This window comes from Rattus rattus, chromosome 2 (assembly GCF_011064425.1).
Source record: "Rattus rattus isolate New Zealand chromosome 2, Rrattus_CSIRO_v1, whole genome shotgun sequence".
Classification (NCBI taxonomy): domain Eukaryota; kingdom Metazoa; phylum Chordata; class Mammalia; order Rodentia; family Muridae; genus Rattus; species Rattus rattus.
This window is the reverse complement of record NC_046155.1, coordinates 179902657-179972411: the sequence shown is the minus strand read 5'-3', so window position 1 is coordinate 179972411 and position 69755 is coordinate 179902657. Positions and strand designations below refer to the sequence as shown.

At 47.1% G+C, this 69755-nt stretch overlaps 3 protein-coding genes across 6 annotated transcripts in view; all 3 read left to right on the top strand.

The window, feature by feature from the left end:
• Window positions 1-14653: 14653 nt before the first annotated feature.
• Window positions 14654-33344, top strand: Znf444 (zinc finger protein 444). Of its 4 annotated transcripts, none has more exons than XM_032894596.1 (5): window positions 14654-14784; window positions 14909-15125; window positions 25430-25769; window positions 30443-30551; window positions 31559-33344. In XM_032894596.1, the coding sequence occupies exons 3-5, from the start codon at window positions 25458-25460 to the stop codon at window positions 32137-32139; spliced, it is 1002 nt and encodes a 333-aa protein (XP_032750487.1). In that variant the 5' UTR covers window positions 14654-14784; window positions 14909-15125; window positions 25430-25457; the 3' UTR covers window positions 32140-33344. The 4 variants fall into 4 exon arrangements, with proteins under 4 accessions (XP_032750487.1, XP_032750488.1, XP_032750486.1 ...); XM_032894597.1 differs by having other exon boundaries at window positions 14909-15145; XM_032894595.1 differs by lacking the exons at window positions 14654-14784; window positions 14909-15125 and adding an exon at window positions 15466-15577.
• Window positions 33345-41119: 7775 nt separating this feature from the next.
• Galp (galanin like peptide) lies at window positions 41120-59136 on the top strand. The gene is made up of 5 exons (XM_032894608.1): window positions 41120-41235; window positions 49957-50005; window positions 54505-54585; window positions 56623-56700; window positions 58919-59136. The coding sequence occupies exons 1-5, from the start codon at window positions 41128-41130 to the stop codon at window positions 58972-58974; spliced, it is 372 nt and encodes a 123-aa protein (XP_032750499.1). The 5' UTR covers window positions 41120-41127; the 3' UTR covers window positions 58975-59136.
• A 10596-nt stretch (window positions 59137-69732) lies between these two features.
• LOC116893466 (zinc finger and SCAN domain-containing protein 5B-like) overlaps window positions 69733-69755 on the top strand; it is a 7736-nt gene continuing 7713 nt past the window's right edge. The window contains exon 1 of the mRNA XM_032895225.1: window positions 69733-69755. This exon is cut by the window's right edge and continues 340 nt beyond it. Coding sequence (XP_032751116.1) covers window positions 69733-69755 — 23 coding nt within the window.

The following is a 69755-nucleotide window of genomic DNA, read 5'->3' as shown; positions in this document are numbered from 1 at the left end:
GAGTGTGTGCACACTGTGTGTGTGTGTGTGTGTGTGTGTGTGTGTGTGTGTGTGTGTGTGTGTGTCAGAGAACATCTATCAGGAGTTGTTTGGTTCTCTTCTATCATGTGGGTTACCCAGGTTGTCAAGCCTGGCAGCAATTCCTGGCCATAGCAACTGAATTTTGTAACTCTTGAGTTCCATGACCCATATGAATTTTATAAGCTTGCTGACTCTTCCCAGTCTCAATTTAAAGCAAAGTTAAACAATATTACCCACCCAGCCAATCCTAAGCTATTTCTGTAATAAGTCACTTCTCTCCTTGCTGCAGCAGAATACCTGACCAGACCACTTAAGGGAGAAAGGGTTTCCTTGAACTCACAGTTTGAGGATCCCATCCATCATGGCATTGCAACCACAGTTGGGAAACAGGCGTGAATGCTGTGCTCGGCTCTCCAGAAACCCCAACCCATGGAAGGGTGCCACCCCTAGGTAATGTGGGTCTTCCCATCTCAATTAATCTAGATAATCTCCCACAGTATGTTTGGAGACTTGTCTAGATCCTTCTAGATCCTCTCAAATTGGTCATCAATCTTTTTTTACCCTGTTAAATTTTTATTTTAAATTATGGGTATGCATGTATGCCAATGTATGCACATGAATGCAGGTGCCCGAAGAGGCTGGAGGTATTAGATTCCCTTGGAGCTAGAGTTACAGGTGCTTTCAAGGTGCCCAACATAGCTGCTAAGGTCCCAACTCAGGCCCCCTGCAAGAGGACCAAGCACTCTTAACTGCTGAGCCATCTTTCCAGTTTGACAATCAACCTTAACCATAACAGTTTTCCACTCATAGCTCATTGACCGCTAAGACTGGCTCTTCTTTTCCATGCAACTATGTCGAATCACTCCCCGGTGTCTCTTCACAATCAAGGATTACACTTCTCTAGGCATCCAAGTGTGCCCTTGTGTTTGGTTCTGACCAATAAGATGCAGCAGAAATGTCATAGGCCGCTTCTAAACCCAATGATCTTAGGAAATAAATATGCCTGCCTGGTATTCTTTTGCCTTTTGCTGGATATAACATGGGCCAGAGAAAGTGGTAAAGCCAGAGAAAGCCTGGGTTTGTGAATGAGTGTTTGTAGAGACAAGCCTTCAGCCCCAACCTGAGATTGTTAAATGATCAAGAAATAAACATCGTGGTGTTGGAGGGATGGCTCAGTGGTTAAGAGTGCTTGCTACTCTTCCAGAGTTCCCAAATGTGGCTCCCTAATACCCACACAGTGGAGTTCTCAACCACCTGTAACTCCAGCTCCAGGAGATCAAACTGCCTCTTATGCAGGCACCTACACTCACATGCATGAATACACACACACACACAACACACACACACACACACACACACACACACACAGAGAGAGAGAGAGAGAGAGAGAGAATATTGAAAATCAAATCTTTAATGCAAAGATGAGACTGAGTGAGATCTCAGATAAGTGGAAAGAGTTAGAAAAAGAACAGCAAACTGGTGGTCATGGAACTGTCATCTGACACAAACTGACCAATCAGTGGCCTTCCCTGACATTCTCTGGAACTGTGGTGAGAGTCTTGAGTCCTGAGGTGACAGAGGTTGACAAGCTCTGTAGCTGGGAACAGCCTTGTCTCTCAGTGTGTGGGATGAGCCTGTCTGTAGAAGAAACAAATGAGATTGTGCAGAGCATTAGCAGACAGATGGTTTCTTCCCAGCCCTTCCAGAAACAAAAGCCTCTGGTGCCCCTAAGTCTCCCCAGCCTTCCTGTTGGCTTATTTTAACTCTTCTTCCCTAAGCCATGTCTCCAAATTCCCATGAAAATTCATACTGGCCTTTAACTACTTTTGCCTGCCTGAGTTTCTATCGCCAAACATCTCAAACCTGGTTCAGTGTTAGGCGACAGACAGTTTACCTCAGCCTCCAGAGTCACTGTGCTCACAGGAATTCCCAGGTATAGATTTCTGAGGGGCAGCCCTCACCATAGAGCGCTTCACAAACCTTCATCCTCCAGGGGATGCCCTCTCCCATAGAGTGATGGAAACAGCTGCCGGTAGCTGAGGGACTGCAGCTGTTGACGTACAATCCCCTTAAGGGTCCCCTGGTTACACAAGCACACACATGCACATGTACACACACATGCATTCATCCGTTGCTAACTATTATTACTAAAATTTGCAAACATTTTTGAGTTTTCATCAGGAGATGCAAATATTTTGTTTTTGTCTTTTTAATCTTTCCTTCTCTTCCTATGAGGGAGTATGGACCCTTATCTCAAGGGGCAGGGGTGGGGGTTGGGGGAAATTCTCAAGAATGCAATATTGATATCTTTCAAAAGTCTATGAGAAATGTGGAATCCCAGATTTTGTTTTAGACTAACCCAAGGGTCAGGTCTGTAATTTTTAAGATTTATTTTATTGGTTTTCATGTATGTGTATGTGGGAGTACCCACTGGCACTTTGAGTGAATGCCATGTACATGCCCAGAGATACATGAAGAGAACATTAAACCCCTTAGAGAGAGAGCTAACAGGTGGTTGTGAGCCTAACATGGGTGCTGGAAACTGAATGTGGGTCCTCTGGGAAAGCAGCAAATGCTCTTAACTTCTGAGACTTCTCTACACCCCCCAGAGTCTGCATTTTAACCCTGACCCTGAGGGATCCTCCCAACCCAAATAGTGGAAAACAGTACAAGACGTTGTTCAGGGGCTGGAGAGATGGCTCAGGGGTTAAGAGCACCCGACTACTCTTCCAGAGGTCCTGAGTTCAATTCCCAGCAACCACATGGTGGCTCACAACCATCTGTAAAGAGATCTGATGCCCTCTTCTGGTGTGTCTGAAGACAGCTACAGTGTACTTATATATAATAAATGAATAAATCTTAAAAAAAAAAAAAGATGTTGTTCAGGCTCAACATGATCAATAAGGAAGACTGGGTGAAATTACATCATCTATACCCTCCACTTTCTCTTCTCTGAAAATCACATTGGTGACTCAAAAGACGGCTCACTGAGTAAAGGTGCCCGCCACCAAGCCAGGTGACCCATGTCCAATCCCCAGGACCCACATGGTAAAAGGAGAGAGTCCACTCCCACAAGCTGTCCTCTGATGTACTCACTGGGGGGCTTGCATGCCCTTCGACTAAAAACAAAAATTTAAATGTAAATAAATAGATAAACGGTTGTATTGGGGACTGGCAAGATGACTCGGTGGATATAGGCATTTGCCACCAGTCCTGACTACTTGAGTTTCACCTGCAGACTGCCCAAATAAAATTAAACTCTCCAGGCTGCAGAGAGAGCCCAAGAAGCCTTAAAGACTCGTCTGCACTTCCTTGGATTCAAGCCCTGTTAACCAGAGAGCTTATTTTCCCCTGATAAGGAAATGTCGAGCCCTCAGATTTCCATTCAGTTGAGGTGAACCGTGCTTTGACAATGATAAAATGTCCAGACAAAGGTAAAGAGGTATAAAGAAACAAACTGGAAAACCGGGTAAACTTTCCCTTCCCGGGAACGGAATATTCTTAGAACCTAGGAAGAAGAATTCATCTGTAGATTCTAAACGGTTCTGGAAAATGCTTCTATCCCTTTCTCTTCTTTTGGTGACAGGTGTTATTTTCCAAAGGCGTGCGTTCCAGACAACACTCTGTCCTGCAGTATAAAATGTTTCCATCGTGGCTTCGATCTGACCTTGTACCTGCACGTCTGCAGCTGGTGAGGTGTTGCAGGTCTTTATAAAAGTAAGGCGGTCTGGACTTTACTCTCAGACCCTTCTAGATGAGAAGGTGGGTGGGGGGAGAGGGACTGAGATGGGGAGAGCCACCGTTGAGTCCTTCAGAGTAATGCAGGGCAGGAGGCCCAGGAGGCCCTTGCCGCTCCAGTATCTCTGACGTTGTTCAATTGATAGAACAGCTGCCCAGTGTGGAGAGAGCCCTGGGTTAGACGTCCGGGCAGTCCATACGCCAGGCACAGCGCTTGCGTGTAGGTGATCCCAGAGCTCCGGAGGCGGAGGGAGAAGGATTAGAAATTCAAGGACATCCTTGGCTATATATTGAGTCCGAGAACACACGTTTCATAGGCCTACAAGATAATTTCTTTAATGTCTGATTAGAGCTCTTTTCTAAGAAATAAAATTGACAGAGTATTTCTTTTTGCTTGTTAAGGCTTTTGTTTTGTTTTTAAACGCTTCCGTTGTCAGTTGTATGTATACAAGTATTCGCCTGACTGTACATACGGATGTATACCGTGTACATGCCAAGTGACTGAAGAGGCCAGAAGAGGATGTTAGAGGAACTGGAGTTCCACGGGGCTGTGAGCAACCATGTGGGTGCTAAGAACTGAACCTGGGTCCTCTGCAAGGGCAGCCAGGGCTCTTAACTGCTGAGCCATCTCTTCCGCCTCAGTGTTTTGGCTTTTGTTTTGTATTTTGAAACAGGGCGTCCTGAGCCCAGGTTGAAGCCGTACTTGCTATGTAGCTAAAGATGACCTTGAGCTGCTAATCCTCCTATCTCTGCCTCCTCAGTGCTAGGATTACACTCGTGTCACCTCATCCAGTTCATGTTATAATGGAGGTTCAGGGTACTGCGTGTCTAGTGCTATAGTCACAGCGCCACACTCGGAAGGGAGATAGAGACAGAAGGACCGGAAGGGCAAGGTTGGGGCCGGAAAGATTCAGGCTCAGCAGGCATGAATGTAAACTGCCCTTCCAGAGGGCTTGAATTCCCGAGCAGGCACACGGTAGCCTTTAAGTCCAGCTCCAGGAATTTGAAACGTTCCCCACATGCTCCTGTCTTGAGTGCTTCTTCCCCGGCAGCTTGTGCTCATCTTAGGTCTTGTTCTCCCTTGTAGAAGTAGGCCAGTTACAGTGGGGGCCTTTAAGGATTCCATCCATCTCTGGTTCCCACCCCTCTCTCTGCTTCCGGTCTACCATGATGTGAACTTCCTTCACCACACACTCTGCTACGATGGACTGAAAACCATGAACCAAAACGTCTTTACTCCCTTACGTGGTTCACATTAGATATTTTGGTCGCAGCATTGTGAAGTGACTAATCTACTGGCAAGGCTGATCAAACCACCTCTCCTGTCTCTACTCTGAGCCCACACACGAGCACCCTCTTCGTGTGTGTGTGTGTGTGTGTGTGTGTGTGTGTGTGTGTGTGTGTGTGTGTGTGAAAAGAGAGACAGCGTGTGCATGTGCATGTATAGGTGTACATTTGTGGAGGCCAGAGGTCCACTTCGATTGTTCCTCAGGCATCCATATTTGTTTGGGTATGTGCACATAAAGAGAGTTGCCCAAGGAGACCAGAACAAGGTGTCAAAGTCCCTGGATCTGGAGTTCCAGGTGGCCGTGAGTCCTCTGATGTGGATGCTGGTAACTGAAATCAGGTGCTGCAAGATCAACAGGCAATTTTTTTAAAAAAAAAAGATGTATTCATTTATTATATATAAGTACACTGTAGCTGTCTTCAGACACACCAGAAGGGGGCATCGGATCTCTTTACAGATGGTTGTGAGCCACTATATGGTTGCTGGGAATTGAACTCAGGACCTCTGGAAGATTAGTCGGGTGCTCTTAACCGCTGAGCCATCTCTCCAGCCCCAACAGGCACTTTTAACCCCTGAGCTGCACCCTGCCCCAGTTTTTAAAGATGTTTTGTATTGTATTTGCATGTGCATATGTCTGCTTGTGTCTATGTGTCTGTATTTGTGCAGGTGCCCACAGAGGACAGAGGTTGTGTCAGATTTCCTGGGGCTGAAGTTACAGCATTTGCAAGCTGTCAGATGTGGACGCTAAGATCCAAATTCTGGTCCCTGGCAAAGCTGTAAGAATCACTGAGCCACCTCTGCCAGCACAATCTTGTTTGTTTGTCTAACTGTCTGTCTGTCTTTTACATTAGCCCCAGCTGGCCTGGAACTCACCATATAGGTCAAGCTGCCCTTGAACTCACAGAGATCCACCTGCTGCTGGCTCACACACACACAAGGGGATTACACCTTCACCACCACACCCATTTCATATGGAGCTGCAGACTGAACCCAGGGTTTTGTACATGCTAGGCAAGCATTCTACTGACTGAGCTACACCCCAGCCCCTCATCTAACCTAAAATGTCTATAGATCAAAAGATAACACACACTCAAATCTCACTTTTTAAGAGCCCAGGCTGTGAGGTACAGTCTGACAGACCCACCCCTTGTTCACGTTGCTCTTTCCCTGCCCCTTTTCCTCCCAAGCTCACCTGCTCAGCTCATCCATCATCCATTTGTCCAATAAACATAATCTAAGCCTCCTGGTGCCAGGGGCAAGAGACCCAGAAATGAACCAAACCACATCCCTGCCCTGAAGGATCCTGCCTCTTCAAAGCACCATGCTAAGAGAAAATGGTAATTATTATTTTGAGTAGTAATTATAGTGGTGCTACAAAGAAGCTGGGAGCTTTAAGAAGGTATGACCCGTATTTTCTGCCAAAGGAATTCTCACCCTGGGGCCCAGAGATGTCAGAAAGGAACCTCTTTCCTTGAGTCTTTACTTCTTCGAAGGGAACCCCTCCCCACAAAAGCTAGGATCAGCCGTTGTGTCCCTGATGGAGCCACTTGCCTGGGACTGTGCAGGGCAGTGACACGTACATTACATTGGTAAGTTGTCATGTGCTGTTTGAGTTCACTGAGAAGTTGTCCCAGGAAAATGGGGCTCCCCCACCCCATTCCAGGCCCATGTATACTTGTCTCCAAGTGTCCTCCAAAGTCTGAGGACAGGCAGTTGTCTGCCAGGTCTGTGATAAGGAGGGAACACCATGTCCTTGAGAACAGCTAGAAGACTGTTCTATTGTTTATCTCATGGTATAAACCTGTCTGGTGCAGTGGGACAGTGGGAAAGAGAAGCCTGAAGGGGAGGTTTAACCATGGGAAGTAAGCCATGGATGGGAAGCTCAGCCTTGGAGAAAAAACTCCTCCATGAGCTAAAGAGATGGCATCAGGGGTTAAATAAACATAACTCTTGAAAAGAGAAGAATTTGGCTAAAAGTGGCTGGGGTGGGCAGATGTGGTGGCACATAGGTATAACTCTAACACTCTGGAGGAAAAGGCAAGAGGACTAAGTTTAAGGCTAACCTGAGCTACACAGCAAGATCAAGGACAGCCTAGGTTTCAAAGAAAGAACTTGCTCAGAAACAGGTGGCGGGAGGTGGAGAAAGAGAGAGAACTTGAATATGAATATACTGTATCTAAGGTACTTAGTTCACCATTCCACAAGGGTCTCAGGGTCCTCCCTCCTCTCTAATTAGCCTCTGTGTAAGTCCTGGCTACTACTGATGCTTCATGGTTTCCAGATGGCCCCCACAGATTTTTTCTTTAACTTTATGTGTACTTGTGTGCATTCACCACCTGTGTGTGGGTGTCCTTGGATACCAGAAGAGGATGATAGGTCCTCTGCAGCAAAATTATAGGTAGTTATAAGCAGCCTGATATGGGTGCTAGGAACCAAACTTGGGTTCTCTCCAATAGCACACAGCGTTTTTACTCTTCATTTGTTGTTGAGGGACGGCCTGTCCTTCCTCAGAACTTGGAGCTCTCTCCTCTCCTCTCCTCTCCTCTCCTCTCCTCTCCTCTCCTCTCCTCTCCTCTCCTCTCTCCTCTCCTCTCCTCTCCTCTCCTCCCCTGCCCTCCTCTCTCCTTTTCTCATCTTCTCTTTCTTTCTTTCTTTCTTTCTTCCTGGGCTGGATAACTTTATGTCAACTTGACGCAAGCTAAAGTCATCTGAGAGGAGGAAACCTCATTTAAGAAAATGACTACATAAGATCAGGCAAGCCTGTCGAGCATTTTCTTAATTAGTAATTTTCTTAATTAGTAATTAATGAGGAGGGCTCAGCCCATTGTGGGTCGGGCCATCCCTGGGCTGGTGGTCCTGCACTCTATAAGAAAGCAGGCTGAGCAAGCCATAGGGAGCAAGCCAGTAAGCAGCATCCCTCGGCACCAGCTCACGCCTCCATGTTCCTGCCTTGTTTGAGTTCTTGACTTCCTTCTTCAAAGATGGACTACACTATGGAAGTATATATATGAGTACACTGTGGTTGTCTTCATTCACGCCAGCAGAGGGCATCAAGTTGCATTACAGGTGGTTGTGAGCCACCATGTGGTTGTTGGGAATTGAACTCAGGACCTCTGGAAGAACAGTCAGTGCTCTTAACCTCTGAGCCATCTCTCCAGCCCATATCATAGTGTTTTGTCCCAGCAATAGACACTTTTAGGTCAAGCACTATATGTTCTTAAATATTGAGCCACTGCTCCAGCTCCATAGCTGCCATGCTCTAGTGTTACCTGCAGACCGGATTAGTGGGCAATGTTTTCTTATGAGAAACGAGATCTGGTGATCTCATTTTTATAGTGGAAGAAACACTCCCAGAAAGCCCCACTAGCAAATCCATCTTCATATTGCTTTGGCCAAGGCACCCAAACTCTTGAGCCTCAGCCAATCTCTAGCAAGGACTCTGGGGTATCTGAATTGTCTCTAGGTCACAAGTGTCCGCCTCTTACTGGGTCTTTGTCTTTTTGTCCGCTGTTTTCAGTTTATTGCATGAAAGCTGTACATGAGACCAAGTTAAAAAGTGGACCCCTGGCAGCTGAAGAGATGGCTCAGAGGTTAAGAGTCCTGCAGGGGACTGGGGTTGAGTTCCTTGTATCCACATCATGGTGGCTCAGTCGTCTGTTACTCCAGTTCCGGGGGATCTGACACACTCTCTGACTTCCTCCGGGATAAACTCTCGTATACTAAAATAAAGTAAAATCTGAAAAAAAGCAGGACCACTCCTCCCACAGCGCACACCAGTTAGCTGTGTTATCTAGGCTGAGAAGTTTTTAAATTCATGACAAAGGACTGATGCCAAGGACCAGCCTCAGTTTGGAGAGGGATTCCTGAGGAGGAGGGTCTGGGAACGGTGAAACAAACAACCGGAAGACAAATCACGGGTTCAAGCTGCCAGCCTAGTTCTGCTCGAGATGCCACTCCTCCCTCCCCCAACCCTCTCCCTTTCCCCCCCTCTGGGGAGTGTGTGTGTGTGTGTGGGGGGGATATCGTGAGGTGTCTCTGCTCAAGATAGCTGTTTTGCAATTCTAAAAAACTCAGTCTGATTTTACATATCAATTCAGTCATTACCCCAGGTTTGGCATTTTGTCTAAGCTCCGCCCTACAGTTACCTGGCAATTTCTTGCGGCTTGGCCCCTCCTCACTCTTCTGCTTCTTCACTGTCCCCTTTCTCCTGCTCTCCCTCTCTCCCCATTCCCCTCCCCCTCTGTCCACGTGCTCATGGCCAGCCTCTACTCCTCTGCTCTTTCTGCCTTTCTCTGTCTCTACTCCCCTCCCCATGCCCTAAATAAGCTCTATTCTATACTATACCCTTTTGTGGCTGATCCCTCCAGGGGAGGGGGGGAAGTTGAAGGGGAAGGGATGCCTCAGCATGGGCCCACAGAGGCAACCCTTTGTCCCACACCTGACTACACATCCACCAAACATATTCCCTCTCTCCTCTCCTTATTTTTATAAAACACAACAGGTTCCCTTTTGATTATACCATGAATCAGCATCCCATGATCCCAGCACCTTGATTCTTAAAAAGAGACAGCAAGCACAGACAATACAATAACTGGGTGGGACCCCACTTTAAATTACCATTCCTACCAGGCCTGGGCCTGGACCTAAACATCCTCTCTCCCAGCTGACCTTGAACTCAGGAATCTACCTGCCTTTGTAATAAACAACAACAACAACAACAAAAAAACAAACAAACAAACAAAAAACCTTAGCTGGGTAGGATCTTACCTTTCTATCATATCTCCCTAAATCTCTTTATCTCCTTCCTTAGTATCTTTCTGACAATCTGGCTCGTGGTGCAGCTGCCTCTGTTCCTTTAGATCTGTGAAGCTCCTTATACAGTTCATATTGCATCTTTACATTTTGTATAGTTGAGAAGTTATATATTTTCGAACTTATGTTTTCAGTATTCTTTCCCACAGCCTTAAGGGCTGTCCTGAAGGTTCTACTATTTTGGTGAGACATGACACACTCTTGCCTCCCAAACTCATGCTGCCTCTGATTATCATGGAGTCATTAAAGCTTGGCAGAGAGGACATACTCAAAGGAAGAATGTGAAAACTATTCTATAAACAAGCCTTGTTCCCACAGCAACCATCAACAGTTGTGGAGGCCCATGTCCCGCTGGCTCTGTTCCAGGAGTGGGAACCATGTCATCCGGTCCCTTACCTGGCCATGCTGAACTTGGCAGACTGGTGAACTTTTACCCATTGCAAGGAAAGCCTCACATAAGCTTCAGAACCCAGGAACCATTAGCTAGTTGGTGGTTGGTGGCCACTACAGACTCTGTCAGGAACTGGTATATGTTCTTGTGCTGGTCACCCTGTAGCTGAATAACTTCCTCATCCCTGGATGTTCAGTCACAGTACCACTGCAGACAAATTTCTTTAATACACCTTCATGATTTTCTTTTCATCCCAATCATCAACGATCCCTTGGACAGTGTATCTTCCTGCTATTCTTCGGATGAATTATTGCATGGATAGACAGTCTCCTCAGTAGCAGTTGAAAGCAGGTCGCCATCCTAAGTTGCATCAGCAAAGGGGTGGAAAAGGTAGAGATTCCAGGTAACAGACATATGCCACAATGCCTTAACTTCACTGGAAAGAGCCTGTGGAAAGCAGGCAGGTTGCTGGAGAAGTCTTGGGTAGGGGCAACAGAGTGTCAGGAAGCAGGGGAACTAGAGGAGGAGGGAGCTGAGTCTTCAGCCATGGCTCAGTGCCATGAGTGGAGGTCTCTCTTCCTCCTCTTCCTCTTCTTTTCTTCCTCTTAAATATTGGGAACTGAACACAGGATGTGATGTCTGTTATACAGAGGTTCTACCACTGAGCCCTGTCCCTAGCCCTCACTGGAAGATTCTAGGTAGGTGCTCTACCCCTAAGCCAGCCCCTCTACACACCAGGCAAATGTCCTGCTGATGTGCTATACCTCCTGCCCTCTTCTACTTTGTGTTGTGTGGTGTACATATGTGTGTGGGTATGTGCATGTTTGTGAGTGCATGTATGTCACATTCAAGGATAGGTGTCAGGTATCTTACACAATTTCTGTCCACCTTAGGTTTAAAGCTTTGGTTTTACCTTTAATTGCGTGTCTGGGATATTCATATATGCATGTGAGTTTCAGGTACCTGAGATCAGAGGTCAAAGGGGTCAGATCCGTTGGAGTTGTAGTTTCATATGGTTGTGAGCTACCTAAAATGGATGCTGGAACCTGGACTCAGTCTTCTGCAAGAACTATGTGTGTGTGTGTGTGTGTTCTTAACTGCTGAGCCATGTCTCCAGCCTTTGTTTTCTGAGACATGCTCTCTCACTAAACCTGGAGCTCTTTGATTCCACTGGGCTGGCAGGGCAGTAAGGCCCGGGATAGAACTGTTTTTGTCTCTCTAGCTCTGGAATTACAGCTTGTGCTTCACTGGGGTCAGCTTACAGAATACTGGGGACTCCCAACTCACGTCTTCATGCTTATGAGGCAGGTACTTCACTGGCAGTCATTGCGATCTAGTTCCAAAGGTCTCTTATGTCTTACCTTTGATCTCAGCCAAAAGGCAGAGTAGCCGTTTTTTACTTTCTATTCTGGGACAAGGTCCCAGTAACTTGCCCAGGCTGGCCTTGAATTCACTGTGTAGCTCAGGTTGACTATGAAGTTTTCATCCTCCTGCCTCAGCCTCCCAAGTAGCCAGGATGTCAGGCCTGCGCCATCTGGCTTCTCAGATGAAGATGATGGTTTAGAGCCCATCTGGGAGGCTCACTGGGTAAAGGTGCTGTGGTGATTTGAATATGCCTGGTCCAGGGAGCCCACTATTGGGAGGTGTGGCCTTGTGGGAGTAGGGGTGGCCTTGTTGGAGGAAGTGTGCTACTGTGGGGGTGGGATTTAAGACCCTCCTCCTAGCTGCCTGTAAGACAGTCTGCTCCTGGCTTCCTTCCATTGAAGATGTAGAACTCTCAGCTCCTCCTCCAGCACCGTGCTTGCTCACTGCCATGCTTCCCATGGACTCAACCTCTGAACCTGTAAGCCATCCCCAGTTAAATGTTGTTCTTTAGAGCTGCCTTGGTCACGGTGTCTCTTCACAGCTATGGGAACCCCAACTAAAACAGATGCTCTCTGCTAGGTTTGACTGTCTAGGTTCCAGCCCCGAGACTCACGTGGCAGAAGGGAAGAATGTTCACGATCAACTGGGGTACCTGATGAGTTTCAGGCCAACCTGGGCTACACATGTGACCCCATTTTAAAAAAAGATCCCCTTGAAGAAATTGCTGCATAAGCTAGCAGAGTTTCTGAGTCGCTAGACTGGAGAATGGGGCCGAGTTTTACGTCTAATAAACTCCCAGGTGATGCTCCGCTGCAGTACTGCAGGCAACTCTCTTAGAGAAGCCCATGTTCACGCTTTTGCATCTTCTGAGCCACGCTTTTTGAGTATTTGTTTTTCTCTTTACTGATATGCTTAAGCCTATGTACTTTTTAAAAAATAGTTTAATTTTAATTTTATGTACACTAGTGCGAGAGTGTCAGATCCCGTGGAACTGGAGTTTCAGACAGTCGTGAGCTGCCATGCGAGCGCTGGGAATTGAACCTGTGACCTCTGGAGCCCTTAACCTCTGAGCCATCTCTCCAGCCCCTATATGAAAATATCTTTATTAAAACCCTGCTCTGGAGAGGGGTGGGGAGAATGTGACTATATGCAGGTGGTCACTCCATTATAGCAATGAGGGAGTGAGAGGAGAGGTGCGGGGCTGCAGGCCTCTGTGAACCTTGTACTCGGCCCACGGGCACCGGGCCAAGTGGGGAGTGGAGGCTGGAAGCTTCCTCCTAGTCTATTTGCTCTGTCCCCGTGCCCTGCCTGGCCCAGGCCTGCAGCTTCTGAGCAGCCTGTTTCTGCTGATGTAAACAAAGACCCTGTATTTTAACAGGAACTTGGTCTGAGAGAGTCACACATGTGGGTGACCATACAGGAGAAACTCAAAGGGTATACTGGAAGGTTTTAAACAAGAGATAAGATCCTTCCTGTGTCTGCCTAAAGCAGCCCTCTCACACATGGAGAAGCAAAATGGTCCATATTCATACAACAAAATCGTATTTAATTCTGTTCTTTGCAGTGCTGGGAACAAATTCAGGGCCTTAAACATGTTAGGCAAGTTTTTTTAATACTAAGCCATGTCCCCAAACTTTGTTGCTGTTTTTTTGTTTTGTTTTGTTTTGTTTTAAGCTTGGTGACTGGAGATATGGTTCAGCAGTTAAGAATGCTTGCTTGCTGCTGTTATGGACAACCCCCCCCATACATGTAAATTAATTTTTAAACAAATGATTCACACACACACACACACACACACACACACACACACACACGGCTGTAGGCCAGAGGACAACTTGTGTAAGTTAGTTCTTTTCTTCCACCCTCTGGTGCCAAGATCAAAGCTCGTCATACTTGGCAGCAAGCACTTTTACTAGCTGAGCCATCTCACTGCTTTTTGAGGAAGAGTCTCATGTAGCCCAAGCTGGCTTCAAACTCACTATATAGTCAAGGGGGAGATCTCAACTTCCTGATCTTCCTGCGTCCATTTCCCAAGGACTGAGATTACAATTTTCAGTTTTACAAAGGAAGGAAATTGGGTCATTGAGATGGCTCAGTGGGCAAAGGCACCTGCGGTCAAGCCTGCTGTCCTGCTTTCAACCCCCAGTCTCGGCTTGGTGGAAAGAGAACCAACTGAAAGCAGTCCTCTGTCCTCCACATACAAACTGTGGCACTCAAGACACCGCCTCCACACACTAAATCACAAGGAATAAATGTAGTAAAAAAAAAAAAAAAAGCCCAATATGGATAAACATGAAAATAAAACTGGGCATGGTAGTTCACACTTCAAATTCTGGCATTCTGGAGGTGGAGGCAAAGGATCATCCTTAAGTACACGGTGAGTTTGAGGCTAACCTGGGCTACAAGAAACTCTGTCTCAAAAGAGCTTAAAAGCATATATGAAGCAAATCCAACCAGAATGTAAAAAGCACCACGTTGGAAAGGAATGTCGTATTACAGGCTCTAGAAATAGAAAAGCAGCTTGTGTGCTTGGCACACTTACCAAGATGAGGCACAAAGGGGGCAGAGAGGTGGGACAGGGTTAAGTTTAACTGCTGTGGGGATAGAAGCTCAGTCTCTAAGTTGTAAAGTAGCTAGTAAATAGGAACTATTAGTAAATAGAAACTAAATGGTATTGTCCATCCATATATTTGGTAAGGACAATAGCAACTTCTGCTTCACATGTTTTCCTCTGTCTGCCAATGTCATCTTTTCTCGAAGTCCAGTGAGGAGGGGAGAGTCTGTTTGGTCCACTAGGTTGTAAGAGCCACCTATCATGTGAGCAGAAACTACATCTCATAACCTTCTTGGTGTGTGCGGGCATTGATTGGGGTGGGAGGTGGGGATAGGGCTGGAGACATGGCGAAGAGGTTAATAACGAAGCTATTTTAGACGACCTGGATTCAACTTCTAACATCCACATGGTGGCTCACAACCTTCTGTAATACAGTTCTAAGGGAATCCCACGCCGTCTTCTGGCCACCGTGGGTACTGCAAGCACGTGGTATAGCGATTCAGCAAAACAACCATACACATTACAATGAGCAAACCCAAAACCTTCTTGTCTTTTCTGAGGAAGGGAAACGGAGACTTTAATGTCCGAAAGGGATAGACAAGCACCGTTTGACAGGTAATATTTTCCTCCCTATTCACAAGAGGGGAAACTGAGGCTAGAGAGTGGGCGGTACGGGACGAGCAAACTAATACTCAGAGGTCTGTTTTCGCTGACCAGCCTTATCCTTCCTTTAACCTAGTACTGAAGAGGGAGGGCGAAACTGCAACTGTTGTCAAGGAGACGGATCTCCCACTGCTGATTTGAGGAGAACTCTGGCATAGCCTCTGCGACCTCCTCTACTGGCACTTAAAGGTCCCGGAGACCGGTCTCCCAAGTGTGCTGCCTTCACCGGTTTCCAGGACAACGAAACCAGCGATTCCTCCTGTCGGTCCCCGACACGTCTGCGTATTCCTGAGGTCCGCCTGAGGGACGTCTGGTGAGGGCCGGTAGAGGGAGGAAATACCATGTGAAATCTGGGAAATGTAGTCCAAAATCAGAAGCGCTCTGTTTGCGCCAGTATGAGCCAATAGGAAGCGGGTTTTCCTTCTTTACAATTTAAAAAATGTAGTTTTTCGGGATGGCAGAGATGACTAGCTCGGGACGCACGAACGTTACGAGAGTCATGTTAGTAGGGATAATGGAAAGCCGCTTTGTCGCGATACCTCTTGGGAGATGTAGTTTCCAGCTGGGAGAGGGGGGAGGTGTGGGTAGAATTAGCGATTCGGAGTGTAGGGGATGAGGGGACGTGGGGGCGGGGAGGTACGGGTGAATTTGGCGCAAAGCCTGCTGGGGCATGGAGTCCTGATGAGCTTTGTGCGCATGTGCGGGAAGGTGAGGGTGTTTGGGGGGCCTCGCCCAGGAGAGTGAGGTGAGCTAGAGGGAAAAGGAGGGACTGGGGAGTCCGGTGTACGGGGAACGGGCGGGACACGGGAAGGTGTACCCTGGTCTGGAGGAGGGAGAGGAAAGGAAGGATGGGCGGCTTGGGGGAGGGGGATGATCTGGAGGCTGAAGGGGGGGTTCTGGGGGCGGGCCGGGGAGCGGGCCGGGGAGCGGGAGGGACGCGAGCTGCAGACGCGGGAGAGTTGGAGGCCTGGAGAGGCTGGGCAGCGGGAGGGGGCTGGGATGTTCGAGATGGAGCCCTGGGATGGTTGGAAACTGAGAGTGGAGTGGAAGTTGGACCCCACTGAGAAATCCTGGGTCGCCGGGACCTCTAACCTCTTCGAAAAGGATTGCGGGAAGGGGTCCATTCAGGGGCACCATGCCATAGCAGCGTAGACGGGTGCAGGTGGCTTGTGCTGTGTGCTGTTCGCAAGTTCACATGCACTTGTGTCGAGTTGAGATTCTGAAGGATACGTATTTCTTTATTAAAAGCATACCCGCCTCATTAGCTTGTCGCGAGAGGCGAAATTCGTTAATGTGCAGAAGGGGCTTGGAGACAGATTTTAACAGGATAAGAGGGACTTAATCTCTTGGTTCTGATCTTCCTGGCTCAGCCTCTCACACGTGCTCAGATTACTAGCGTTGGCCTAGTTTTTTGTTTTGTTCAGGGTTTTTTTTTTCCTTTCTTTTTTTTCTTTCTTTTTTTTTTTTTTTTTTTTTTTTTCGGAGCTGGGGACTGAACCCAGGGCCTTGCGCTTGCTAGGCAAGCGCTCTATCACTGAGCTAAATCCCCAACCCCTGTTCAGATTTTTTTGTTGTTGATGTTTTGTAGCCCAGGCTGGCCTTAATCACACTCGCAGAGAGCCATGCCAAGCCTTAAACCCGAGAAAGTAATTGAATTTTAAAATAAAAAACCACAATACCCATCTTCATTCCATTCCTTCATTCCTATATGTTATTTTAACACCTGTTCCAATTTATAATTTAGTCTTGGGAGCTTGTTTCACAGTGGCTTTACGCAATGACTCACAAGGAGTTTGAGAGTAAACTTGTTAATAGTAAATGTAATAGTAATGTAATAGCGGTGCTGTTCTGGGCACTTTTTTTTTTAAGGATTTATTTTTATTTTACGTGCATCCGTATTTTGCCTGCATGTCTGTTGGTTGAATTCTCTGGTTCTGGAGTTTCAGTTGCAAGCTGCCATGTGGGTGCTGGGAATTGACCCCAGGTCCTCTGGAAAAGCATCCGCCAGTGCTTTTAACTGCTGAGTCATCTCTCCAACTGTGTTCTGGGGTACTTTTGTGGTCTTTATTTTACTCGACTCTCCATCCTTTATGGTTGCACCCATTTTTCAGCCAAGGAAGTGGAGATTAGTGTTTGAAAGGAGCAGTTGTTCGGACCAAGGACACATTGCTGGTAGGCAGCCGGAATTTGTTCCAATTCCGAAGCCCTTGTCCTCTGAGTAAATATTTGGTGAGTTGTATAGCTGAGGGCACAGAGTGCCCAGTGCAGATTCCTGGCCTTTTGAAGGATCATTGGTGGAGTTAGAATGAACATGAGGGTAGAGGTGCAGTGGAGAGAGGTAGAAGGGGACACAGATGCTGGGGAGATGGCTCTGTGGGCTAAAGTAGAAGCTGAGGAAGGTCAGTACGCAGGAAAAGGTTGAGCACAGGTGCACCTCAGTGTGTGTTCATTGGCTTCTCACCCCAGCTCAAACAGCAGGCTTCAGGTTCAGTAAGATACTTAAAAAAAGACGGTAAAGACACCCTAACCTCAGCATCCACAGGCAATAGGCCTGGAATGCGCTTGAGTACCCACTCCTCTCCAAAAGTCAACAGCTTGGAGAAGTGAAAAGGCAGAGAAACGGTCAGAGATAATTGAAGAGGGACACAGAACTCTCCTCCACCTATGGTAGTTTGGACCCTTGGGCAAGAAATCAACTGCCCACCCATTGGGGCCCAATAAGGAGGAAATAGTTCATTTTTGTAGCATTTAATTTAACTGGTTTGTCAGCCAAGAGTTACTCTGCATGGCCTGGAACTCAGGGTGTATAGCATAGAAAGACTAGTGACTAACTAGTATCAGGAACTAGTTACTAAGTAGTCGGTGTTAGCAACTAAGTCTTTAGCCAGTGCCCTAATTGACTTTGTAAGTTTTGCAGGCTCTGTGTAGGGAAGGAATAGCTGTTTATCTCACCAGCGGCTGCTTTTCCGGCAGCTGCTTTCAGGCGGCGCCCCCCACCCCCACCCCCAGCTACCACTTCAGCCTCAGCCCTGCAGTAAGTTAGAAGCAGCTAATAGTCCGTCCCGTCACCCATTTCCGGGCCAGTGCTGAGTTATTTTTGATCTGGCCCCTAAAGGCCAGTGCCTGAGCATGAGGTTTGGGAGGTTTCCCATCTAAACCTTCGACAGCAGGCATCTTTCTGAATTCTCTACATCCCTCACTTAATCTGCAAGGTCCAGTGGGAAGGGTGAGGCTTCTGAGGGATATGAAATGCATATCTCACTGTGACTTCCATTTTCTTACCTTATCCACAGGTGTGCCTTCTCTTAACATACGACTCTAGGCTGGCCACTTCAGGTCATAAAACTGAATTTTCTCTTTATTGCAGGAATTGGGTCTTGTCTCAAAGGAATGCCCCTTTCACTTGATCCAGACATGAGAGACATCTGCTGTGGACTTTGACAAGGGGTGGGGAGGAGTTACTGACTGCTCTGGCTATTTGTGATTAGAAACTAATGTATTGACAGGCTTGTGTCTCCCAGGGCTCCTGGGAGGAAAAGGGCTTTGGGGAGCCCCCCCCCCCCGTTCCCATTCCTCCTGCCTAGCATCTGCCCCACAGTTGGGATCAACCAGGGTTAGTTATTTGCTGCCCCTTTCTATCATCTAAGAAAGGATTTTGTTTTGGGAAATTGATATGTAGTTCATGGCAAGTTTTATCATCAGATATTAAAGCCACAGAACACAGAATAGTCTAATTCACATTAAAGATGATCATGCCAAGGGGCCGGCAACATGGCAGCTGTTAGGAGCACTTGTTGCCCTTGTAGATGACCAGAGTAGTACCTTTTCCTTTTCAAATATGTCATTTATTTTTTATTTCACCTGCATTGGTGATTTGCTAGAATGTGTATCTTCTTGAGGGTGTCAGAAACTCTGGAACTGGAGTTACACATAGGTCTGAGCCGCCATGTGGGTTCTGGGAATTGGACCAGGTTCTATGGCAGAACAACCAGTACTCTTAACAGCTGACCCATCTCTGCAGCCCTGATGACTACCGTTCTAATCCCACCACCATAAGCCCATATAGTGGCAAAAAACAGTCTATAACTGCAGTTTTAAAACAAGATAAGCGTGCTGAGAAAGGCTTGCTTTTCTTTTTTTAATTTTCATTGATTTTGTTGGGGGGGGGTGAAGCACGGCTGACATGAACATGCCATGGTGTGTGTGTGTGTGTGCGCGTGTGTGATATACACATTAATATGGGACAGAGGACAGCTTAAAGGAGTCAGTTTTTTTGCTGTTACAGTAGGGATCTTGGGACTCGAACTCAGGTCCTTAGGCATGAGGTAAGACCTTTACCCACTGCTATCCTGCTGGCTTCTGGCATGTTGTTGGTAGGAGTCCCTTCTTTACAGTGTCAGGTGTGTGGGCTCTGCCTTTTGGAGTGGTTTCAGCTCTACCATCAGCAGTAATCTGCAGCAGTGGTTTGTTTCCTTTAATTACTTCTTCACTGTGTCTCGTCCATGGATCCTCTCCAATTAACTTAGCTCTCAGCAACTTTATTAAGAATTAAGGGGTTGGGGATTTAGCCCAGGGGTAGAGCCCTTGCCAAGCAAGCGCAAGGCCCTGGGTTCGGTCCCCAGCCCCAAAAAAAAAAAAAAAAAAAAAAAAAAGAAAAAAAAAGAATTAAAAGCCAGGCAGCTGTGGCTCTGCCTTTAATCCCAGCCCTGGGGACGTGGAGGCAGGAAGACCTCTTAAGTTCAATGCCATCTGGTCTACAGATCAATGGGCTACAAACCCTGTCTCAACACCCTCCCCCCCAATTAAAATATAATTTAAATTATAATGTAAACATTTATTTATAATTATATATAAGTATACTTTAATTTTAGGGAAAGATGGCTCAGTGGTTAAGAGCACTGACTGCTCTTCCAGAGGTCCTGAGTTCAATTCCCAGCAACCACAGGGTGGCTCACAACCATCGTTAATGGGATCCGATGCCCTCTTTTACAGTGTCCTCACATAAAATAAATAAGTTAAAAAAATTTAATTTTAATATAAACATCTCCCCTGCTCCCCCAATCCCTTGTCTATTCATTCCTCCACACTGCCTCCCAAATTGGTGAGCTCTTTTTCTTTGGAAAAAAAGAAAATATACACACATGTAATGCATAAGGACAATATGCTCAGTCCACATGCTTGGGCGTGTGTGAACTCAGGGCTGGCTATTTGGTATTGAAAAGCCAATGAGGGGACTCATCCCTGAGAGAGGCTGATATCCTCATTCTCCCCTGACCCCAGTCATACCTGGCTGCATTTGTTTTGTCTAGGGCTGGGATTCCTTCTGAGTTAGATCTATTGATCATTGCTCGGGCCTGTTTAGGCAATGGTATTGCCGCGGTATCGTGGGCATAGGTTCCCTGTTATTTCTAGGAGATGTAGCCTCACACCAGACTTCCTGGTTTTTCAGGCTCTTGCAGTTTTTCTGCTTCTTCTTCAGTGTTCCCTGAACCTTGGGTGCAAGAGTTGTGTTACAAATGTCTTTGGGAGTTGAACTCCCCATAGCCCGTTGGTCTCTCTTATTAAGATAGTTGTGTTTTTGTCTTTGCTGCTCCAGCAAAGTGGAGGTGGTAAGTTTTCTGCTAAGATCCATGCCCTCGATAGCCCTGGGTAGTTCTGGTAGGTTTCTAGTACCAGAGGTAGGATGTAGCCTTTTAACAGACGGGAGCCCATGTAGCTGCAGCGTAAAGACTCCAGGAGAAATCAGAAGAGATAGAAGCTAAGCCAGAGCCATGCTGTAGAGAGTTCATGCACAATGTGGAGTAAACAAAACAGTAAACTAACTTTTAGCATCCCGATCCCAAGTAGCGGTGAAGATAAAGGTGACTGAGGTTATGTGGGGTGGAGTATCTTTCTGTGCGTTAGCAAGCTCAGAGTGCCACATCTGTAGGAGGTTCTTTGGTTTGACTTAACAAAAAACCAAGGGCTTCTAACCTTGGAGATAGTGTTACCATGGAAACCGTTCTCCTGTCTTAGTGTTCTTGACAGGACCTCGTGAGTCTTCAGGCTTTCTGAGGACTTGGTTCCAGGCCAGTATTTCTCATCCTTGGTGTAGCTGATGCACGATGCCTGGTGACTGGAGAATCCCAGAGTATTCAGTTGTGTCTCTTGCCTGCACCCTTCAGCCACAAGCAGATTGTTCACTCTACCTGACAATCACAATGTCTCCAGGACTGTCCAGATATCCCCTGAGAGTCAGGACACCTTCCAGGTTTAAAGCCATATCCTCATCCACCATCTGTCTTTAGGAGCTAGGAAGAGGGAGAAGGGCAGCGGGCTTGGGGGTTTTACGAGGGAAGCACACGCAGATAGGTACTGGAGCTCTTGGCAGTTGGCCACATTTGCCAGCTCTCAAACATAATTTGGTAGTCGCCACCGCAGAGCTTGTATCCCCTCCCAACCCCAAGTCCATCTTGTAACCCTAGCCCACAAAGTGTTGGCGGGAGGAAGTATAGGGTCATGGAGTAGAACCCTCACTCTTAGGATTAGTTTACTCTTAAAACAGAGAAGAGCTGACATGGTGATACATACCTGTGATCTTAGCATATGAGAGGTAGAAGCAGGTAGGTCAGAAGTTCAAGGTTAACCCAGGCCTCTTAGTGAGTGAAAGGCCAGACTGGGCCATTTGAGACTCAAAAAGAAAAGAAAAAGTCAGATACTGAGCGGAATCCTGCAGTAGTAATTCAAGTGTTCTTGCTGGGATGGAAGGGCATCCTGGGACCCGGAAGCCTGGGGACCACATGGAGAGGAAGCCTCCTGGGCAGAGACATTGCAGCTCCCCGAGGAGACATTCCCAGGTGAGCTGAGGGGCTCAGGAGCCTCAGTGCTTCTTCTCTTCTTAGTGATCAGGTAGTGAGTGAGTAGTACGGGCAGATAGTACCACATCTGAGTTCTTACCACAGGCCAGGCTCCACTGAGAGTTCTTCCTGTGTTCCCTTTAAAACCTTTCAAGAGGTCTTTAAAATTTGTGTGTGTCTGTTTCTGAGCATGTGTTACACGTTTGGGTCCCCAAAGAGGCCAGAAGACAGTCAGATTCCCCTAAATTGGAGTTACAGCCAGTTGTAAGTACCAGCCTGGGTCCTGGAACAGGTCCTGTGGAAGAGCAGCAAGTGCTCTTAACATCTCTTAAGCATCTCTCAAGAGGGCCCCCCCCATTTAAGAGTATTTTTGTTAGCATACATTAACTGTGTTAATAGTGGGGCCTGTGGCATCCTCTTGTCACTCTCCTGGTGCCCTTCCTCTACTCAGTTTGTCTCTCTTTAGTGTCTTCCTCCCCATCCCCCCAGCCCTCAGCCCTATGAGTTTAATTAGGTTCTTTACCTGAGTGTGGGTGAGGGGTTATTTACAGAAGTGTAGAGGAAGAAAATGTCAGGACCTTGTGAGGCCCTCCCCTGTAGCACCTGTAACTGTTAAGCCTCCTCCTGGTGGCTCAGGGTGTCTTGCCCCTCTGCCCTCTGAGAGAATGTTGATAGGCCCGGGTTTGAGGATGCTGCTGAAAATTCAGGAGTGCAAGTGGCAGGTGTTCTACAGCACTCCTCTCTCTGTCTCCTGCATTCTTTCTTCATCTCCAATTCATTCTACTCTGAGCCTAGGAGGGAGTGATACAGATGCCCCACTTAGGGCTGGCCATTCAGACGTCGCTTGTCCTTAGCACTTTATGGCTCATTGCAAAAAGGAAGCTTCTCTGACCAACGCTGACAGCAGCGCCAAGCAGTTTGACAGACACATCATGCCTGTACACAGCAGCACTAGCTTCCTCACGGGGGTGTAAGACATCTCCAGCCACAGGCCTCTGATTAGGTTTATAGTAATGGGTAGGGATTCCCTCCTGAGAGGTGGTCCTCAAAGCCAATCAGAAACAGTGGGTTACCCCTGAAACTGTCATGCCACTATTGCACCAATTATCTTATGGCCAATTGATAATGTGGTACCTTCTTGTGTTCTCTTAGTTTAATACCCACAGGGAAACTAGGAAGTAGGAGACTCCACCAGGCCAAGGTGGCACCAGGTGGAACAAGGCCAAGATTTAAGTCTGGCCTGCTATAAGAGAGGAAGGGTTTTTCGTTGTTTTTTTGCTTTTTCCCCTTACTTGAATTTTAATAAAATTTCTCTTTTCTATTTCTCTTATTGAAATAGATTTTTTCCATGCAGTATATTTTGATTATGGTTTCCCTCCTATAAATGTTGCAACTCAAGCTAAATATATCCTGGAAGTCAGGAGCCAAGGAATACCAGAATCAGACCGCATAGCAATCCCCACACAAGAGATTTATTGGGAGACACAGAAGATGGCTGAGGCTGCCTCTGCTCAGACGATCTAGAAACAACAAAGAGCTAAATAGGAAGCAGACATTATAGCGGGTTTTTTTGGGGGTGGGGTGGGGTGCAGAGCTTTCTAGGTTGGGGATTGATGGGATTTCAGGGTGGTCTGAGGGATTAGTCAGGTTTTAAAACCCCAAAGTGAGTTTGGACTTTTTACCCTACAACCTTCCCCAACTCCTCCCAGGTCCTCCCCAACTCCTCTCCCATCCAGTCCACACTCTGTCTCCTTAGAAAACAAACAAGGGGGCTGGAGAGATGACTCAGTGGTTAGAGCACTGACTGCTCTTCCAGAGGTCCTGAGTTCAATTCCCAGCAACCACATGGTGGCTCACAACCATCTGTAATGAGATCCGGTGACCTCTTCCGGTGTGTCTGAAGATGGTGTGTCTGAAGACAGCATCAATGTACTCACATACATAAAATAAATAAATAAATACATCTTGAAAAAGAAAACAAACAGGCACCTCAAGAACAGTAAAAAGATAAAACAAAAATAAATCAGGGCAAATACAAGACAAAGAACCAAAGAGAAAACACAAGAAACAGACACACAGGAATCTCATAAAAACATATGCAAAGGACCTGGAGGTTAAAATAAAAATGAATAAAATAAAAATAGATTTTAAAGACGTCCTGATTAAACATTATGAGACAGCCTCCAAAATCCCAGTGAGTCTGTTTTCTGTTGCTGGACGTGTGGCCTGCCCTTAAGATTGCCTTGTATACCCAGAGAGACTGTTGGAGAAAACTAATTTTTAATTTCCAAGTGGTTGTCATTTGGAGATAGCTTCCGGGTTAGAGATGGAGGCATGTGTCCACTCTCAGCTCTGGAACCCCATCTGGTGCAGACCCATGCAGGCCCCATGCATACCGCCACAGTCCTGTTCATGTCCTGTTGTGTATGGGAGGCAGTTTCCTTGGTGGCTTCCATCCCCCTCGTCTCCTACAGTCTTTTTGCCACCTCCTCTGCAAAATCCCTTGAGCCCTGAGGGGAGGGAGACTTTGATGGAGACTTTTCACCTTGCACATTGTCTGTTTGGGGTCTCTGTTTTTATTCTCGTCTGCAGGAGGAAGCTTCTATGATGGCTGAGCAAAGCACCGATCTGAAGGGGTGACAATGCCAGTAGTCATTGCTGAGTCCCGTCCCCCACGCCCCCCCGATTGTATATAAGTACACTGTAGCTGTCTTCAGACACACCAGAGGAGGGCATTAGATCCCATTACAGATGGTTGTGAGCTACCATGTGGTTGCTGGGAATTGAACTCAGGATCTCTGGAAGAGCAGTCAGTGCTCTTAACCACTCAGCTATCTCTCCAGCACAGCTGAGTTCTTTTAGCAGAACAGTGATATTTATTTGGTTTTCCCCTAGTTCTCTAGGATCTAGTCTCAGCTTCTTGGTCACCTAAGTGCATCAGGAATAGATTGCATCTCATGGAATAGACCTTAAATCTAGTCAGATTGTGGCAGGTTATTCCCACACTTTCGTGCCACTCTTGCAACCATGCATCTTGCAGCAAGTCACCAATGTAGATGGGTTTGTGGCTGGTGTTTACCTTTTCTCCTTTGGCACTGTGCAGATTATCTCCCAGTCCCATGAACACCTGTCCCAGGGGTGAAGGCTCTCGTTAGGCACCAGCTCAACTTCTCTGTCTTTGTTCAATGAATTGTGCAGGTGTGAATCTTAAGCAGTAGTGCTTAAGACTGTCAGTTTGTGGAGAGCAACCAAAAACCTTGGCAATAGCCTAGATTGTTTGGGGATTCCCATGGGGCCCCTTTGGCCAACAACTTGATTAGATGTAAGCCATTCCTGGTACTGGAAGCTTCATTTGGTGAGGAGAGATATCCAGTTGAGGCTCTGCTCCCGTTATTTGGTGATTTCATTTAGATCACACACATACATGTACATACATACATGCATAAAATATGTACATTAAAAAGCCTCTACTTTATTAGATTTCCATGTGACCCCTAGGAGAGTTAATTTTTTTCTTAAGCACTGATCACAGGAACCTTTGCCAATGGCCTGTCTTCTCTCTTTGGTCAGAGGCAAGAAGGTGTGCTTTCATTTTGCAGAATAGGAAGTCAAAGCCCAAAAGCTTTGGCTGAGGCATAGGCGAGCCAGTCAGTAATGGCTAATATCCATTTAGCTTCAGGCGAGTTCCCTCGCCCACATAGGAGGCCATTGTCTGAACTGCTGAGCTGGACTCTCCCATTGCTGACTGTTCCTCCCTACAGGTGCTGGTAACTCAACCTAGGTGGCCCCATGGAGGCCCCGGCGCCCCAGCCAGTGAAGCAGGAGAATCTGTCGGTTGAGGCCCTGACGCTCGACTCCCCGTGGCACCGCTTCCGCCACTTCCACCTGGGCGATGCAGCTGGGCCACGTGAGGCCCTGGGGCTGCTCCGGGCCCTGTGCCGGGACTGGCTCCAACCGGAAGTGCACACGAAGGAGCAGATGCTGGAGCTTCTGGTGCTGGAGCAGTTCCTGAGCGCCCTCCCTGCAGACACCCAGGCGTGGGTGTGCAGCCGCCGGCCCCAGAGTGGAGAGGAGGCCGTGGCGCTGCTGGAGGAGCTCTGGGTGAGCAGCAGGCCATGGTGGTTGTGGTGTGGGAGGGGCTTTGCTGGACTATGCTTCTCAGCTTGTGACTGCACATCACACATAGGCAAAAACACCCTGAAAATGAAGGTGTGTGGTCCATAGCTGGTACTGGGTTGACAGTTGCTCTTCCAAAGGTGCAAAGGTTCCTTTCCAGTGTCGTCTGTGCATCAGCAGTCTCCAGTTCCTCCCTCAAGTAATAAATAGTTGGCTGGAAGGTCTAGCTGAAGTCTGCTTTGCCTGAGGTTCTCATTAATGTAGAGAAAACCAGCTAAAGGAAGTCTCAGGAGATAGCACAAGTTGTCCTTTACTGATGATGGTGAGGACAGGGCCAACTGGTCTTAGCTACAAAGTGGGGAGCAACAAGCAGGGAGCCCTCAGCCCAGTGTGGCAGTGTATACTTGTAAAAGAGGCTGAGGCAGAAGGGTCATGGAGAGATCAAGACCATCCTGTAGCTAGGCAAGAACTTTCTCTTTAAAAAGAAACAAACCCTAAAATGGAACACAGAAGCAGGGACCTAAGACCTTGCTATGCAGAGTTTTTACTAGGCCTCAAGCTTGGCAACATGGCGGATTACCATGTGCCTAGCTGGTGGTAATCGTGCATGGTTCGAACTCCCACCTCAGACCAGTTATATGCTTTTTTTTGTCTGAGGCCTCCTCTGTCTTTGGCAGAGGCCTCCTCTTCCCAGATGTCACATTTGAAGGCTCATATATGACTTCCCAGAAGCCAGGACAATTAATTTTTTTCTTATGATATTGTGTGGTGTTAGTGGGTGAGGGTCATGCATACACCACTTTGGATGTGTGGAAGTCAGAAAGCAACTGCAGGAGTTGTTCTCTCCTTCCGCCATGTGGGATTCAGGGCCTCAGGCTTGGCAACAAGCCTGAACCTGCTAAGCCATCTCCATGGCCCACCTCTGTTTCTTTGTAGCCGAGGATGATAAAAGTAGTAGCTTTTAATGTATATATCTAGCAGATTTTTTTTAAAGTCCCTTTGAAAATATATATGGTGATATAAACCTATAATCTCATTATTGGAAATTAAGTTAGGAGGACTTTGAACTTGAGGCCAGCCTCGTCTACAGGGTAAGCCATGTCTGAAAATAAGAAAAATCTATTTTAATGGCTAGGTGCTAGGGTCCTCATGATTCAGAGAATCTCCAGGTATGGAGGTCATTGAGCTCTCTGGGTTTAATGACTGTTTACCTCCTTGGGCCTTTGGGGTTTGGAGGGTATAGGGAAATGCCTTCTAGAGATGGTCCTGATGCTTGTATTACCTGTCATTGCTATGCTAAAATACCCTGCCGAAAGCAACTTAAGGAAGAAAGTTTCTTTGGGCTTACAATTCCAGGGTACATTAAGAACTAGAGGCAGCTAAAGAACTCAGAGAACACTGCTCTCCAACTCCTCAGTTTTCAAGAAATGGTTTCTTTGTGTAACCCTGGATGTCCTGGAACTCACTCTGTAGACCAAGCTGGCCTCAAACTCAGAGATCTGCCTGCTTCTGCCTATCAAGTGCTGGGATTAAAGGTGTGCACTCCCACACCTGGTTCTCCGCTTGTAGGTAGATTCAGTCAAAGAAACTGCCATGCAATGTCCATAGTTAGGGTGAGTCTTCCCCCACAGAAGTACAGGCTCTTTCCTGATGCTGGTCCCGCTGAGGTGCCAGCATAAACTGTTACAGTCTCTGGTGATGTGCGTGCTCCAAGCTGCATTGTAGACTCAGCCCTACTCAGGAGCCTTGTCCTGTTTGTTTCATGTGTCCCTGGTTGGAATAGTCCCTGGCATTAGTGAGGGCTACATAAACACTTGTTTTGGCAAATGACGAACACTGCCCTGCCTTGAAGTTTCACGCAAGAAGGCCAAGGTGTCTTTTGTTGCTCACTTCTCTTGAGACAGAATGTGACCTTCATAAGATAGATGACTTGCTGTGGTAATCCAGCCTCTGGTCTTAGGATACAAGTAGCCACGGGACTGTTTGAGACCCTGGAAGCAGGATGTCTGCCACCCTAAGAAACCTAAAGAAATGTTGGTGGCTGGACCAGGGAAGTGGGGAGAGTTAGCTCTGGCCTGTGCCTGTGGTTACTACCACAGGAAATGTCAAACCAGTCTGTCTCAAAATGAGGGAAGTCCTAGAGCTCCAGAGGCAGCTGGGAACATGGAAGCTTAGCACAAAATACTGAGTGTATATGATGTGTGATAAGAGGAAAAGAGAAGTAATCCAAGGCATGCTCCTTAGAGCTCGCAGCCTTTGAAAGGCATCAGAGTAGTACCGTGAGCCTTCTGTAGCAAGGTGCCTGGGAACAGAAGGAGAAACAGCAGATACAGGTACGAGAGGCAACAACTGAAGCAGTCTGGGTAGTGAGCAGACGATAGAGCTGCTGAAGCAGGAGCAGCTTTTTGGGAGGTGAAATTCAAATTGCCAATGAAGTCTCATAAAGATGCAGCAAATCGGGGCTGGAGAGATGGCTCAGTGGTTAAGAGCACCGACTGCTCTTCCAGAGGTCCCGAGTTCAACTCCCAGCAACCACATGGTGGCTCACAACCATCTGTCAAAGGATCCGATGCCCTCTTCTGGTGTGTCTGAGGACAGCTACAGTGTAGTCACATACATTAAATCAATCAACCAAAAAAACAAAAATAAAAACAAATCTGAACCCTGAAAACCTGAGGGCAGAAGGATCAGAACAGCGACCGAAGACTTTACACAAAAAGGCACCCAGTCCTGGCAGTTTTATGGGTTGAAGTGCTGCCAAATCTCCCAGGAATGGGTCATTCGTAAACATTTTACAGTGCTGAGGTTGTGAAGGAGGGCAGCTCCCAGCCCATCTTGCTCGGTTGCCAGCCCTCTGCCACCTGTACCTACCGTCCAACCAAGCCAATTCAAGGACAGCCTGAAAAGGCAAGCCAAGCCTGTCTCCAGGAAAGTAGACCCAAGAATCTCAAGTAGACTATTGTCTGCCCAAGTCCAGCCAAGGATTTATAAACTGATGTGGTGTAGCCAGTGGGCATTACAAAGATGTGAAGAATGTTCTATCAGGAAGTTTACCAATGAAGTGCAACTCTGGACAGAACCTATCATTCAAGGCTGAGGCCAGCCGAGTGATGGGACAGGACTCAGTAAAGGTCAGCATCAGTACACAAGCAAGCAGGGTAGGGCTTGGTGGTACACGCGTGGAATAGCAGCACTTGGCGGGGTTCAGAAGATGGCTCTCAGCTGCCTGAGTAATGAGCTGATCTAGTCCACCAGCATCCAGTGACCACTCCGGCTGTTCATCCTTCTCCCACAGCACAGCAGCAGCCTACGGAATCCACCAGCTGGGACTGCTTATGGGTTTTGATGAGCAGGTAGAATTCTATGCGTGGCTAGTCGCCCGTGCCTTTGCTGTGTGATGTAGGTCGCCCTCCCGCCATGTAAGACTAGATGAGGAGAGGGGCCGTGTGTGGCTCTTGGATCTCTCATTTCCCAGCACCAGAGGAATTGCGAGCATCACTTCTTGGGAGTATGAGCTTAGGAATCTACCATGTGGCCTGGTTCTTAACTTCATCATTTTCAGAGTTAAAGTTTGCTTAAAGTTTACATTTTACACAGACACTAGCAGATCAAGTAAGATTCAAAACAAATGAATGTATTACCTGTTGCTTTATAACAAATGTCCCCAAAGCCATGAAGTTGTTGTGGTCCAAAGGGCGGGGGTGACTGGGAGAAGTGGATCTGTCTTGGGGCCTCTTAAGAGGCCAGAGGGCTGTCACCACTTGAAGGCTGACCTGAGGCTGGAACCCCGTTTCCAAAGGACTTGCTTGTATTGGTTGACAGGAGACTGAGTTTGAGCAGCCTCCAGCATGGCAGCCAGCTTCCCTTGGGACATGCAGCAAGGCAGGTCAGTGAGTAAAGGTTCTTGTCTCCAAGCCTGATGAAGAACTTCATGTGGTGGAAGGAGAGAGCCAACTATCAAAAGTCATTCTCTCAACATTTATATGTGCAGCTTGATGGGCCCATCCCTGTCACACACACACACACACACACACACACACACACACACACACACTCTCTCTCTCTCTCTCACACACACACACACACACACACTCTCACACACTCTCACATACACACACACTCACACACACACACTCTCTCTCTCACTCTCTCTCTCTCTCTCTCTCTCTCTCTCTCTCTCACACACACACACACACACACACACACACACTAAGGGTGGGGAGAAGGCTCTTCAGTTAAAAGCTCTTGCTGTTCCTACAGAGGACTGGAGTTTGGTTTCCAATACCCATGTCAGGTGACTCATAACTTCCTGTAACTTCAGCTCCAGAGGATTGCATGCCCTGTTGTGGCCTCCACATAAATGTATGCCTAGGCACCAACCCCCAAATCCACAGAAATGAATCTTTAAAAAAAGAAAACAGGCAGTAGTGTCACACCTTTAATCCCAACCCTTGGGAGGCAGAGGGTGGCTGATCCTCAAAGCCAGCCAGGACCACAGAATTCCAAGACAACCAGGGCTACACAGAGAAATCACGCCTTAGAAAACAAAACAAACAAAAACAACAACAGGTAATAGTGTTTCAGGACTGTGTGGAGGGTGGGAGGGGGGCAAATGCAGGCTGTGATTTCTCAATTTGGCACATGCTGTCTCATTTCAGGGCCCAGCAACCTCCCCAGATCGGTCGACAGCAATGAGGGCACCTCGGGATATGACAGAAGGCCCGGGGGGCAGTGTTGGAAAGGAAGAAAGTGGGGTAATTCCCTTAGGTGAGCGACCAGCCCCCTTTCCCACGTCATTCTTGATGAAGAAAGAAGTCCTCGTCTCCCAGGCTAAGTCAGGGACTGACCTGGCAATCTTAACTCAGTGAATGCTGTAGGGACAGCTCACACATGCCCTCACCCTTAGGGATCCAGCTCATGGAAGGTGGGCTCAGATCTCATGCTTACTGTCTGCCCGGTGCTGCTCTCCAGCCCGAGGAAACTCTAGCATACCTAAAGCGATATGATCTTTGGAGCTAAGGTCTCCTTGTGCAGCCCAGGCTGATACAGTCCCCAGCCTCCTGAGTGCTGAGATTTGAAGCATGCAGCCTACCTGGGGCCTCTGCACCCAACATGCTCTTCCTGTCTCAGGTGCTATGGTGGCCTTCTGTATTATGTACCCAGCACAAAGCTGGTCATGGATTCTGTTCCATCACGTTAGGCGACTCCTTAAATCTCTAGACGGTGGGGAAGATGCCAGGTATCTAGGAAGAAACCAAATAGCAGCTGAGAATAGGGCAGCAATGGGAGACAAGTGGGCATTTCAGACCGCAAAGAATGCCAAGTTCATGAAGTAGAACTACCAGAACCAAGGTTATGGTCATTCCTAGGGCTCCACAGAGCAGATGGGAAACCTAGACAGAGGGGCCATATGGTTCATCTGTCTCCCAGTTTCCCTGCCTCCGTCTATTAGTTTGTTCCGTTCAGACACCCTCAGCGTCTTTTAGTGCAGTCAGCCCACCCATCACGTTCCCCTGTAATGTTCTCTCTCCCCAACACCTAATTTCTCCATCACCTTTGTTCTTAGATCAATATGTACCCTCACCCATGTGTCCATCGGTTCACTCCCCCAGTACTCCTCCTGCCCTACACGTTGGTATTTATTAGGCTGTATGAAGCTCCTTGCTAGGAAGCACAGAGATGGGAAACCTGCCCTCTAGGCCGCCTCCCTGCCCCAAATTGCGCTGCCCACTAACTCAGCCTCAGCCCTGACTACGGTGTACCTTTTCCCGCAGGAACCGGGGCCTCCTCCGAGACAGAGGTGCCCTCAACGGGGAACAGCGCGGCCATGCGTCCGTACAAGCAGGAGCCAGGCAGCCCCCCACCAGCCCCGTTGGCACCTGTCCTCCCAGCATTCCTGGCGGCCCCAGGCACCGTGTCGTGCCCGGAGTGTGGCAAGTCTCCCCTGAAGCCAGCGCATCTGCTGCGCCACAGGCAAAGCCACTCCGGCGAGAAGCCGCACGCGTGCCCTGAGTGCGGCAAGGCATTCCGGCGCAAGGAGCACCTGCGGCGCCACCGCGGCACGCACCCTGGCAGCCCGGGGCCTGCATTGCGCCCCCTGCCCGCGCGCGAGAAGCCGCATGCGTGCTGCGAGTGTGGCAAGACCTTCTACTGGCGTGAGCACCTGGTGCGCCACCGCAAAACACACTCTGGCGCGCGGCCCTTCGCCTGCTGGGAGTGTGGCAAGGGCTTCGGGAGGCGTGAGCATGTGCTCCGTCACCAGCGCATCCATGGCCGGGCGGCCGCGGTAGCGCAAGGGACTTCAGCACCGGGTCCAGAGGGTGGCGGTGCCTTTCCACCTTGGGCTCTGGGGTAGCTGTGATTCCAAACACCTGCTACAGGGCCTCATCCCCTTAGGATCTTCCCAACCCCATTGCTTCTTCCCTTTCAGGTCTCACCCATATTCACTCCTTCCTCCCTTCTGGAGTTCTCAGCTTTCACCCACCCCTGCGAAATACCCTCTGTCCCTCCCTCATTCCATCCCCTTTTCATGGAGGAAAGACTTGCCCCAGGACACCCTTCACGTGGGAAAGGGGGCTCAGGGAAGGAGTAGAGCCCCCGCTCCTCCCACCTCCCAAGGAAGGTGATCTTGAACCCTAGGACAGAGTCAGGGCCAATGGAGAGAGGAGACCCAGACCGGATCTGGTTCTTTCCACAGCCCAAAGGAATGAAGTGGGGAGAGGTGCCCGAGAAAGCTTGTCACAGATGGCAGGTCACCAGCATCTGAGAGAGTAATAAAGTGACTGACTCAGTGTGTACAGGAGTGCGCGACTCTCCGGTGTTGTGGGAACTGAGCATCTGAGACACAGGGGACTTGGGGGCTCCACCTCATACATTGCAGGAAGAAAGACTAGACTTGGAAAGGCTGGCACCAGATACACTCCCATCCTGGTTGTCCTAGTTGTATAGCTTCAGGTAGATGGAACCCCTCCCCCTCTTTTTGGGGCAATAGTTCCTGTTTCATATGTTGTGGTGCTTGTAATGTTGCCTACCACCATTGCTGAGTTAATAAGTTAGTGATTTGAGGCCACTCCTAGATATCTAAGTGCCAGCCAGCAGGTCTGGAAAACATTTTACGGAGAAGACTCCATTCTGGACTTGAGAAGGCAAGGGTTGCCCCTTGACATGAGTTCTTCACAGTGACTTCTTCAGGAAGCATTTCTTTGGGTACGTAGTCTGCTCCAATCTGCTGTGGAGCAGGCTCTTTGGTTAGCACAGTCCTTGGACTGGCCCTGCTGGGGTCTCTGACCTCCTGCTCTGAGCCCCTGGGCTCTGCTTCCTCACCAGAACTCTATATTCTTGCCACACAAAGTGGAAGCGGGTAGAGGGGCCCCAGTGCTCTATTTTTTGTTTTAAGATAGAAACTTGCTGAATCAATCCAAGCTGACCTTGCGCTCATTGTGTAATCAAAGGTGACCACAAGTTTCTGATTCTTCTGCCTCCATCTCTCCAGTTTGAGGCTCATAAGTGTGCACTATGTCTGGGACCTTAAAAGGGATGTGCCACCATGCCCAAGTTTTATTCTGGTTTTGTTTTGTGGGGGTTTTATTTTCGAGACAGGGACGTTATGTAGCCCCAACTGTCTTGAAGCTTGCCATAGAACAGGCTGCCCACAAACTCATAGAGATCTACCTACCTCTGCCTCCTGAGTGCTGGGATTGAAAGTGTGAGCCACCATACCTGGTCCTTATTCTTAATGTACACATGAGACCTTCCTAGAGTACATACCCCAAGAAATGGTCAAGCTAGATAGAACTATGCTTTTAGAAAAAGAATAGTAAACGTGTGAATAAGTGGCAGAATGGGTTTTCCAGAATTTTACAGCTACTCTGTTTCAGAGACTCACAAAGGTGTAGATGCAGATACCACCAGCCACCTTTGACAAAGCTCCCAAGCCCCAATGTCCTCCCTAACATGACTAATGAACCCTAGTTTTGAAAACCGCACCGAGACATGCATCCATGCAAAATGTACACGCGGCTTAGGGTCCACGTCCATGCATTGTCTTTCATGGCAGCAGTTGGTGTGGAGATGTCAGTCTTTCTGTGCAGTGGGACAGACTAGGGAAATCACATCAGCTGCAGGCTTTCAAGTAACTGGGAGGGGCATGGAGCAATGGGAAGGTGGGGGTGTCATGCAGACAGGAAGCACTGTGAAAACGCTTTGCTTGGCTGAGACAAATCAGTGGGTAAGAGCACTTGTTCTGTAAACACAGGACCCGAAGTCAATTCATCAGCATCTATAACATTGCACTGGCAGAAAAGCAGAACCATTGCTAGTGAAATAGAGTGAAATACTCTCATACCCGCTGGATTTTGACACAGAGGATAACAATACGCACTGGAGAAAAGACAGCATCTTAAACAGAGGGTGTTGGTCACACTGGATAGCTACATGTAGAATGAACATAGATCCATATCCATCACCCTGCATAAAATTCACCTCCAGGTGGGCCAAGGACATCAACCTAAGACCAGATAGATACCTTGAATCTGATAGAAGATAGGGAATAGGCTTGAACTCACTGCCCCAGGAAAGGACTTTCTGAACAGAGTACTGACAGCACAGGCGCTAAGACCAACAATTAATAGTGGGACCTCCTGAAGCTGAAAAGTTCTGCACAGCAAAATGACAGAGTGAGAAAAGAAATCTTGGCCAGCTAGCTACCTATCTAGCAGAGAGTCTGCACCCAGAATATATAAAGAACTAAAGAAACCAAGCATCATGAAAACAAGCCAATTTTAAAATCGAGGCATGGCAACATATGGAGTTCTCTGAAGGTTAAGCACAAATGGCTTAGAGGCATTTTTAAAATGTTCAGCATCTTTACCCATCAGTGAAAATGCAAGTTAAAATAACTTTGAGATTCTTTTACCCTAGTCATAATGGCTATGATTTAAGGAGAGAGAGAGAGAGAGAGAGAGAGAGGGAGAGAGAGAGTGTGAGAGAGAGAGAGAGAGAGAGTGCTAGCTGGGCAGTGGTGATGGACACCTTTAACCCCAGTACTCAGGAGGCAGGGGCAGAAGGACCTCTGTGAGCTCAAGGCCTGCATGGACTACAGAGTGAGTTTCAGGACAGCCAGGGCTACACAGAGAAACCCTATCTGGAAAAAACCCAAATAAATAAGTAGATGACCAGTGCTGGCATTGGTGTTGAATAGTGAACATGTACTCATTACAGACTAGTGCAACCACTATGGAAGTCAGTGTGGAGGCTTCTGAAACCAACAGACCAACAAAAACCGAAAACAGCTGCAACACTCGTGGGCACATATTTAAAAAACCACACTATCTTACTATAGAGACGCTTGCTTCGCTCACATTCATTGCTGTTCTGTTTATAGCCAGAGGTGTAAACTGCCTAGATGTCTATGGTGGTCTGTATATGCTTGTACCATGGAGTGGCACTATTAGGAAGTGTGGCCTTGTTGGAGTAGGTGTGTCACTGAGTTTGGGCTTTAGGACCTAGCTAGCTGCCTGGAAGTCAGTTTTCTCCTAGCATCCTTCAGATGGAGATGTGGAACTCTCAGCTCCTCCTGCACCATGCCCATCTGGACTCTGCCGTGTTCCCACCTTAATGATAATGGACTGAACCTCTGAACCTGTAAGCCAGCCCCAATTAAATGTTGTCCTTATAAGAGTTGCCTTGATTGTGGTGTTTGTTCACAGCAGTAAAACTCTAAGACAATGTCCATCAAACAATTAAAATAAATATTTGCGCAATGGGCTATACAGCTGTTAAGGACGCAAAACACAAAATCCTGAAAATCACAGGTAAATGGATGGAGCTGGAAACAATCATCCCGAGTGAGGTAACCCAGACTCAGAAAGGCAAACATTGCACATTCTCTCTCATTCGTGAATGTTAGCTTTAAGTTTTCACACTTGTATGTCTCATTTGGAATAATACCCAGGAGCTCTGGAAAGTAGTAAGGGGTGGGCAGGGGTAGGGGCTTTCAAGGGAGGGGAGTAAGATAAACACTTCCTTTTAGAAGCAGAGGCCAAGCTCAAGTTGACTTTATCAGTAAATCATGGGAGTGTGTAATTTGAAGAGCAGAGATAGAGGGATTGTGAGAAGAAACTCAGCTAGGCCGAGTCACCCCAGCGACTTGCTCTCTGCACACAGCTCTGGTACAGCCATGGCTTGGTTCTGCCTGAGTTTGGTTCCCCCTCCTGGTGAGAAAAAGACACGGCAGCTCCCACGGCTAGGAAATTCTTTGAGAGAGAGATGAAGAGACAGGTGAAGGTGAGAGAGGGTGTGGAGAGTAGAGAACACTGGGAAGAAAAGTAGAAATGAGACAACTGGAGAACTGGCTCAAGGGTGCCTGCTGCTCCTGCAAAGGACCCAAGTTAGGTTCCCGATACCTACATCTGATGGCTCGCCACTGCCTGGCGCCCCCTTCTGGCTTCTGCAGGCACCTGACACATACGCCTACAGACACATAAACATATAAACAAAATGAAAATAAAACATTTGGGCGAGAGAGAATGACTAATGGGGATGTCTTTGGGCTTCCCTTCTCTAGACTGTCCCCCTCCCCCTCTCCTTCCCTTCCTCCCTCTGGTCTCTAGATCTCATAGCCCTCTGTTCCTTGTTCTGATGACATCACCTCCCCTCCTCCCTTCTCTTTCCCAGAAAAGCCATTTACACTTTCTTGTCAGTTTGTCCTTCCTGAGAGTCTTTCTCCTCCTCCTCCCCCAGATCTAAGGACACACAAAAGAAACTGCAGCCCAAGAGCTCTCATCCATGCCTCTCCTTGGCTCGATGTTTTCCGGCAGCAGAACAAAAAGGAACGGGCTGGTTCCAGAAGGAGCACTTAAGGCATGGGGCGTGGGGTGGTGTGGGTCAGGGGCTGATGTGAAGACAGAAGACAGAGACAAAAGTGCTCCCTGGGCAGTGGGACACAGGACGGAAAGGAGGCCCTTTGGCAGAGAGGAAGAGACAGAATTCCAAGAAATCAAGACCTTTTTTTTTTTTTTTTTTTTTTTTACCATCTCTCTGGGAGCAACTGGCAGTGCCAGGAATTATACCCCCAGCCCCCCTTTCCCCCTTGAAATTGTCCAGGGCAAAAAGGAAGAGAAATAAAGAGAGAGTAAGAAACGCAAGGAGAGAGCACACACAGTGGCCCATAAGTTGCTCATCCTTCAGCTGTTTATTGAGATCCAAGAGCTATCTGTTCTAAGAAATTATTTTTTTAAGATTTATTTATTATATATAAGTACACGGTAGCTGTCTTCAGACACACCAGAAGAGGGCATCAGATCTCATTACGGATGATCGTGAGCCACCATGTGGTTGCTGGAATTTGAACTCAGGACCTGTGGAAGAGCAGTCAGTGCTCTTAACCACTAAGCCATCTCTCCAGCCCCCTAAGAAATTATTTATTGACCTGTGAGATAGTTCAGTGGGGGAGGGTGCTGCCCATCAAGGCAGATGACCTGACTTCAATACCCAGGACTCCCTATGATGGGACAGAACTCCTACAAGTTGTCCTCTGTCCTCCACACACATGTTATGGCAAATGGCTACCACAAGTCAATAAGTGATGAAATTTTAGTGTGTGTTTTGGGTGTGTGCATGGTGAATGTACTTGTGTGTACACACAAAGGCCACAAGAGGGCGCTGTGTGCCTTTTCACCACTCTCCACTTAATGCCTTTGAGGCAGTGAGTGTCTCTTCCAGAAACTAGGATTCATTTTTTTCTTGGCTAGGCTGGAAGTCAGCAAGTCCTGGTGGTCTACTGGTTTCTGTTTAACTACCCCTTGTTCCAAATTTAGGCTGGGAATGTAGGGGGATATAGGATATCTGGCTTGTTACATGGATGCTAGGATCCAAATTCCTCCAACCTGGTGATTGTGTAGCAAGCACATTTAACATCTGAGCCATCTCTCCAGCCCCTTATTTTGTTCTGTGGTCAGTTAAGTCGGGCTCACTAAAGTCCAGTCTGGCCTGGAACTCATGATCCTTCAGCCTCGGTCCCCAAAGTGCTGGGATTATAAGTGTATGTGAGCCTTTCAGGATGAGAGGTGGCTGAGAGGTGGTGGTGGTGCATGCTTTTAATCCCTGCACCCAGAAAGCAGAGGCAGGTGAATCTCTGTGAGTTCAAGGCCAGCCTGGTCTGTAGAAGGGGTTTCAGGACAAGTAGCACTACACAGAGAAACCCTGTCTTGGAAAACGAACAAACAACAACAAAATAGCTATGAGCTTTCAGGCTAAACTCCAGGAGCCATTTTAGGATGAGGTTCATGGAAAAAGGAAACACTAAGAAAGGCAGGCAGGCAGGCAGACAGACAGACACACACACACACACACACACACACACACACACACTCACACACACATTCACACACACACTCACACACACACACACACACACACACACACACACACACACACACACACACACATACACACACTCACACACTACACACACACTCACACACACACACACACACACACACACACACACACACACACACACACACACACACACACACACACACACACACACACACACACACACACACACACACACACACACAAACACACACACACAAACACACACACACACACAAACCCACACACACACACACACACACACACACACATGCACACTCTCACACACACACACACTCTCTCTCTCACACTGTCTCGCACACTCATACACACGCTCACACACACACACACACCACACACTCACCACACACACATCCACACACACACACACACACACACCACATACCCTCCACACACCACCACACACACTCACACACACAGGTACACACACGTACACACACACCACACGCACACACACACACAAAACACACATTCAGCACACACACACACCACACCACACATACACACCACACACACACACACACACACACACACACACACACACATACACACACACCCACACACACACACACACACACACACACACATTCACACACACACTCACACATACACGATGAAAACAAAACAAAACAAAACAACAAAACAACAACAACAACAACAACAGCAGCACAAGTCAGAGAGAGCATAAAGAAGCAGTGGAGGGAAGAAAGAGAGCTGGGATGCCCGTGGCAGAGAAATGTTCTGTTTTGTTTTGATTTGTTTGCCACAAGGCACCTTTGTCTGACCTCACAGACCAATTAAAGAACTCTGAAGTGGATGAGTCGCCCTCTCTGCCTCCATCCGCACTAACCCGCCCACCCACCCTTGCCTCCCTCCCTAACCTCTTCATTCTCCTCAGAAGCATAAAAGCCAGGACCCCCGCTGCTGAGAGCTGCCAAGCCAGAGCTGCTCCTGCCTGCTCCACACAGGTTAGAACCTGGGCTGGAAGGAGGGGAGGCTGGGGGAGAGGAGGGCTGTAAGGGTAAACGCGTCATGGACAGTAGGAGAGAGGGGGCATCGCATTGGGGATGGGTCAGTAGGGAGGTATGCACAGAGAAGGAAAGAAGGGAGAGCCGGGTGTGGTCGAATTCCAGGCGCGTGACAGTGGATCTGAGAAACATGGGTAAAAGGTGGATAGAGGAATCTTTTGCTTGTTTTCTTGATTTTTCCCCCTTTTATTACATTATTTACTTATCTGGGGTGTGTGTGTTAGCATATGTCCCACAGCACTACTGTGGTGTTCAGAGGACAACTTCTAGGAGTCAGCTCCTTCCCTATACCTCCGTAGCTCCTGGGAATCAAACTCAGGTCCCTTAGGCTTGGCGGCAGGCCCCTTTACCTGCTCAGCGGACCTCTGCTTTTAAGGCAGAATCCTATGGCGTCCAGGATGGTCTCAAACTAGCTGCATAGAAGAAAACGACCTTGAATTTCTAATCCTCCTGCCTCTACTTCTGGGATGTTGGGATTACAGGTGTACACTACCACACTTGACTCTGCAGACTGTTATTCTCCTCTTCTCTGGTCTCCATATTTTACCAGTCAGCTGTCTACACCCCAGGTTGCAAAGCCATAGGTTCAAATCATCAAAAGTTAAAAGTAAGCAGGGAAGGCCAGCTGGATGGCTGAGCTGTGAAGGCGGTTGGAGGTAACCCCGATGAGCTGGATTTGACGCTTAGGAGGTGGCGGGGAGAACAGACTCTGGAAAGTTGTCCTCTGACCTCCAAACACATACTGACATTTTTCTTATGTTTCCTTGAGGTCGCAGCGCTGCATTATTTACAGCGAGGTTTTATTTTCACTGTGCTGGGCAACACTGACTGGAGGCAATCAAGCCTACAGGAGGGGGCTGGAGAGGTGGCTTGGTCGTTAAGCACAATGGCCGTTCTTGCAGAAGACCTGGGCTCAGCTTCCAACACCAACACCAAGCAGCTCACAATCAATCGTAGTTTCAGTTCTAGGGGCTCTGGGCCCCATGCCCAGGACAGAGGTGTGGAGGTTCTGTGCACGGATTGTGTATTTCACATAAGGGACAGCAGATGTGGGGGTCTGTGGGGAAGGGCACTGAAGACAGTTGTAAATACTTAGTGGTACATTTCCTCTCAACCAACTCTCGAGTTTCCTTCTCCTCCCCTACTGCTTCCCTACTTATTTTTGAACACTGCCCGTGTAGAGATCGGAGGACAAGCTGAGGTGCTGATACTCACCCTTCGCCTCGATCTTATGTGCATGTGTGCCATGCGTGTCTGGGTGCCAAGGCCAGAAGATACAGAATTCTCTAGAACTGGAGTCAGAAGATGTTGTGAGCTACCTGACGTAGGTACCAGGTCTCCCACAATAGTAGCAAGTGTTTTTGTTGTTTCTAGATTTCTCTAGGTAGCCCTGTCTTGGAATCCACTCCATAGACCAGGCTGGCCTCAAACTCAAGAGATCTGTCTACTTTTCCTCCTGAGTGCTGGAATTAAAGGTGTGTGCCATCACCGCCTAGCAGTGGCAAGTATTCTTATTTTTAAAAAGATGTATTTATTATATATAAGTACACTGTCGCTGTCTTCAGACCCACCAGAAGAGGGCGTCAGATCTCATTAGATGGTTGTGAGGCACCGTGTGGTTGCTGGGATTTGAACTCGGTGTTGGAATTTGAGCAGTTAGTGCTCTTAACCACTGGACCATCTCTCTAGCTCTCTGTGACATATTTAAAATAAAAAGACTTTACCGTTGGTTCATAGTGATGATGTCATTATGCACCATATGGCCCAACTCATCTAGCTGTAGGCAGCGTGTGAATGTGCATGTGCGTGTGCGTGTGTAGATGAATTCCACTCAGTGAAGTTCTTTAAACATCAGAGGGGAACACATCCTTGCTTTGGAGACTAACTCTCCATCTGTGTTTGTAGCATTCCTTAGCTGTATGCCGTGCTTTTCCAGTTCCAGGATGGCCTGCTCCACGCATCTGGTCCTCTTCCTCACCATCTTGCTAAGCCTCGCAGAAACACCAGACTCTGCACCTGCTCACAGGGTAACAACTTTCTCCAATGTTTCCTTCTGGGGAGAGGTTTCAGATCTTTTCTGCTCTGATCCAGGGGGTGTGAGGTCTGATCCGAACCTCTTCCAGGATCTCTTGAATGAGACTCCTGATCAGGCAGTGATCGATGCAAAAGCAAAGGGAGTTTAATCATTCCGACATGTCAGGGTCGTCCCATTTCCAGGGGAGACGACCCTGAGCAGACTCTAACAGGGAGCTATATACCTTGCAAACAACTGGGGCAGGATTCCAACAATTGGGGCAGAATTCAAATAATGGTAACTAGGCAGGATACTATGTGCATTTGATGGCATGAATCAACTTTCAGATCAGACTCAACGTACCCATTCAAGACTTTCCCAAGGGCGCTGGGGGTGGGGTGGTGGTCGGTTGGAAGCCACAGGTAGCTCTGTTCTTCAGTTTGGCTTGCAGCTGTTCCAAGAACTAAAACTAGCTCTACTCCTCCTGGAAGGGAGGCGTCTTTCTGTGTGCTCAGAGGTTTGTGGTGGAATTTTCCCACTGGCCTCAGATTGACCCCAACTCTGGCTTTTTCATTGCCCCCTTTCCTTTTAGCATAGCTTCATTCCTGAAGCTTATAGTCCTCTAGCTCATACTCTTGCTTCCCTGCTCCCAGCTGTGTATGGTGTTGCCCTAAGATCATTAACTGGACTGTATTCTCTTAGCAAGGGTTCAGCTAGGATACCTTCCTAACAGGGGGATATAGGACACACCGTACATATAGACATACAGTTAGCAGGGACAATACACTCAGGACTGGGACTGAGTCATCTTTAACATAAGGGGGTTGGGGTCCTTTTGAACCCTCTATTTTGGTACAGCTGGAGCCAGGCAGTCTTCTTCAGTGGAGGAGCTGGTCTGGCGTGGTTGTAGTGCACTCAGGTGGTGACTGTAGTCAACAGGATAATGAAATGTCCTTTTCACATGGGTTTAGTCTCACCTTGGTGAAATTTCTTCATATAGACCCAGTGTCTTTTGACCTGTGTGGTTCTGGAACTGGGCCTGCTTCATGGAGGGCACATAATTTAGGCCAAACATATACATGAGCATATTGGCCTTAAATATTAAATTATCATTTTTCAGTTCCATAATAGCTGTCAACTGTAGGCTGGATGCAGTGGGGACTAGAATGCCATATATATCTAATATAGGGCAAAGGGAAGAAGCATCATCCAGTCCCCACCAGTCTCCAAGGCTGATTTAGTTAAGGTCTCTTTTAGAGTTCTATTCATCTTTTCTACCTGTCCTGAACTCTGGGGACAGTATGCACAATGGAGTTTCCAATTAGTCCCTAAGATCTTAGCAAGTCCCTGACTTAACTGAAATAGGAAGGCAGGCCCATTCTTCTGATCCTATTACCTTAGACACTGCAAACCTGGGAAAAATCTCTTCTAGTAACTTCTTTGCCACCACCGTGGTGGTCTCCTGTTCAGTGGGAAAGGCCTCTACCCATCCTGAAGAGGTATCTACAAAAGCTAGTAAATATTTGTAACCATATCTCCCAGACTTGACCGCAGTAAAATCTATTTCCCAAAAGACTCCTGGCCTGCTTCCCCTAGGCCTTTTCCCTCCCCCTACCTTGGTTTGGCAGGCATTCACTCATTGACAAACCTGGCATCTTTTTACTCTTTCTTCTGTCAGGTTTCTCAGGTTTCTGATAAACCCTCGAGAACCTTTGACTGCTTGCTCTAGTTTCTTGGTGCCCAGATGAGTCCATTGGTGCATCTGGGCAAGCAGGTCTCTTGCTTGGACCTGAGGCAAAATAACTTTCCCTTCTTGTGTCTTCCATTGTCCATCTTCTTTAAGATAGTAGTTAGTGGGGTAACCAGAGATCTAAACTGCTTCCTCTGGGGAATACTGTAGAAGGGGCCACCCTTAGTCCAGTCATTTGCCTCCCTTTTCTTTGTCTGTAACTGTGGCTGGGTCTTTGGTAGCAGCCTCTTTTGTCATTTTATCTGCAAAGTTGTTTCCCCAGCTATGAAAGTCTCTCCTTTTTGGTGACCTGGGCAATGGATGACGCTCACCTTTAGTGGTTTAGGGATAGTCTCTAAGAGTGTCTTTTTTTTTTTTTTTTGGTGTTCTTTTTTTTGGAGCTGGGGACCGAACCCAGGGCCTTGCGCTTCCTAGGTAAGCGCTCTACCACTGAGCTAAATCCCCAGCCCCTCTAAGAGTGTCTTGATCTCGGCTTTGTTCTTTTTTTTTTTTTTTTTTTGGTTCTTTTTTTTCAGAGCTGGGGACCGAACCCAGGGCCTTGCGCTTCCTAGGCAAGCGCTCTACCACTGAGCTAAATCCCCAACCCTCGGCTTTGTTCTTAATTGTTTGCCGTTGGATGTCAAGAGCCCCCTCTGTTGGCATATTGCCCCATGCACATGAGCAGTGGCAAAAGCATACCTGCTACTGTAGATGTTGATTCTCTTTCCAGCTCCCAGATCTAAGGCCTTGGTGAGTGCAATTAGTTCTGCTTTCTGGGCTGAAGTTCCAGAGGGCAATGGTTCTATCCAGAGCACTTGTCAGCCGTCACTGGTGTACCACAGCCACTCCGGCCTTGCACTGCCCATCTAGGAGATAACTGCTGCCGTCAGTGAACCAGGTAACCTCAGTGTCAGGCAGTGGTTGGTCAGAGAGATCTTTCCACCATCCTTGTTTCTCTGCCAGGACCTGCAAAACAGGAATCTGGGCAGGAATCTGGGGATCAGGATCAGGTAACAGAGTAGCCAGGTTGAGGGTCACCAGAGGTGTGAATGTGACTCAGTCGAGTTCAGCAACAAAGTCTGCTAGTGAGTCACATGGGCGTTAGTGAGCCACCGGTCAGAGGGCTGACACACCACACTCGCATGGGCATGGGGGACTGTCACAGTCGAATCCTGTCCCAAAGTCAGCTTATCTGCATCCTTGACCAGGATTGCCACTGCCACTGTTATCCTCAGACAGGCAGGTCATCCAGCTGCTACCGGGTCCAGTTCTTTGACAGGTAAAGGCTCAATGATTGGGTCAGCATCCTCTAAGCCATCCCTCGGTTCTCAGCTACAATCAGGTGAAAGGGCTTGCTGATTTCAGGTGCTTTCAAAAGGGCCCTCTTAATGGCATCGAATGCCCCTTGCCCTCCCTTACCCCAGAAAAAGGGCTGTCCAGCCTTAGTCGAAAGGTAGAGAGGGGCTGCTAACTCAGCAAACCCAGGAATCCAAAGCATGCAGTAGCCAGCCATCCCCAAAAATCCTCACATTTGTTTGGGGGGTCTTCAGGGCAGGGATATGAAGGATGGTTTCTTTCCTGGCCTCTGATAACCTGCACCTCCCATCCTCTAACAGGTACCCCAGGTAGCTCACCTTACATCGACAGATTTGATCTTCCTTGACTGAAGCTCTATAACCCATTTCACTCATTTTTTTAAAGATTTATTTATTTTATGTATATGAGTACACTGTAGCTGTCTACACACACACACACACACACACACACACACACACACACACACACACCCCAGAAGAGGACATCGGATGCCATTACAGATGGTTGTGAGCCACCATGTGGTTGGTGGGAATTGAACTCAGGACCCAGAGTGCTCTTAACCACTGAGCCATCTCTCCAGCCCCTCACTCAGTTCTGTCAGCAGCTGCTTAGTGTCCCTGGGACAGCCTTCCTCAGTCTCTGCTGCAGTTCTACATATTGCAGGAGGGTCACCTGTGGGTCAGACTCATGACAGATGGCGAGGTCACGATGTAGGGCCTCATTGAAGAGGGTTGGAGAATTTTAGAAACCCTGGGGCAGCCTGGTCTAGGTGAGCTGTCCTGGACCCCCCTTCTCAGGATCTTTCCATTCAAAAGCAAAGTACTCCTGGCCCTGGGGAGTCAAGGGTAGGCAGAAGAAGGCATCTTAGATTGTTTCACTGTGTCTGTCATTCATTTTACTCCCAAGTGAGTGGCTCTGTGGATCTCATCAACATGACCCTTAGAGAGAAGAACACAAGAGAAAAATATAGGATTGGAATTTAATTTATTCAGCCCCGTGTGATGGCGCCTACCAATTGCCCCAGCACTCAGGAAGCAGAGGCAGAAAGACTCCGTGTTCACGGGCAGGGGCAGTGCAGTGAGATGCTGCTTACTAAGAAAATGAAAAGAGAAAGAGAGTGATGGACTCTCAGTGGCTCAGCTGATGGAGCACCTGGCGGCGTGCAAAGAGGCTCTGGGTTCCATACCACAGGATATGGCGGTGTAGGCCTCCAATTCCAGCATTCTGAAATCAGAGGGTGGGGGTCAGGAATGGAAGATCAATTTCCATTAGTAGCAGTACCATCCATGAACTAGTAGTATTGGGGCTAGCCTGGGCAACATGAGACCCAGTCTGAAGGAAAAATACAATAAAGAAGAGGGCTGACGAGACGGCTCAGTGGGTAAAGCGCTTGCGGCATTTGCCCGACGACTTGAGTTTGACCAGAACTGACCTCTGAGAATGGTGCTCTGACTCCAGAAGCCTGCTGTGGTGTGTATGTGTGCGTGCACGTGGGCTCTCACACACATACACAAAGAAGAAATGAAAAAAAAAGAGCCAACATGGTGGGTGATGGATGCCTGAAATCCCAGATCCCAGGAGGCTGGGACAAGATCCCTACTAGACTGAGGGCAGCCAGCCCTCTGTATCCAGTCTCGAAAACAACAAAAACAGACCAGACATGGTGGCCCTTGCCTTCAACCCCAGTACCGAGGAGGCAAGGGTAGGCTGAGCCCTGAGAATTTGATATAAACTGTCGAGTCAGGCCCACAGGCCCACCATGCTTGCATTTTTTTTTTCCTTTTTTGCTTTGCTTTGTTTTTTGAGACAAGATTGATACTGCAGAGCTGGGCAGCAGCTCACACACCTTTAATCCCAGCACTCTGGAGGCAGAGGCAAGAGGATTTCTATTGAATCCCAGGCCAGTCTGGTCTACATAGAAAGTTCCAGGACAGCCAGTGCTACAAAGAAAGACCCTGTCTCAAAACAAACTTAAAGAGCTTTCTCCCAGGCTGCCCACTACTACCCCATGTGCCCCAAAATGACCAAGTCCTGAACCTCCTGGTTTTACCTCAGGAGTGCTGGGATTACAGGGGTGTGCCGGGACTCAAACACAGGGTTTCACGAGTGTTAGAAAAGCAGTCTACAGAAATCCCTAGGCCATAACCTCCAAAGTCTTTGTCAAGTTATAACTCAGGGTGAGGTTAATGGGTTGGGCTACTCTTACCAGGCTGAACAGCTCTCGGTTAGTTGGATTAACTAGAACCATATCACGTGACCTAAAGGACAGTATCTGAATACGCAGTTACTGCAGCTAAAGACAGGTCAGGCCTTTGAAGCTTGCGAGTCACTTGGAGAGCAAACTCAACGTTTTTACAGGGCCAGGCGTGGTGATCTCAGCACTTGGGAAGCAGACGCAGGAGAGATGAGAAGTTCAAGGTCATTCTGGACTACATAGCAAGTTCAAATCCCTTCTTGGCCTTTGGCTAAGATCAAGTGTAGCAAATCCAAGGCCAGCCTGAGCTACATGAGACCCCTGTTGCACTGTGTCTGTTGTGGGCTACTATGAAGGAATGAGCTTGTCAAACAGCACAATCTTTTATCATTCGCACCACGTGATTGAGATTTTATCATTCACACCACGTGCAGAGTCGCTGATCTGGGAGAGCTGTAAGCAAGGGCTCAGGAGGCTTCTTTCTGACAGCCTGAGTAGGGGCCGAAGCAGGGTTTATGGACATCTGGGCCAAGTTACAGTTATAATTCTCACCGATCAGAACTTGGGGACTAGGGACTTTCCCCAACGTTCCATCATTGTCAACAGACATTGAATGTGTTTTTGCCCAACTGATCAAATGTAATTTGTTCCTTCTGTTGTTGGGGACAGGCATTGTGATTTTTGGAACTACTGTTGCCTAGAGAGGGAGTTGGTTAGCTTAGGCAAAATGGAGTCTGAAGTCAAAATGAAAGTACTTCAGACAAGTTTCTTTACCTGTTCCCAACACCCTGTCTCAAATAATTGAAGACAAAAGAATAGTAATAACAAAAAAAATCCTCACTATACACAGTCACACAAGTGATAGGAGGTAATGGATTTGTCTATCCATAAAACAGTCCCACAAATTGCACATTACAATGTATTGGACTGTCCACCATAAATATTTCAAGGTTTATCTGTTGGTTAAAATGATGCTAAGAGGGGAACCGGAGAGATTTTTCACTGGTTAAGAATGATAATCTCTTTTCCAAAGGACCAGAGTTCAGCTTCCAGACACTGATGTCAGGTGGTTTACAAGTAAGAAAATACATCTTCTTTAAAATGCTAAGCAGGACAAAAAAGATAAGACATTAGGATTTGGCTTCATGGGCTTTGAAGCCTGACTGACCTTCATGCAGCTGGATCCTTGGCAACACATCTCTCTCCCTCCCCTTTACCCCTCTCTCCCTTCCATTTTTCCACATAGCGCAGATGTGAGTCACAACTCCCACATATCAGATATCCTGCATAGCAGATATTTACACTACGATTTATAACAGTAGCAAAATTAGAATTATGGAGTAGCAGCAAGAGTAATTTTATTGTGGGTCACTACAACAGGAAGAGCTGTATTAAAGTGGCAATGTTATGAAGGTTGAGAACCATTGGACCATAGGGTCTCATGTAGGCAGGCAGGCCTCAAATTAAATACCTGAGGATAACCTCTTTTTGTTTTTGTTTGTTTGTTTGCTTGCTTGCTTGTTGAAATAGGGTCTCTTTCATAGCTCTGGCTGTCCTGGAACTCAGTATGTAGATCAGGCTGGCCTTGAATTCAGAGAGACCCACCTGCATCTGCCTCCTGAGTTAATCTGCTTCTAAGGATATCCTTGAGCTCCTGATCTTCATTCCCTCACCTCCTCAGTGCTTTATTACAGGATTACCGATGTTTTTATTCAGTGCTGGGGACGGAACCCAGGGATTCATGTTTGCTAGGCAGGCTCGGTTGTTGTTTATTTAGTTATTTAGTTTTTATTCTGAGGTAGCATTTCACTGAGTTGTACAGGCTGGCTTTGGACTTAGTAGCCAAGGAAGGAAGACCTGGAACTTAGAATTCTCCCTTCTCAAACCTCCGGGGGAGCTGAGATCATAGGCCTGCAGCATCAGGTCTAACTCTCTGCATACTTTACAGATTATAATAGCACACTGTTAACTCAGGCACCAAGATGTACTGTAGTTCTCAGAACTCATCCATCTCTCTTCACAGAAACTTTTGTTTTGCTTTTGTTTTGTTTTGAGACAAGGTTTCTCTGTGCAGTCCTGACTTTCCAGGATTGACTCTGTAGATCAGGCTGGCCTCGAACTCAGAGACAGCTGCCTGCCTCTGGGTCCAAGTGCTGGGATTATATGTACATGCTAACACTATCTAGCTTCATAGAAACTTTATATGAAGTGTGTAGGGAGCCTCGGAGTCAGTTCAAGATACCTCAAGACGAAGTTCTTGGCACGAAGGAGATTTATTTGCCCCAGAGGGACAGGGGGCAAAAATAAAGGACAAAGACAAGAGATAGAGGGCAAAGGAGAAGGGAAAAGGAACAAGGAAGGGGGGGGGAGGGAAAGGGAGATTGGAAAGGGGCATTTCTTTTAAGGGACAAAGGACTACCTCTGGATAGAGAAGAGACAGATGTGGCCTGTAGGTAAATGGCAGTTTATGAAGGGAAAACAGAAAACCCTATATTTAGAGAGAGGTGTTTAATTTTGACTGCGCATGTTAATTAGGTGAGTTGGGGTGGGAGGGGGCTTGTGATTGCTGGACTTCAATACTTTGATACCTGGACCTCAGTAGTCAGCCATAGGAAGAGGAATTGGTCACATAAGGGAATAGACCTTGGGGGCTAGCTTTAGGAGTGCAGTCTAGGGGTTTTTAGCAAGGCAGAGGGAGTTGGGGAGAAAGGCAAGGACTGCCAGAGCCATGCTCACTGCACTCAGGCTGGGCTGGCTCGAATCCCCTCATAGTAGAGCCAACGTTATGGTGTGCTCACCAGAAGCTCTGTATTAGCTGGCCAGTGACCACACTGAATGCCTGGGGTCCCAATGTAGCCCTGGGCCTTTCTCAGGCTTAGCTTCGAAACTCTTAAAAAGTTAGTATATTTTTAGACTTTCCTAGAACTTTGATGGATCAAGTCTTTATCTTGGTTTTAGCAGGTGATATTGTGTACATGCTGGGTTTATGACTAGAACAGTAATTTCATAACAGAATACATTGTGCTAAAGTGTGTGTGTGGGAGTTACTAAGGTCTTCTTACAGTCAACTCCCCATATCCTCCCTCAGCATCAAGCAAGGCCTTTCAAATCTTCCTTTCTACTCCAAATATTTTATATTTTACACATCGTGTTTCTTACACTCGTGTGTGTGTGTGTGTGTGTGTGTGTGTGTGTGTGTGTGTGTGTGTGTGTGTGTGATACAGTGAGAGTTTGGAGGTCCAGGTCCAGGTGGGTTCTGGAGACCGAGGTCATTCTTGGTACCAAAGCACCGTAACCATTAAGTCATCCTGCCTGGGTCCTCCACTTGCTGGATTATAGGAAGTCCTACTTGCACAGGACTGAAGTGGGGACTAAGCAAAGTTCTGTGTGTCACTGGCTGGTAGTATTGAGGTGGCATGGTGACCTGCATCACCCTAGACTTGGGGGATCTTGGCAGTTTCCTGTCTGAGTCCTCACTTCTCTATCTCTTCCAGGGACGAGGAGGCTGGACCCTCAATAGTGCTGGCTACCTCCTGGGTCCTGGTAAGTGCTTCTTCTCCGTGCTCCACCCCAACTCGTCCCTACCTGATGCTAGTGGCTTTGTGTCTCTGCAAAGATACTAGATTGTTTTGACATCACTGTGACTGAAATACTTGATAATGATGGAAAGATTTATTTGGTTCATGATTTCAGAGGATTCATGCATCATGCACATGGAAGACTATGAAAGAAGCCAGGGATCATTGTGTAGCCAGAACCATGGGTCAGACTACAACCTTCAAAGGCTCACCCCTAGAGACTTATTTTTCTTCAGTTAGGCTCCACCTCCTAAAGGTTCCACAACCTTCTAGAGATCCCAGGGGAATGAGCAAGTGTTCAAAGCATGAGGCCATGGGAGAGGACTCAGGTTCAAACCATAGCATTCATATCTAGATGGGTCTGAAGCATTAGTCCAGGTGGACGGCTTGGTACAGAGCCTGTTGAAGGTTCAAATCTCAGCTCTGCCACTTGCTTGATGGGCAGGATTAATCTCACGGTGCCTCCATTTCTGGCTCTGAGATGGGGAGGACACTAGTGGTTCCCACATTCATGAGAGAGTTTATGAGGCTTAAGTAAGCAGTGGGTAAAGACACTTGCAGCCTTATGGTGCGAATCTCATGACCTGAGTTTGATCCTAAACCTACAGAAAGGGAGACGGGGAGGTGTCGGGCTCCAGCCTCGACAAAGGATTAGAGTTCTCAGCTGGAAGCAGGGATATCTGGAAGGCGCATAATAAATATACACAGACTACTCTTTGGGTACAAACTGACAGGCAATTTTAAGGCCTATAGTCAGTCTCTCTCTCTCTCTCTCTCTCTCTCTCTCTCTCTCTCTCTCTCTCTCTCAGCTTGAGGCTGCAAAGACTGTGCATTCTCTTGTGCACTCTGCTTTTTCTATTGTGGTTTTCTTTTCTCGAAGTCCCACACTCATGCACACCTTTGTTTTCTTACCCTTTCATTCTCACACACACTCTTCATACACACCTCACACATATCTCACACACACCACATGTACTCTCCTTTCACTCGCACACAATCTTTATACACACCTCATATTCTCTCTTTACTTACTCTTCACATGTCCTTCTCATGCTCTGTCACTCACTCTCACATTTGTTCTCACATTCGCTCTCTCATTCGCTCCCTCATGCCCTCTCTCATTCACTCTTCACATTCTCTCTCTCATGCTCTCTTCACATGCTCTCTCTCATTCTCTCGTGCTCTCCAGCCTTTCTCTTGCCCCAGTCTTTTATGGATAATCCAAAAGCAGGTAGAAAAAAGACATTGTATAATCATTGCTAAATCAGATTGAAAAGAATAACCACATCCCACAAAGAACTAAGAATTCCAATTGTTCCCCAAAGTTTCAAGCTTCCCCTATTCCCAGGCCCGTGGCCAAAATAATAATAATTGTAAACTTATCATTATTTAAACTTTAACTTTTAACTTATTATACTTCAGAGCTCAGAGCTCCGAGGTCAGCTACTTGCATTTTCCTGGGAAGCTCTAATGATAAATGACATAGGCAAAGCTGCCAGGCAGTGGCCAGAAAGAATCAAGTTAACCCTTAACTCAGTGGTTCTGCTAGCTTTCTGTGCCTTGCACACAATGACTGTCATAAGAGTCCCACTATTTTGACTTAGTTTACTAGTATATAATTTTATATATTCTACTTCCTTATCCAGGAACCAAATGTTACATGAAACTTAATTCCTAACTTCAATAACTTTTTCCTTTCTTAGGGTCCCAATGTTGGCTCTAATTCATTTTCTAATAATTTCTTTAAAGCTTCTTTGCAAGTCAAGCATCAATCTGGAACTACTATTGTGTAGTTATTACATTGTTTCCAAGATGAGAATACACAGCATGCACCTGGGGCCATTAGGGTTGTGCTGTGCTGTGCCCCTATGCCTCAATTTCCAATTGTTTAAGAATCATAACATCAAGGAACATCTAGTTTAACAGAATCACCAGAGCAGAAGGAGAGAGAAGTAGGAAAGTCAGATATAATAGAATAATTATGCACACCAAGGCCAAATGAAAGGCAGTCACGCACAAATGAAATCTATGCAGCCATTGTCCAGGGCTAAGGTTAGGAGAAATGGGAACATGGGAACAACCAATTTTTTTTTTCTTTTTTTGGAGCTGGGGACCGAACCCAGGGCCTTGCGCTTCCTAGGCAAGGGCTCTACCACTGAGCTAAATCCCCAACCCCTTTTTTTTTTTTTTTTTTTTTTTTTTTTTTTTTTTTTTTTTTTTATTTTATTTTTTACAAATGTGAGCCACGGAGCAAGACTCAGCATAACGTGTTCATCTACTCAGCAAGTTTTGTTTTGTTTTGTTTTATATATAAGTACACTGTAGCAGTCTTCAGACACACCAGAAGAGGGCATCGGATCTCTTTACAGATGGTTGTGAGCCACCATGTGGTTGCTGGGAATTGAACTCATGACCTCTGGAAGAGCAGTCGGGTGCTCTTAACCGCTGAGCCATCTCTCCAGCCCCGGAACAACCAGTTTTTACAAAGAGCTGCTGTGGGCTACTGAGATGTCTCCATCCTGGCCTACTGCTTCTTATTTCAGATGTTGGGTCCCCTGGAAGGATGTGTCTCCTGCTTCTCAGGGTCCCAGACGCCACCCTACTTTACAAGGAGCTGCCTCAGGCTTCTGAGATGTCTCCATCCCGGCCTGCTGCTGGCAGTCCCTGTCATTGTATGCTGTCCCCAGCAGGGAGGGGTTGACAAGAGGACTCAGTGGGTAAAGGTATTTGCCTCCAAGCCTGATGACCTGGGTTCCAGCCCCCAGTATCCACATGGTGGAAGGAGGAGGTCTTCTGTCTTCCACAGGGGTGACTTGGCATGGGTGCACCTATACATATAAACACATAATAAATAAATGCCCCAACAGCATGAGTTTTAACAGATGAATAAGCAGCCCTGGCACACAGCGGTACAGCACTCTCTCCTCTCGGTGGTCACACTGATTTAGACGCCATTCTTTCTTTTGGATTTGCTTCCATCCCTGCTTCTCTCCACTTCTCCAAGTGATTTTTCTTAGGAACACATGTACTGAGCTACATGCCGCTCAGTTCCTACCAAATCCACCACACACCTTCCTCCCAACCATGCGTGAGGCTAGGCTCCATTTGTTAGAAATAAAACTGAGTCAGGTGTGGTGGGGTTCCTTTAATCCTAGCACTCAGGAGACAGAGGTAGGCAGATCCGTGAGTTCAAGGCCAGCCTGGTCTACATAGCGAGAGCTCCAGGACAGCCAGGGCTACACAGCAAGAATCTGTCCCAGATTTAAAGGAGGTGAGAAGACGCCATGTGTTCGGGTTTATAAACTATTCTCTGCACTTAGTCAGCACTCCTGACATTCGTGGCCGATGCCTGGCTTTGCAAAATCATTAACCTAAGTGCTTCACTCTTCCTATCCCAGTCTCCGTGCTCTTATTATGAAATAAGAATCCATGTTTCTCACAGGCTTCTCTCAGGGATCTGTGCATCCTCAGGTTGGAGGCCAACAAGATGGCTAATTGGGTAAGGGGACTTGCTGGCAAGCCTAAGGACCCAAGTTCAATCCTCAGAAGGAGCAAACCGACAAGTTGTCCTCTGGCTTTCATACATGTGCCATGGCATGTGGGCTGCCCCCACCTCTCCCTCTGTCTGTCTCTGTATCTTCTGAGAGCCAAAGGTACCTTTTAAGTTGTAATCACTGTGCCTAAGAGATCCACGAAACAATGCCTCTCACTTGTAAGTCCCTTGCTCAAGGGCAGATACTTCCTCCGCAATGCTAGAGGCTGTTGTTTATGGGGGATAACAAGCCACATGTTTTCACTCCCTAAACAAATTTGTTTGACCCAGTTGCATGGGAGGTACCTGATCACATATAGGTGGGATGTACATAGGTAGGAAATACATTAGGATATATGCTTGCCCCTGATTGGACCTGATGGGAAATACAGTGATCTTATGGGGTTGCCTTTTAAAACCTCTGCAAAATGCGACTTGTGGCCATTTTCTGAGAACCCAGGAAAGGACCTGGCTGTCCACCATCCTAGCCAATACTTAATTAGAGCTTGCTTTACCTGTGGCTCGAAAGTGTGGTTATGGTTTTATTCTCGCCTGGTGGAGGATTCTAGGCCTCTCTCTCTCTCTCTCTCTCTCTCTCTCACACACACACACACACACACACACACTCACACACACACACACACACACAACTAACAAATAAATAAATGTAAAAAAACAAAAGAAAAGCTCACATTGCCATGACAACACGACAGAATTGAAAATGTGAGATTTTGGACGCAGACATAGGTGTGTTGCAACCCTAGTCTCAGCCCCGTCATAGCCCCCACATAAGTCAGGTATGGCTGGTCAGCGTGCATCCTTGCTGCAGCTTTGGGTGGAGGTGTTCTACTAAATGCTGCAAGGGCCTGCCGGATCCTCTGTGATTTCATCCTGTTTAACAGCTCTCCTGCTGTCCCCCATCCCTTTCCTAGTCCTCCACCTTTCCTCAAAGGCCAACCAGGGCAGGAAGACCGACTCAGCTCTTGAGATCCTAGACCTGTGGAAGGCCATAGGTGAGTCATTGTCCCTCTCCCTTCAGCATCCTCCTCCACCTACTCGCCATTTCACCATTGACTTCGGAAACTGGTGGATGTGGGCTCCACCCCTCACTCTGTCACTTCTCAGGTAGAAGAAAATGAGGCAAACAATGTAATTCTGACGAGTTTTTAGTGTCTCCACAGGTAAAATTATAGCCTTTATCTGTTGGGTGTGGTGGTGCAAACCTGTGCTCTCCTACTTGGGATATAGAGGCAAGAGCACCCGGAGCCTGTCACCCACAACTACCTAGTGATCTCTAAGCCAGTCTAGGTTACATGATACCCTGTCTTAACACTGCCCCCCACCCCAAGGGAAAATGGATGCAGTAGAAGGCTCAATGGGTAAAGGCACTTGCTGCCTAGCCTGGCCACTGAGTTCCATCTCCAGGACCTATAAAATGGAAGGAGAGAGCTGACTCCCATAGGTTGTCCTCTGATCTACATATCTGTGCCACACACACACAAAACTCACACACACAGTGAATAAATATGTAGTAATAATAATGATGATAATGATGATGGTGGTGATGGTGGTGGTGGTGGTGATGATGATGATGGTGATGATGATGATGATAAATGAACTAGGCTAGGCCTGGGAAGTGTTTGCTGTGCAAGCATGAAGACCCAAGTTCAGAACCTACATCGAAAAGTTGGTAAGGCCGTATGAGTCTGTAATCTCAGTCCTGAGTTTGCTGGCTTTTGGGAGCAGAGCATGAAGGTCTCTGTGCCCGTAGCTGTCCAAAGAGACCAGAAACGTTAATCACTCGATGGGAAAGAAATCCCTGTCCTTCCATACAGAAGGCTGGGGATTGGGATGATTGATACCCTGGTGATCATGGTATTTATCTGTTGAGTCAGGCCTGAACAAGCTCCTACAACTAAGACTGGACGTGGCTAGTGATCTAAACGACCCTTACAGCCGGGGACCCCCAAGCTCCCACAACCAGGAGCAGAATTGGCTAAGAGACCGAATGACCACTCTGCTATCTGTGTGACCAAGACCAGGCCAGAGCCTTTCCCAGGTCCTTAGCCTAACTCCAGAAGCCATCTTCTTGGAAAAGTGACATGGACCCTGAGTGGGATTTCCATGTGATTACGCTTCCTTGTGCACTAGGAATTGTACCAGGAAATACCCCACCCTCCCGAGCCCACCCAACAATACTGGGTTTAAATACCCTGAGAATAAAACTACCAGCTACCAGAGTCTTTACAAGGTTTGCTCCAGGTTGATGAAGCCAATATGAACCAAGTTCTCATTCTCGTCTCTTCACAGTTCTCTTCTCCGCCTGACACCTCAGAGACCCCCTCGGCTGGCCAGCCAGTCTAGCCAAATTGGTGAGATCCAGGCTTAGTACTCAGATCTTGTCTCTAAAAACTAAGGCAGAGAACAATGGAGGAAAAAAAAGCCTGATGTTGACCTTTGGTTTCCACAAACACAGCAGCACATGCTCATTTCCAAAGCCCTAAACAATCGGGCACATAGTAGGACTACAACTCTTTCAAGAGAGAGTCTCGGAAGCTGGCTAGGAGCGGGGTCAGGGACTGCTGCCCTGTGAGTTCAGGGCAGGACATGACCTGAGCTGCTTTCTCACTGTGTCCTGCAGGGGGCAGTGCTGAGCGGATACAGATACCGAGTTGGCTTTCAACGTGGGTTTTATTGACGTTTGGAGCTGGGTACTTCCAAGGAAATAAAGAAATTGAAGCCACGTTACATGTACAAATATTGAACGTCATGGAGCCTCTGCAGTTCTTTCTTTCTTTCTTTCTCTCTTTCTTTCTTTCTTTATCTACCTATTTCACTTACTGTGTGTGTGCATGTATATGCCACAGCTGTGTGTAGAGGTCAGAGGACAACTTATGGGAGAGTCAGCTCTCTTCTCCTTCGACCATGTGGGTCTCAGGAGTGAAACTCAGTTCGTCAGGCTTGGCAGCAAGAGCCTTTACTCTCTGAGCTGTCTCTACCGTCCCTCATGCGTATCTCAGTTGATCACGCTGTCTTATCCCTTCTCCTAGATGGGCTCCCTTATTCCCGCTCTCCAAGGATGACCAAAAGGTCAATGGGAGAAACGTTTGTCAAGCCGAGGACTGGAGGTAAAGATGGATTACTCACTTTACAGACCAGGCTGGTCTTGAACTCACAGATCCGCCTTCCTCTGCCTCTCAAAGACTGGGATTAAAGGTGTGTGCCACCACCAACCGGCCTCATATTCTTTTTTTTTTTTTTTTTTTTTTTTTTTTTTTTTTTTGCTGGTTTTTTTTTTTTTTTGTTTTTGTTTTTTTTTTTTTTTTTTGTCTTGCCTTTCCGAATTTTTTTGTTTTTAATTTCCTTTTTTTTTTTTTTTTTTTTTAAATTGTGTATGTAGGCGTGTGTGTTTGTGTTCAGGGCATTCAGAAGCACATCGGATGAGCTCCTGGAGCTGGAGTTACTGGCAGTTGTGAGCCACCTGGTGTGGGCGCTGGGAACAAACCAAGCTCCTTTACAAGATCAGTATGCATTCTTAGCTGTCGGGCCATCTCTCCAGTATTTATTTAGTGTGCGTTTGTTTGTGTTTGTTTGGTGTTCGTGACTTCCACAGTGTGAACGGGAAGGTCAGGTTAGGACAACCTAGAGGATTTGGTTCTCTCCTTCCACCTGTGGATCCCATGGGGGTTCAACTCAAGGTGCCTGGCTTGGTGGCCTGCCCCTTTTCCCACTGAGCCATCATCTCCGTGGCTCTACATGTTTCTATTTTCGGCTCATGAATCGATCTGTTAAACCAAACCGGGTGTAGTGGTACACACCTTAGATCTGAGCTCTTAGGAGGTAGAAGCCGGAGGATCAGGAGTTCAAGGTTGATCTCAAGTGCACAGCGAGTTCAAGGTCATCCTGGGACAACAGAAGACTCTGGTCATAAGCAAAGTAAAGCACGTCCAACATAAGCTCCAGGTGCACACCTGTCTTCTGTGTATTACTTGCTTTCCACAGTGTAAGGTTTACACTAGGCAATGGCTGGATGCTTTCCACAGTGTAAGGTTTACACTAGGTAATGGCTGGATGCTTTCCACAGTGTAAGGTTTACACTAGGTAATGGCTAGATGTGGTGGTGCACACCTTTAGGCCTAGCATCTGGGAGGTATAGGCAGGCTGAACTCTGTGAGCTGGAGGTCAGTCTGGTCTACATAGTGAATTCCAGAACAGCCAGGACTACATAGACAGACCTTGTCTCTAAAAGCCAATCAAAAATCATCAGTTTTTTAAAAGGATACATTTAAATAAGTAAATAAGTTGTAAAAAGAATAAAATTATCCAAGTGCGGGATATGCACCCCATACATGAACATACTGCCCCTCCCAAGACAGGGTTTCTCTGTGCGGCCCTGTCTGTCCTGGAACTCATTCTGTAGACCAGGCTGGCCTTGAACTCAGAGATCGGGCTCCTGAGTGCTGGGATTAAAGGCGAAAGCACCAACACCTGGCTCCCATTCCCTTCTAACCATGAATGATCTCGGCGTGTGTTCCTGCAGCTCTGCAGGCTTCCCATGTGGAACTTCACCCAATACCTCGTCTCCCTTGGATCGCAGTACTTTCCCTGTCCAAGGGAACACTCTTCCTTCAATCACAGTTCAAGTCTTGGGAACCGATACCCCATAGTTTTATTCCAACTGTATCAGCCCCTTTGAGAAACGTATGTTGGGGTTGGGGAGAAAAACTCAGAGGGTTCCAGCTCTTGCAAACATGATGACCTCAGCTCAGATCCTCAGTACCCGTATAAAAACTCCCGTGTTAGCCCATAACTCTAGTCCTGTGGGGAAGGGGAGGTGGAGACCGAGAATCGGTGCTGCTTGCTCACTGCTGGCCTTGCTCCAGATTCAGTGAGCGACTCAAGTCTCCAGTGAAACAGAGATGGTTAGAACACAGTAAATGAGCCTGAGAGGCCCAGCCAGGGCCTCTGTGCCATTAGTGTGGTGGAGCAAATAAAACACACCTGTTGGGGTGAGATGGCTCTGAGCTATCCGAGGGTAAAGCACTTGCCCAGAAAACCAGATAACTGGGGTTTGATTGCCACCACCCAAGTCAAGGTAAAAGGGGAGAACTGACTCCACGAAGTTTAATGAAGTTTAATTCTGACCTCCACACATGCACCATGGCACAGACTTGTACCCCCTACTCACACACACACACACACACATGTACACACACATGTACACACACATGTACACACACATGTACACACACGCACGCACACCACCGCCATTACCATCACCACACATACAATGCTAATAAGTAACATTAATTAAAAATTAACCCACCCGTCGCTCTCCTGGTGCAGATCTGTGCATACTGGACAAGAATGTTCCAGATGAAGAAGCCACCCTGAACTCATAGAGAGTTAGCCCTACCTCACTCCTTCTATGTTTCCAGCTCACCACCCACTCCCCTCACCCCGCCCCCGGAAGCGCTCTCAACACCCTTCGCTAAGTCTAAGACCTTACAACTATATTCCCTAGTCTCACTAAGACATGTTGTGATATTTAAAGAGTTATTCTGAAGTAATTCTGGAGTGTCTCTGGTTTTATTGATTGTTCTTGAGCCAAGTCTAAGATGTCATCAGGGGGCCCCAGAGATGAGCCAGGGGCTAAGAACACCTTTTGATCTTCCAGAGGACGTGAGTTCCCAGCACACACATTGTCAGGCTCAAAACCACAACAATCCTAGCACCAGGGGCTTCGATGCCTCTGGCCTCCCGGGGCACCTGCATTCACTTTCACAAATTTACACGCAGACACAGGACATGCACATAACTTCAATACAACAGTAATAAAAAATAAATCTTTTTTGAGAGATAAATTGGGGCTGGAGAGACAGCTCATTGGTTAAAAGTATTTCCTGCTCTTACAAAGGACCTGAGTTCTAGTCTCACCATGTCCTGTGGCTCACAACTGTCTGAAACCCCAGCTCCAGGGGACCCAACACCTTGGCTTCCGAGGGAACTTGTAGCCTATAGCTACATGCAGACCACATCAAGATAGTTGTCATTAAGGAGCCTAAGAGTACTGTGGGGACTCTTTAGGGGAAGGTGCGTAATCATTGAATATCCTTTACAATATATTCTGGCTAATCGTACCCCACCCCCCACCCCTGAGCATATAAGAGTGTGCATTCACGTACGTGCACACAGTTGTGGAGGCCAGATGACAGCTCTAGGGAGTTGATTTACCCCTTCCATCACATGAGGCCTGGGAATCAATCTCAAGGTTACCAACCTTTGCTTGCCAAGCCATCTCACGGGCCCAAACTGGGACACCTCTCCGGAATCCCCACCACAATCTCAGTGGCTGCTTTGATGTGTGAAAAGCTCTTTGAGATTATCGTCCTAACATCAGAGGAAGCCACTTTGTGATCCAGATCTCACAAGGCTGTGCTCAAGGACAAGGCACTGAAGACTTCCTGGCCAGCCTCAGTACCTAGTGCTACGCTCTGCCCATCCCAGCCCCACCCCCACCCTCACCCCCAACCTATTCCTAGCTCCCTCTGCATCCTGCCCACCTAGCAGGTTTCCTTGACCCAATCTGCTCACCAACCTGCTCCCTTTCCAAACAGCAGGGCGGGTGTAGGGCTGGGACTAGGGGAGGATTTCTCTGCAGTCACCACCTCCAGGCCTTCATCTGGTTGAGGGGCACCTCTGCTAGGTTAAGGTGGTGGTAGGTTGGGGTTTTGCGCAAACTTAAAGCGATACAGAGATTGAAATCCAAGGTGAAAATTCAAGGAAGAAAAGGGCGTGTCTCGTTTTGGAAAACCATGCTAAATATACCAGTACACAGTCCCGAGGGGAGACGAGATCTCCTCCGGTGGGTTTGGAATGTCAAGCTTTCCAAGGTTGTTGTCAGAGATGTTAACAGGGTGTTGACGTGGGAGTGGGTGGGTGGGACTGGGAGCATCTTCATACAAGCAAGGGGGGGGGATGGGAGTGGGGAAAAGGGATAACATTTGAAATGTAAATACATAAAATATCCAATTAAAAAAAGAAGTGAAAAAAAAGGGGAAGGGACCAACTAAAAGGTGGGAAAATTGTCTAGCAGATGTGAAAATACCCGAGTCCGAGCTTGTACTTGCTCTGCGTGGAGCTAAAGTCTGCACGCCTTGATCCTAGCACCTGGCCACTTGTCAGAGAGGGTGACAAGACATTCTGAACACAGAGTGTGTGTGAGGTGTGCTGGAGGTTACCACGTGTCAGAGAGGGGCACAAGACACGGATGTGTGGTCCTGGAATAGGGAGTGCGTGGGGACGGGGGAGGGAAGAATCCCAGGAAGTAAAGACCTCCGAGCTAACACTGTTGCGTGGAGCTCGGTCACAACAATTGATTCCCATTTTCCAGGGGAAACTCAGCCTCATCGAATACCCCACTGACATCTACACACAGCTTACCGCCCACCCTCATTGTTGTACACATCTACTGTTGCTGGCCTCTCTGCCCAGCTCTGCCGGAAAAGGGTGAATTCTGAGCTTTGATTCATATTTTCACTTTCCCAAGAAAATCACATTTTAAGTTTAGGGAAAGACAGTGGCAGTATTTTTCTTCTTATTGCAGACATTGTTTGTCTCATGTAATATATCCTGATTATGGTTTCACTTCCCTCTACTCTAAGCCCCTCTCTACCTCCCTTTCCATCTGGATTCCCTCCCTTTCTGTTTTTCATTAGAAAATATATCGGCTTCTAATGGCTGATAATGAAATAAAGTAAACGAGATAAAACGAAAACTAACACATTGGAGTTGGACAATACAGACAAACTGAGGAGTCTGTGGCCATGTTTGCCTTAGTTAGAGATCCTTCTGGGGTCCTAATAGGTGTGAATATTCGAGGTTCCAGATAAAATGCATTTCTGGGTATTGGGAGCTGACACAGATGGGCTAGGAGGCAGGAGGGGTGTGTGTGTGTGTGTGTGTGTGTGTGTGTGTGAGAGAGAGAGAGAGAGAGAGGAGAGGGGGGGGGAGGGGTAGGAGGGGGAGGGAGGGACTGGGGCCAATAGAGGGAGGAAAGCAGTTTGTTCCACTAGGATCTACTTAGTTCCCTGGCAGTGGGGGGGGCAGAGAGTGTGGCAAAAGTATGGAAGAAGGTCTGCCACAGCGTTGGGGATTGGACTTGGAGGGACGGAGGGAGAGGTGAAGATCTGCAGTCAGCTTACCAGCTTTTCCGGCTCCAGTGTCCTGTGGGTTCCCAAAGTGTGCCTGCTGGAAGCTGGGGGGCTAGAACAATGCAGTGAACATGGAGGGGAGATCTGTGTGGGCCACTGGAGCTGTGGATAGAGGGAAAGGAGGCTGCAGCAGCTGCTCTGGCCATGAGACTTGGATTTAGAGGAGCAGGGGGGGAGCTGAAGTGCTGCAGTTAGCCTGCTTGTTTTCCTGGCCTGAATCGGCAAATATTTAATTAGAAAAAAAAAGCATCAAGTGCCCAGGAGCTAGGAGTTAGGTTCCCTAGCACTAGTGTAAGAAGCCAGGTTTAGGGCCAGCAGGATGGCTCAAGAGGTAGACAGCGGCCTCTGAGACCTGGGTTCAATTCCTAGCACTGCATCTACTGGGTTGATGGTACAATCCTTACAAGCAGAAAAATGAATACACTAGCATGACATGTGTTGCTTATTAAAATTTTCCTGAAAATGAATTTTATTATAAATTGTTTAAATTTTTGTTTTTTGGGAATGGGGGAGTTCAGAGTCTCAATATATAACCCTGCCTGGCCTGGAACTCACTATACAGGTCAAGCTGGCCTTGACCTTCTGAGCCAGCTTCCTCCCTCAGTACCTCCCCCTGAACCCCACAAAATAGAATTGAGTAATAATAATAGATGTACTAGGAGGGCTGGAATGTGCCTGTTAATCTCAACCTTTGGAGGCTTGAGGCAAGAGGACTGTTGCCAGTCTGAGGCTAGGCTGAACCGAATAGTGAGTTTTAGTTCAGTTTGGGCTGTGTAACCAGACCTCTCAGGTCTAGAGAGGCCAGCAGATCTCAGTTGGAGGTTAGCCAGGACTACACAGTTCATGAGAAACTGTTACTAATCTCTTTTCTAAATAATTAAAAAAATCAGGGTATCAGGATATATATATATATATATATATATATATATATGTGTGTGTGTGTGTGTGTGTGTGTGTGTGTGTGTGTGTGTGCCAGGGCTTTGCGCTTACTAGGCAAGCGCTCTACCACTGAGCTAATCCCCAACCCCTGTTTTTTTTTTTTAATCCGGGTAGGGATCTAGTGAAGTAATTAAGAGAATGTCTGCGATGATAAAGCAGGTGTGGCAGGCTTGGTGCCCGAGGAGGGTCAGAATAGAGAGCTGCATCTCCTAGAACTGCAGTTAATTGAGTGTTATGAGCCACCAGTGTTGGGATCCCAGGTCCTATGCAAGAGCATTCAGCGCTCTTAGCCACCGTGACATCTCCCTAGCCCTTCTCACATATTTAAGTCAGCATCATTTTAAAACCTGCACCACTCAAATGCCCTTAAAAAAGTAAAGAAGCAAGCTTACTCTAAATTTAAACAAACGTGCGAAGGCTCTGAGAGAATTTTGGGTGTCACTACAGGGCTTCCAAAAATGTAACCATGGCCTCCCTTAGTTGTTATTAAAAATGGAATCTATGACCTAGACAACAAGATACCTTTCCAAAATGAAAGAAAATAAATATTTCTCTGTCTGCAAGGCATGCAATTGCTCTGTTCTTGTTTTGTTAAAAAAATATTTAGCATTATTTTGTCTGCCTACACATGACATTCATATCTAGGTATATGTGGAGGTCACAGGACAACTGGCTTCCAGAGGTCCTGAGTTCTCTTTTTCCAACTGGTGGGTTCCCAGGATGGGGCTCAGCTCATTCAATGGGTTTGGTAGCAAGCGTCATCATCCTCCCTGCCATCGCCAGCCCTGCCATCACCTGCCCTGCCATCTCTCTAGCTCTCCTTTGGTTTTGATTTTTGTTTTTGTTTTTCTTTTTTATATAAAAGGTAGATTGATGTTGAATCAGTCAGTTAATCTAGTTTGAGCAAAGCTTTAAGAGGAGATTAAAACATCACCAATATTCTCTTATGTTAGCAATGGCTTCCTATTCTCGCAGTGTCTTGGGAGGAAAACATTAAGGCTTTGCTGGTACTGCATACCAGCACCAGCTGAACGCTCATCAGCCAACTGTTGAGAACTTACTGCTGCAGTATGGCTGCCTGGTATTTTGAACATGTTTGGAGAGATGGTTCGTTCCTTAGGAGTTCACGCTGTGCCTGTAGAAGACCCAGTTTGGTTTCTAGAACCCATGTCAGGCAGCTCACAACAGTCTGTGACTCCATCTCCAGGGATCTGATGTCCTCTTCTGGCTTCCACGGGCAGCTTCACTCAGGTGTACACACCCGCACACACGTACATCACTAAAATACATAAATAAAAATAAAATCTTAAGTATTATGATATCCTTCTTTCTTCCTTGTCTGACGTCCTTCTTTCCTGACACAATTCTGTGTGTCTCTGTTCTTGTCTGACATCTTTTCTCTTTTGTCTTTCTCTGGAACTACCCTCTTAAAAAAAAATCTCAGAAACATAGGAGGCAGGAGAGGTTGCTCAGTGGCTAAGAGCACTGGCTGCTCTTCCAGAGGTCCTGAGTTCAGTTCCCAGCAACCTCATGGTAGCAGCCAACCCCCTGTAACCGCAGTCCTGGGGCGGGGTCTGACACCCTCTTCTGACCTTGTGCACTGGGCATGCCTGTTGTACACAGGTACACATGTGGGCCAAACACCCATACCCATAAAATAAAATTTTCTTAAAGAAACATTAAAAACCTCAGAGAGGAGCTGGAGACTCAGGGGTTAAGAATACCCCTCTTCCAGAGCGCCCACGTGGAGCTTCACAGACACTCACAGCTCCGGTTCCAAGGGGTCAGACACCTGGCCCTTAGGGGCACTGCATGTATGTGTATTGCACAGGCGTACATGTAAAGCACCCATATACACAGAACAAAAATAGATTAATATTAAAATAAAATCAGAGCTACAGCGACCTGGTTATCAATGGTATTCCTCTCCTTTTAAAATTATTGCCACAGTTGTCATTATCGTCATTACTTTGAGACCAGGCTTGTCCCAAATTTGCTAGGTGGGGGGGTCAAGGGTACTTTGAATTTCCAAGCCTCCTGCCTCCATCTGTTAAAGGACTATGAAATATTTCTTAGTAATAAAAGGTAGAGGGGAAGACACCCATAAAGTGTTTCGTATTTATGTTTTTCATTTTCAACACAGCACAGCACCCCCAGACACTGGTCATTTCCCTTGGTGCAGTTTCTCCCCCAGCAACCTTGCTAGCAGAGGGTGCAAGCTGGGCTCCCCCTGATGCAGCTCAGTGTGGGTACCGTGGACCTGAGGGTGGAGGTTATGTCCCCGAGGACTGCTCCACTTCAGATGCCATTTCCCTTGCAGGCCTCTGGGCCTTCTGATGACTTGTCCATTCACTGGGGTGTCACCCATCTCCTCCCTGGGTTTTGTTAAGTTGTACAAGTGACTCCCAGGCATCAGGGAAACACTCTTGCAGGCTGGTTAAAAGGATATTATAGAGGATGCACTAAGAGGACGATAGGACAAGGTACAGAGCTGCCGAGCCTCCGTACCGCTCACTCCATGACTCCAGCATCCTGCAAGTAGCGGGTCTCTGCCTCTCTAAATTCTTAGAAACGCTTATTTCCGGGATTGGAGAAACGGTCCACAGGACCCAAGTTTGGTTCCCAGCACTCACACAATGCCTCACAAACATCTGTAACTCCCAATTCTACTTACAAATATGGGGCAAAAAAAACCCTCATACACTTGAAATAAAAATAAACCTTAAAAAAAGTATTTAGGGACCCCCGAATGGCTCGGTGTGTGAAGGAGCTATACGTTCTCCTACCCCACAGTACACACAAAATAAACAAACAAAATGTAGTAAAAATTTAAAGGAAACATTATTTATTTATTCCAAAATAGAATGTTTCAAGACACATTTATAGGAAAAAAAAGCCATGCAAAGCAAAAAAAAAAAAAAAAACCAAACCAAAACAACAAGGCAAAGCTGGGCAGTAGCAGTGCACACCTTTAATCTCAACACTCCAGAGGCAGAGGCAGGTGGATCTCTGAGTTCAAGACCAGCCTGGTTTACTGAGTTCCAGGACTGCAAGGGCCACACAGAGAAACACTGTTTCCAAAAACCAAACTAACCAAGAACCAAGCCAAACCCCTAAACAAAACAATAAAACAAAACCCAAAAAGGCAAGAGTCTTAGTGTAGAGGTGCTGTGGAGAGAGACCATGACCAAGACAACCCTTACAGAAGAAAGCACTTAACTGGGAGTCTGCTCAAAGTTAGGCATGCCTACTCATTTATTTTAATTATTATTATTTTTTAATTATTATTTTTTTAAATACTCCTTTTTCCTGGGAACAGGGTTGCTTCAGGTAGCCTGACGGTCCTGCTTCTTTCTCTGCAGGCCAGGATGGCTTCAAACTCACGGTCATCTGCCTACCTCTGCCTCCTGAGTGACAGGATTAAAGGAGTGTCCCACCGCTGCCCAACTAAAAATATTTTTCGTTAATTTTTTACAAATGTTATACATGTACACATCACATTTTGGCCATATCCTTCCCTACTCCTTACTGTAACTTGTCCCAGAGATTGGACCCTAAGGCTTCACACATTCTTGGCAAATGCTTTAATCTCTGAGACGCACCCTCAGTGTGCCAAGGCCTATCTTATTTATTTATTTATTTATTTATTTATTTATTTTTATTTATTTACTTTTAGAAAGGGTATGATGTAGCCCAGGCTGGCCCCAAACTTCCTATATAGCTATAAATGACTTTAAACCTCTGATCCTCCTAGCTGCGATTACAGGTGTGTGTCACCACACCCGATTTTATACAGTGCTAAAAACAGATCCCTTGCATGCTAAGTCATACACTCTGACTGTCTGAAGTGAATCCCCAGCAGAGGCAGACAAAATTATTTGTTTATTTATTCTTTTTTTTAAAAAGTAGAGATGTAATCTCGTTAAATTTCCTCAACTAGCCTTACACTCACTCAGAAGCCCAGGCAAGCCTTGAATGTACAATCCTCCCGTCTCAGCCTCCCCGGTAGTTGGTATCATGATCACACCCTGGTAGTTTAATAAATTTATCTTCCCTCTGGCAGTCCGCCATAAATCTATCCTCTGGATTTCTAAAATGACATCTAAAATGGCTTGAGGCAATCTCTGGTCAGACCCGTAACCGGAAGACAGTTCGGCTGCTCCCTATATAAGCCATGGCTCTGTGACTCCCAGCACTTTGCAGAGTTCCATCTCTTTGCTGAGAGATTTGGGAAGACTGCAGACTGCTGGCTCGAAAACAGGACTAGCAAGGTAAGTTAACCAGTGAGGAAGGTGGGCTAGCAAAGCTTCGTTCTGATGCAGACACAATCAATGGAGGCTCCCTCAAGATTTAACTGGGCCCAAGGTACCTTCAGATAGGCAATACGGACCTGAGGCGTAGCCAGATCAGGCTACACGGCAAGGCAAGCTCTCTTTTCTTTTCTTTTCTTTTTTTTTTCGGAGCTGGGGACCAAACCCAGGGCCTTGCGCTTGCTAGGCAAGCGCTCTACCACTGAGCTAAATCCCCAACCCCGCAAGCTCTCAACAAACAGAACTCCCAGGTCCCTAGAACTCCTCCTACTGTGTCCTTTTTGATGAACATTTTTCTTTGGTGTTCAGCTTCTGGTAATTAACCATGCTGCTGTTTTCAGACTCCAAGAGCGGATTCCATTTTGTTTGCTCAGATCTATATCTTGATGCTGGGTTGCTGGGTCACGTGGTTGTGTGTTTGAATTTATTATTTTTTTTTTTTTTTTTTTTTTCTTTTAGGAGCTGGGGCCGAACCCAGGGCCTTCAAGCTTGCTAGGCAAGCGCTCTACCACTGAAACTAAATCCCCAACCCCTTGAATTTGTTTTTATTCTCTCTCTCTCTCTCTCTCTCTCTCTCTCTCTCTCTCATTGATTTTTTCTTTATTGGATTCTTTTAAATTTACATTTCAAATGTTATTCCCTTTCCCGGACAAACCCCCCCATCCCCTCCCCCTCCTCTTCTATAAGGGTGCCCCCCCCCCATTCTCCTAGCAAGGGCTTCTCCTTCCTTTGGTTCCCAACAAGGCCATTCTCTGCTACATATGCAGCCATGGGTCTGTCCATGTGTAGTCTTTGGGTAGTGGTTTAGTCCCTGGGAGCTCTGGTTGGTTGGCATTGTTGTTCATATGGGATTGCAAGCCTTGTCTAGTCCCTGATTTTAGTGGGATTGCTTCAAGTTTCTCTCCATTTAGTTTAACGTTGGCTACTAGTTTGCTGTATGGTTTTACTATGTTTAGGTATGAACCTTGGGTTCCTGATCTTTCCAGGATATTTTTCTCGTGAGACAGTCCCATGCTATTTCCTGCACTCCATCCTCCCGCCTTAGCCACCCTGAGGTCCAGCATTCTTCTTTTTTTCCTTTTTTTTTCCCCAAAAAGACCAGACTATCTTAGTTTAGAATCAGATAACACAACCGCTGGGCACGGAATCTATTGTCCTAAACTCAACAACTATTCTATGTTAGAAATCTGGTGGTGGATTCTGGTGGATTCCACCATCAGATTTAACATTTCCTGGTCTACATGGTGCCTCCTATTGCTCTGCCTGGACGTCCAAGAAAGGGGCAGCATTATTATTAACACAATTATACCAAGCCTTGGATGAAGAGTCCGCTGTGGAGACACTGACCCAGCTTTCAGGAGGTAGATGAAGCAAATGATTGCTAGAAAGCCTAAGGTCAAACCCCCACAATGGGATGAGTTTTAAGCTAGCCTGGGCTATACAGCCCAAACCCAATCTCAAAATGAAAAGTAAAAACAAAAACCCCAAACCATTTTGGAACAAGTTCAAATCAATGATGAAACTAGTTCTTGGTTAAAGAAATCTAATTCCTAGCTGGGTAGTGGTGCACACTTTTAACCCCTTGCACTAAGGTAGGTGGATCACTGAGTTCAAAGCCAGCCTGATCTACAGAGGGAATTCCAGGACAGTCAAAGCTACACAGTTAAAATAAAAAACACCAATTCTTGACATTGAAATTGAAATTGATTTTTAACACCATACAGGTGGGTGGAGGATGAAGTAGGTTTGTTTGTGGATTTTTTTTTTCTTTTTGTAGAGCTGGGATAGAACAAAGATTCAAGGCAAGCACCCTACCAACTGAGTTACATCTCCAACCTTGCAATCCTCTGTCTCTGTCTCTCTGTCTCTCTCTCTGACAGGAACAGAGTATTTCATCTTTTTGTGTAACCCAGGCTGGCTGTCTCACACTTTAGAAAATAATAAGACAGGCTAGTTTTAGAGTCTCCTATAATTCTTATCTTATTTATACAGTTGGTGCTTTAAGTTGTAGTTATTTTGTAATGAAATGTTTTTCTATCGACCTTTTGTGTTAAATTTTTTAACAACTACCAAGTTTTAAGCTACACATGCTTAAAAAGTAGTTTAAATCTAATTTATCTAATTAAAATATTTTTCCAGGCTGGAGAGATGGCTCAGTGGTTAAGACCACTGACTGCTCTTCTAGGGGTCCTAAAGTTCAAATCCCAGCAACCACATGGTGGCTCACAACCATCTATAATGAGACCTGATGCCTTCTTCTGGTGTGTCTGAAGACAGCTACAGTGTGTTTATAATAAATTAAATCTTTAAACAAAAATATTTTTTCCATTAAAAAATTTGTTTTCTGTTTTGTTGATACGGATTTCTGTGTAGTTCTGGCTGTCTTAGAACTCACTCTGGGTAGACCAGGCTGGCCTTGAATGAACATACATCCACCTGCCTCTGCTTCACAAGCATCCCCCATTGTGGCATCAATTTTGTGTGCACCTAACAAAGCCGTTATGTCCAGAACTGTTTGGGGGGGGGTATGTTATGAGGACTGATGAAATCTAGGGGGCAACAGAATTAAACTAATCCACTTCTCGTTTCCCAGGTGTCTGGACCAACATCAAGCCTATCTCTGGCAAAGCAGGTAGGCTCGTTTCGACAGGAGTCACTTCAAACTTTTCCTAGACCGAGGGGAATATTCGACCCAGATATGGCTATGAATATGCCATCAGA

Coding starts and splice junctions, on each gene's coding strand:
- Galp (XM_032894608.1), top strand. CDS start 41,128: ATGCCGTGCTTTTCCAGTTCCAGGATGGCCTGCTCCACGCATCTGGTC. Junction 41,236..49,956: donor ACTCTGCACCTGCTCACAGG/GTAACAACTTTC, acceptor TATCTCTTCCAG/GGACGAGGAGGCTGGACCCT. Junction 54,586..56,622: donor AGACCTGTGGAAGGCCATAG/GTGAGTCATTGT, acceptor CCCTTCTCCTAG/ATGGGCTCCCTTATTCCCGC.
- Znf444 (XM_032894596.1), top strand. CDS start 25,458: ATGGAGGCCCCGGCGCCCCAGCCAGTGAAGCAGGAGAATCTGTCGGTT. Junction 25,770..30,442: donor CGCTGCTGGAGGAGCTCTGG/GTGAGCAGCAGG, acceptor GTCTCATTTCAG/GGCCCAGCAACCTCCCCAGA. Junction 30,552..31,558: donor AAGTGGGGTAATTCCCTTAG/GTGAGCGACCAG, acceptor CTTTTCCCGCAG/GAACCGGGGCCTCCTCCGAG.